Here is a 72,089-nt window from a genome sequence, read left to right as displayed (position 1 = left end):
CTACAGAACACTCTTTAACCTTTACAGGGCGGTTTCCCTCAGCATATTCCTCCACCTCTCCCATCGTTGGGGCCACCTTAGCAGGGTCTCTGAGTGTCCTTGAATGAACGATCAAAACCCCACCTCGACTCCTCTTTGCCATTGACGTCAGCTATTGTATTATGACACCTGGCCTATTTTTCCTGAGTGAGACATCTACATACCTCTGTCTATCTATTAATTGGACCGGGACCTGCACCCTTGTATACTCCAGTCCAAACATTTTAATAGCCCCCAGTGATCAGTTCAGTTCAGTCACACAGTCATGTCTGACTCTTTATGACCCCATGAACTGCAGCTTGCCTATTCCTCTCATCCACAAGCGAATAAAACGAGCCATTCATTCCATTCCCCTCTTAGTAGGACAAGAAATAGCAGCTGAAATTGGAACAGGAACCACCAGCTTAACCACTTTCATCCAAAACTATCAGACACTATCTAAAGAAAGACCTATCAGACAGCCTCCATGAAATAGCTCAAGGCCTAATAACTACACAAAATCAACTTGATTCCTTGGTGGCCGTAGTATTACAAAATAGAAGGGGATTAGATCTACTCACTGCAGAGAAGGGAGGTCTGTGCCTTTTTCTAGACGAATCCTGCTGTTTCTATGCCAACCAGTTCGATATTGTCCAAGGAGCTGCAAATAACCTTACAGATCAAGCCTCACGAATCTGCCAGAGATTAAGAAACTCCTGGTAGTCATGGTTAACTGATTGGACCTGGATGCCTTAGGTTTTACCCCTTCTTGGACCATTCATTTTTATCATCTTCCTACTCACCTTTGGGCCTTGTTTGTTTAATCTTTTCCAGGGATTCCTCCAAGACCGAATCCAAGCCATTTCCCGAAACCAAGTCAAGAATACTTTTGCTTGAGACCCTGACGGCTAGAATAGAAAATCAACGCTACAGGCCTTAGACTTCCTCCCAGACCACAAACCCCTGACCCTCATTTATCAGCACAAAGAAGCCCTGAACATTAACCTCTTTCTCTTTTTGTATATATTTCTTAGGGTCTGGAATGAAGGAGAGTTACATGGCTCAAAATAGCCTGGAGTTAAAACTCCCCTCCAGGTTCTCCCCACCATTCTATGCAAAACAAAGAACTCTCTCACCTGAAAAAAAAAAAAAGGACATTAAGGTTGATTACGCCCAGCTCCCAGCTGGTCCAGCCTCTGACAAATCTCCAGAATTCTTTGCCCCAGCCGTTTAAGAGATAGTCCCTGGTACTGCAAGGAGATCCAACCAGTCCATTCTAAAGAAGATCAATCCTGGGTGTTCATTGGAAGGACTGATGCTAAAGCTGAAACTGCAATACTTTGGCCACCTCATGTGACGAGTTGACTCACTGGAAAAGACTCTGATGCTGGGAAAGGTTGGGGACGGGAGGAGAAGGGGACGACGGAGAATGAGATGGCTGGATGGCATCACCAACTCTGTGGACATGAGTTTGAGTGAACTCCGGGAGTTGGTGATGGACAGGGAGGCCTGGCGTGCTGTGATTCATGGGGTCGCGGAGAGTCAGACACGACTGAGCAACTGAACTGAACTCCAAAAAGCCTTGCAGAAAAACAGGCCCCCTTAAGACAGTAGTTTTCCACATGCATGCCTATATATACTTATTCTTTTCTTGGGTTAGTGCAGCAGCTCACTAATCTGACTGCTGCCCTTTCTCACCTCATTAAAGATGATCTGTTCCTGTAAAGTGCCGGTCTCATTCTTTTTCTGAACCTCGCCTTCTCTAACTCCCTTACCCTACACCCACCTTCCCACCAAGGGAGAGTTCCTGGGCCACTGCATCACGTAAGTTAGACTTTTCCAACTCCTCAAAATCACCTTAGGTAGACCTTCTTAGGCCCCCACCATCAATTATAGCAAACTTTGCTTGAACTACACTCACCTAAAATACAGTCCCCAAGAGTCCCAGAATCACCTAAGCAATTGTTTCTGGCTCTCATAATTACCTAAGGGCGAGACTTCTGGACCCCCATAACCACTCATGGTAGGAGTTCCTCATCCCCCACAATCACATAAGCTAGTACCTTTGCTCCTGCAATCACCAAAATTTCCTGAGACCAAAAGCAACGAAGACAAAGGTTCCTGGCATCCCCAAATCACCTGAAATAAAGATTTCTGGTCCCTCATGATCACCTTAAGTAGATTTTCCTGGGCCCAAATCAACAAAGGTAACTATCTAGTCCCAACAATCACTAAGGTGACATTCCAGGCAGTTTACCTAAGCCAGAGTCTCCTGGGCCTCCCACAACCACCTAAGCTAGAATTTCTAGGGTCCCACAATCACCTAAGCTAGGGTTTCTCAAACCCCCCACAATAGAATTGCTGGCCCCCTATAATCACCTAACACAGGGTATCACGAGCCTGCAAGAATTACATAAGCTAGAGTTTTGGGCCTCCTAAATCACCTAACAAGATTTCCTGGGGCACCAAAGTCACTGCTATATTTTCATGGCCCCTACAGTGAACAAAGGTAGGATGTCCTATTCCTATAATCACCTAAGCACGAGCATTCTGGACCCGCAATAACCGAAGATAGTTTACTGGGTGTCTCCAGTCTCCTAAGGCTGAGTTTTTAAGACCGCACATCACCTAAGGCAGGGTTTTCTAGACATAAAATCACCTAAGGTAGAGATCTATGGTCCACCACAATCACATAGTATAGAATTTGGGGCCAAGGTCACCTCCTATAGGGTTTCCTGGGTAGAATTTCTTGTAACTCCACCCAAATCGATCAAGGTTTAGAGTTCCTTTGCCTCCAAAATCTTATAAGACAGTTGCCTTTGTCCCCAAAATCACTAATAATATTATTTTCTGGCCCCTATAATGAACTAAGCTATAGTTTCCTGAACCCTCAAATTCCCTAAGTTAGAGTTTCTTGGGTTCCATAAATTACCTAAGATTCCCGAGTCCAAAATCACCTTACGTAATGTTACCAGGGTCATCAATTTCATCTAAGGTAGAATTTCCAGGGCCCGCAGTTGCTAACGGAGAAGGCACTGGCAAGCCACTCCAGTACTCTTGCCTAGAAAATCCAATGGATGGTTGAGCCTGGTAGGCTGCAGTCCGTGGGGTCGCTAAGAGTCGGACACTACTAAGCGACTTCACTTTCACACATTGGAGAAGGAAATGGCAACCCACTCCAGTGTTCTTGCCTGGAGAATCCCAGGGACGGGGGAGCCTGGTGGGCTTCCGTCTATGGGGTCACACAGAGTCGGACACGACTGAAGTGACTTAGCAGTGGCAGTTGCTAAGGTTTAGTACCTTCTCCCCCACAAGAAACTAAGGTTGATTCCTGGGTACCCACAGTCTCCTGTTTTCTGGTTACACAATCACCCAAGATAGAGTTTCCTAGAATTAAATGACCTAAGGTAGATTTTCCTGGCCTCCATAATAACATAATTACAGCTGCAGTTTCCTGTCCCCCTACAATTGTCGAAGGTACAAATTCCTGGGCTCCAGGTATCACCAGGCCTCCCGCAATCCCCTTCAATAGACTTTCCTGGCCTCCCAAAATACTCTAAGGAAGGTGTCCTGAGTATCAAAATCACCTAAGGTAAGGTCATGTGTGCTCAGTTGTGTCCAACTCTTTGTGACCCTATGCACTATAGCCTCCCAGGCTCCTCTGACCATGGAATTCTCCAGACAAGGATACTCGAGAAGGTTGCCATTTCCTACTCCAGGCATCTTCATGATCCAGGGATCCAACCCTCATCTCTTGTGTCTCCTGCAATGGCAGGTGGTTTCTTTACCACTGCACCACCTGGGAAGCCCCAAGGTAGAGATCACAGACCCCAAATCACCTAAGGCCCACAGTCACTTGCAATTGAGTTTCATGAACCCCCACAATTACCCTCTCTCTACAACTTCCTGGGCCTCAACAATCACCTAGTGTAGAGGCCATAACCCACCACATTCATCTAGGTAAAGTGTGGGCCACAATCACCTACTTTAGGGTTACCTGGGCCCCTGCAATAACCTAAGGCACAATTTTCCTGGACCCCTACAATCAGTAAAATAGAATGATTGGCCCCCACAAAGTAATAAGTAGATTTTCCTAGGCACCCACAGTCATTTAAGGTACAGTCCCCTAAAGCAGAGGTCCCCAACCTCCGGGCCATGGACTGGTACCTCCTGTCAGATCAGTGGCAGCATTAGATCAGAAATAAAATGCACTGGGCTTCCCTGGTGACCCAGTGGTAAAAGAAGCTGACTGCCAACGCAGAAGACACAGGTTTTATCCCTGATCCGGGAAGATCCCACATGCCATGGAGCCAACCAAGCCCACGCACCACAACTATTGAGCCGGTGCTCCAGTGCCTAGGAGCCAAAGCTACTGAGCCCACATGCTCTAGAGCCTTTCCTCCACAACAAGAGAAGCGACTGCAATGAGAATGCCACACACTGCAACTAGAGAAAAACCCATGCAGCAACAAACACCCGGCACACCCAAAAATAAATAAATTTAAAAAAAATCAATTTAATGAAAAAGAAAGAAAGTGGACAATAAGTGTAATGCATTTGAATCATCCTAAAACTAACCCCTGAGCCCTAGTCCACGGAAAAATTGTATTCCATGAAATCAGTCCCTGGTGTCAAATTGGGGACCACTGCCCTAGAGCCCCACAATCACCTACAGTTGAGATTCCTGGGCCCCCACAATCACATATGACTGATTTCTCCAGGCACCCACAATCACCTAAAGCACAAGTAGCTAAGACAGAGTTTTCTGGGACCATAATCACCTAAAATAGAGTTTCCTGGGCCCTCCCAGCACCTATCTAGAGTTACCTGAGATTACCAGGCCCCTACAATCACCTAAATGAGGGATACCTGGGCCCACATAACCTATGCTGAGAGTTGTCATGCCCCTACGACCACCTAAGGTAGAGTTTCTTGGGTCCACACTATCACTATCACCTAAAGTAAGTTTCTACCAGGGAACAGGGCTCAGAATTGGACAGAGCCAGCACATCAGTTAATCTAGATTAGAAACTCTCAACTCCAAGTATATAGAGAATCATCGGGGGGATCTTGACACCACTTCCCAGGGACCCTCCTACCTCCCCTGAAAATTCTGATATAGCTGGTCTACACACCAAATTCAGCATTCCCAAGTGATTCTAATCAGTAGGAAGAATTAGATGAGATTTAGACCCTCATCAGTTACCATTAACCCCCAACTCCAAGAGAACTCCAACTGCACAGCAGAAGCAACAACATGGCAGAAAGAAAATTTCCAAGGGAGCAGAAGCAAAGAAAAAACTAGAATACAACATCAGTGCCTCAGATTTGGAACCCTTTTAAAAATCTTCCTGGGATAAAGTTCTTGGAAATGAGAAGCATTACTGAGATAAATTTGCTGGGCCTTCCACTAATTTTTGCAATTTTTACATAAAATTCACCATTTTAACCATTGTAAATTGTACAATTCAGTGTATTTACAATGTTATGCAACCACTGTCATTATCTAATTCCAGACATTTCCAGCTCCTATAAAGGAAAGCCCACATCCATTAGGCAAGTCACTCCCAATTCTCCCTCCCCCAGCCCCTCACCACCAGTAATGTACTTTCCATCTCTAGCTTTGCCTATTCTGGCTGGTCATTTTCATATAAATGGACAAGTGGCCTTTAGAGTCTGACTTCTTGCATTCAGAATTATATTTTCAAGGTTTATCCACATTCTAGCATATGTCAGTATTTCATTCCTATTTATGGCTGAGTAATCCTTCATTGTATGGCTGTATCACACACTTTGTTTATCCATTCATCTGTTGATGGACATCTGGGTTGTTTGCTGTTCTTGGGTATTATGAATAATGCTGCTATGAACATTCTTTTGCAAGGTATTTGTGTGGACATATATTTTCAAGGTACATTCCTTGGCCTCCAATTACTGGGTCATGAGGTAGTTTTAGGTTTAACATTCTGGGGAAACACCAATCTGTTTCCCAGAGCAATTGTTCTATTTAACATTCCCATCAGCAGCACAGGAGAGTTTCAGCTTTTTCAACTTTCCAACCTCAGGGTTTCAAAGGGGGAAAGGAAAGAGCTGCCAGGGCACAACCTGAGGAAAATACATCCTGTGCCTTTAAAATGCAGAGAGGACCCATGACTTGTGCCCCCTACCCCTTCACATTTCCAGTGCCACATGGCCACCCATCCTGATGTGCCAGCCCCACAACTGACCGACAGACAGGGCACCTCTCCTAGACAAGGTAGGAGATCAGCCACTGACTCCTCTGCCCCGCACAAAGTCAAAGGTGCTTCCCCCACAACACTTCGCCACTTTTGCCCCGTGGCCTCCATCCTGCTTTGTCTGCCCCTCAACTGCCATTACAAGTTCTGCTCAAGAAGATAATGAAGTGTGTCATTTTACATTTCTTAGCCAAACCTCTTCTAATATTGTTTAAAATTCAAAGGAATTGAAAATGCAGGTGAACACAATAAAAACCCTGAGACAAGGCACAGCTGTGCCCCTTTGTTAGGCACACTCTTGGGGATAGGGTTATGACGTACTGGCTGCTGCTGCTAAGTCACTTCAGTTGTGTTCGACTCTGTGTGACCTCATAGATGGCAGCCCACCAGGCTCCGCCGTCCCTGGGATTCTCCAGGCAAGAATACTGGAGTGGGTTGCCATTTCCTTCTCCAGTGCATCAAAGTGAAAACTGAAAGTGAAGTCGCTCAGTCGTGTCCGACTCCTCGCGACCCCATGGACTGCAGCCTACCAGGCTCCTCCGTCCATGGGATTTTCCAGGCAAGAGTACTGGAGTGGGGTGCCATTGATGACTTACTGGCTACAGCTCTCCAATTCTGGTCACCAGTTTAATGAGTGGCCCTGAATTTGAACACACGGATCCAGACAGCGTCTACCTCTGCAAGGCTCGTGCATTTTCTGAGATCTTATGGAGACCCAGTTCACGTACTGCTGAAGCCTGGCTTGGAGAATTTTAAGCATTACTTTCCTAGCCTGTGAGATGAGTGCAACTGTTCTGTAGTTTGAATATTCTTTAGCATTGTATTTCTTTGGGATTGGAATGAAAACTGACCTTTTCCAGTCCTGTGGCCACAGATGAGTTTTCCAAATTTGCTGGCATATTGAGTGCAGCACTTTCACAGCATCATCTTTTCAGTTCGGTTCAGTCACTCAGTCATGTCCAACTCTTTGCGATCCCATGGACTGCAGCACGCCAGGCCTCCCTATCCATCACCAACTCCCGGAGTTTACTCAAACTCATGTCCATTGAGTCAGTGATGCCATCCAACCATCTCATTCTCTGTCATCCCCTTTTCCTCCTGCCTTCAATCTTTCCTAGCTCAGGGTCTTTTCCAATGAGTCAGTTCTTCACATCAGGTGGCCAAAGTATTGGAGTTTCAGCTTCAGCATCAGTCCTTCCAGTGAATATTCAGGACTGATTTCCTTTAGGATGGACTGGTTGGATCTCCTTGCAGTCCAAGGGACTCTCAAGAGCCTTCTCCAACACCACAGTTCAAAAGCATCAATTCTTCAGTGCTCAGCTTTCTTTATAGTCCAACTCTCACATCCATACATGACCACGGGAAAAACCATATCTTTGACTAGACGGACCTTTGTTAGCAAAGTAATGTCTCTGCTTTTTAATATGCTGTCTAGGTTGATCATAGGTTTTCTTCCAAGGAGCAAATATCTTTTAGTTTCATGGCTGAAGTCACCATCTGAAGTGATTCTGGAGCCCCCAAAAATAAAGTCAGCCACTGTTTCCATTGTTTCCCCATGTATTTGACATGAAGTAATGGGACAGATGCCCTGATTTTAGTTTTCTGAATGTTGAGCTTTAAGCCAACTTTTTCACTCCCCTCTTTCACTTTCATCAAGAGGCTCTTTAGTTCTTCTTCACTTTCTGCCATAAGGGTTGTATCATCTGCATATCTGAGGTTATTGATATTTCTTCCGGCAAACTTGTTTCCAGTTTGTGCTTCATCCAGCTCAACATTTCTCATGATGTGCTAGGCATATAAGTTAAATAAGCAGGGTGACAACATACAGCCTTGACGTACTCCTTTCCCTATTTGGAACCAGCCTGTTGTTCCATGTCCAGTTCTAACTGTTGTTTCCTGACCTGATTTCTCAAGAGGCAGGTCAGGTTGTCTGGTATTCCCATCATCTTTTAGAATTTGAAATAGCTCAACTGGAGTTCCATCACCTCCACTACCTTTGTTCATTGTGATGCTTCCTAAGGCCCACTTGACTTCGCATTCCCGGATGTCTGGCTCTAGGTGAGTGGTCATACCATCATGGTTATCTGGGTCATGAAGATCTTTTTTGTATAGTTCTTCTGTGTATTCTTCCCACCTCTTCTTAATATCTTCTGCTTCTGTTAGGTCCATACCATTTCTGTCCTTTATTGTGCCCATCTTTGCATGAAATGTTCCCTTGGTGTCTCTAATTTTCCTGAAGAGATCTCTAGTCTTTCCCATTCTGTTGTTTTCCTCTATTTCTTTGCTTTGATCACTTAGAAAGGCTTTCTTATCTCTCCTTGCTATTCTTTGGAACTCTGCATTCAAATGGGTATATCTTTCCTTTTATCCTTTGCCTTTCACTTCTCTTCTTTTCTCAACTATTTGTAAGGCCTCCTCAGACAACCATTTTGCCTTAACCTCGGATATGCAGATGACACCTTTGGATATGCAGATGACACCTTCAGATATGCAGATGATACCACCCTTATCGCAGAAAGTGAAGAAGAACTAAAGAGCCTCTTGATGAAAGTGAAAAAGTTGGCTTAAAACTCAACATTCAGAAAACTAAGATCATAGCATCTGGTCCTATCACTTCATGGCAAATAGATGGGGAAACAGTGGGTGACTTTATTTTTTTGGGCTCCAAAATCACTGCAGATGGTGACTGCAGCCATGAAATTAAAAGATGTTTGCTCCTTGGAAGAAAAGCTATGACCAACCTAGACAGCATATTAAAAAGCAGAGACATTACTTTGCCAACAAAGGTACATCTAGTTGTCAGGTGAGTGTATTCTCGGTTCTGTCTCATCTCAACAAAAAGCTGAAGTGATGGACACTAGAGCCCTCAGCATATCATAGCTCTCAGACAGACCGTGTTATAGCTCTCAGGTCTTGAACACACAGTGTTATAGCTCTTAGACAGATCAGTGTTACAGCTCCAAGTTACAGCTCAATTTTATTTAGAAAATAGCAGGAAAATACATCCTCGAGGCATGAGGGCATGCCAACCCTAAGACACAAAGAGAAGACAGGAACCCCTGCCCTTTGGCTCCTCTTTTTATATGTTTTTTTTTTTTTCTTCCCCTCTGGGCCTGCCCTATGTAAATTGGGCTAGCCAGGAGTGCTGTTTGTTCTACCTGAGGTCCTAACTCTGGTCCTTGGACTTTCCTTTGTTCTATTTTCGCATGCTTTTCACTTCCTTGTCTTTTAGCATTGCCATTCTGGACTCCTGTTTCCTATTCTAACTACTTAACATAGTCAAGGCTATGGTTTCTCCAGTAGTCATGTATGGATGTGAGAGTTGCACTATAAGAAAGCTGAGCACTGAAGAATTGATGCTTTTGAATTGTGGTGTTGGAGAAGGCTATTGAGAGTCCCTTGGACTCCAAGGACATCCAACCAGTCCATCCTAAAGGAAATCAGTCCTGAACATTCATTGGAAGGACTGATGCTGAAGCTGAAGCTCCAATACTTTGGCCACCTGATGCAAAGAAATGACTCATTTGAAAAGACCCTGATGCTGGGAAAGATTGAAGCCAGGAGGAAAAGGGGATGACAGAGAATGAGATGGTTGGATGGCATCACTGACTCAGTGGACATGAGTTTGAGTAAACTCCGGGAGTTGGTGATGGACAGGGAAGTCTGGCGTGCTGCAGTCCATGGGGTCGCAAAGAGTCAGATACGGCTGAGCGACTGAACTGAACGGAGACCCGAGGCTCCGCAAAGCCGCAGCTGAGAGCGCACCTCTTCACATAAGTGCTTTGCCCGTGACCTAGGTGTGCTCCTCTTCCTAGCTGGTTGCCTGTGGACCTCAGCACTGGAGTGACGCCTGGTGCTTCCCACTACCCACTGAGACAGCCAAAAATGTCAGGCCAGAGGTGTGTGCTAACACTGAAGCACTGCAGGCCCTCCCTAGCGCCTGTGTTTTTCCCAGGAAGAGGATGATGGGCCGAAAGATGAGCTGGGATGGGAGGGTTGAATGAAAGTGGAAAGAGAAACCATGAACGGGGGTGTCACTTGGTACCAACATCACCTCTACCTTCTGCCGCCTTGCAGCAGCCCTCCTGGCTTCTTCTCTGGAGTCCCTTTTGCCCGGATATTTAACCTAGCCCTATCCCAAACTTGAGCCTTCCACTTTGAATTTTGACTTTTTTTGTAATTACCTTGGCTCAGTGGTGAAGAACCCACCTGCAATGCAGGAGATGTGGGCTCAATCCCTGGGTCGGGAAGATCCCCTGAAGGAGGAAATGGCAACCCACTCCAGTATTCTTGCCTGGGAAATCCCATGGACAGAGGAGCCTGGTGGGCTAAAGTCTATGAGGTCACAAAAGAATCAGATACGACTTAGCGGCTAAACAACAACAAAACTCTAACACTTCAGTGATGCTTATATGCACAAAGCACTTAGAACACTTCTATTATAGGATCTTCCTGGCAATCCAATGGTTAAGACTCTGGGCTTCCACTGCAGGGGCTGGAGTTCCATCCCTGGTCAGGGACCTAAGATCCCACATGCCAAGGGGCAAAGAAAAAAAAAAAAAACCCATTGCTGTTGTAACTGCATTTCTGATCCCAGAGCCAGCCTCAGAGAGATTTAGCAAAGCCTAGAGACAAGGGCAGAGATGGGGGACAGGTCATGTTTCAGAGAGTGGGACACCCCATTTTTCTTACAAGCCAGTTCCGCCCTAGACCTCAGGTAAAGGGACCCCATAACTGCCGAAATTATATCCTAAGAGGTAAGACACAATGAGCCCATTGCTCTTGACTTGAATTATAATGATAGTGACTTTTGATTTCCTGATAGAGTCCTGGATTTCCTGGCACAGTCTTGCCTCCAAGTGTTTTCTGCATTCAATTTATGATAAATACCAAGTGGGGAAGACATTTTTGCTCATCTAATGCTTATCCGTAAAACATATTTTTAAAAATAAGATGAAGACCTAATGAACCATCTTGCCTCAAGGCTAATAAAAGACCGTCTGGTAGCCCAAAGGGAGGTACAGGATCATAAAGAGATCACCGGTTTGCACGTATCAGTTTGCAAAATGTAAGCATTTTGAGAGCTTGATTTTAAGTGTTTCTGTTTTCAGAGGTCACTGGCTACCTTGTGCTCTAATCACCTGATGAAGAGGAAACCTCTGAGCATCTTACTTTCGGGAGCTGAAAATGCAAAAAGAAAGGATAAAGTTAAGAAATCTGTGATCTGAACCCTGCACCCTTACCCTTATCCTGTGTTGAAACCATGGAGGCCACTGCTCTCCTGATGTTAGGATTGTAGTGACACTGCCTAGACTTCTCCATACAGCCTAGATACCCTGGTCCAAAGCTGCCTCCATGCTGGGTTTGCATGTCAGCCTTCACTTATATCTTCACATCACCTAGTCTTCTGGGAACGGGGTCAAACTCTTCATTATTTTCTGTGTCACTATTTAAGTATCCTATGAGCTTTATTTAAAGGAATTAGGGTAGGACTTCCATGGTGGTACAGTGGATAAGAATCTGCCTGCCAATGCAGCAGACATGGATTTGATCCCTGATCCAGGAAGATTCCACACGCTGTGGAGTAACTGAACCCAAGAGCTAAAACTAATGAGCCCACGAACTGCAGCTATGAAAGCCCATGCACCCTAAAGCGTGTGCTCCATAACAAGAGAAGCCACCGTGATGAGAAGCCAGCAAACCCCAACGAAGAGGAGCCCTGGTGCGTTACTACTAGAGAAAGCCCTTGCACAGAAACAAAGGCCCAGTGCAAACAAAAACAAAATAAATGAATAAATAGTTTTTAAAAATAAAATAAAGGGAAGCAGGTAAATTTTAAAATATGTTCCTCAGTTTGTTGTTAGACCTGTGGGTCTCAGTCTTGATATACATCATAATCACCTCAAGTACTTTTAAAACTATGGATGCCTTTGCCAGCTCTGAAATCTCAATTTGATTGACTTGTGTGGGGCACAGCTTGAACAGGTCCTAGAAGATTCCCCAGGGGATTCTACCATGCAAACAGAGTTGCACAGCCAAAGTTGAGAACCACCTCATTAAATGATTACCTGATAGTTAACCTTTCATGATAATATAATTCCTCTTGAGCCCAATCAAGCTAATTGATACAGTAAAGATTTCAGTTAAATCTCGAGATACTTAAAGATTTCCACTTATATCAGTGTCAGATTTCTTGTTTTCTTTTTTACTTTTTTTGAAGTAATATGTAGTCATAAATTAAAGAGTCTAATAGTTCAGTAAGATCTGTTGGAAAAACAACAGTTCTTAGATTCCTTCCTGCCATTTCCCAGCCCCAGAGACAACTCCTTTTAACTCTTTTAACTGATTCTTCTGGCATTTGTCTCTATATTTTTAAACAGAATTCTTGAATTATTATTCCTTGATTTTCAGTGTGGGATGTTATCTATTGTCTTCACATCATGATAGTGAAGATTTATCTTTTTTATCCCCTCAACTCCTACGACACAGATTTCTGTCCCTCTACTCCCACCCAATATATTTATATCATGATTTTGCTTAAATAAATATTAATTAAATAAATATTACATTATCATGATTTTGTATACCATTCAGAGCTGAGCAATGTAACAAACTATGATAACTTCTCCTTTCATGTACATTTCTCTTATTTCCTTGAGTTAATATCTGCCTTAATTTTCACTTGATTAGGTTTTTTAAGTGAATATTTTTATTTTTAATTAATTTTTTTTTTTTTGCTGTACCTGGAGGCTTGTGGGATCTTAAAACTCCAACCAGGGATTGCACCTGAGGCCTCAGCAGTGAGAGTTTGGAGTCCTAACCACAGGATTAGTTCCCCACTGGATTAGTTTTTTTTATTAGTTTTCTATGAAATTTTCAGTTATCCATCCTTAAATTCTCCAACAGTTGTTTAAATCTCTTCTCAAGACATTTCTGAAATTCTAAGATCCCACGAGCCTTTGGGTGCAGGAAAAAAATAATTAAAAAGAAAAACATTCACTTAAAAACCTAATCAAGTGAAAATTAAGGCAGGTATTAACTCAAGGAAGTTAGTTAATATCAGGTATTTCATAAATTTCATCTTCCTGAAGAAATGTCTCTCAGAGCTTTCCGACCTGCTCAAATCTGTGCTGGGTGCCATCTGTACCTGGTACACAATTATTATCCTGCAACATCCATTCAGGATCATCATCCTGGGATTGCCTTAGCTTTTATTGCCTGTCAGATCTCCTGTTTCTTTTTTCTAAAACTTTACATATTTATTTTTATTTCTGGCTGTGTCAGATCTTTGTTGCAGCACGTGGGCTTCTCTCTGGTTGTGCCACATAGGGTCCAGAGTTTGAGGACTCAGTAGTTCAAACGTGCTGGGCTTAGTTGCCCCCGGCATGAGGGATTTTAGTTCCCCTACCAGGGATTGAACCCACCTCCCCTGCATTGGAAGGCAGATTCTTAACCACTAAACCACAAAGGCAGCCCCAGATCTCCTGTTTCAGTACCCCAGTCTTTTCTCTTTCTTGGTTTACTCCATCATTTTGCTGAAATACATCCTCCACTAGCTTCTTGAAAAAGAGTATGTGGGAGGTAAAAAAAAAAACTGAAGCCCTTGTGTGTCTGAAAATGTCTTAGTTCCACCTTCACAGCTGATTAATACTTTGAGTATCAAATTCTAGATTGTAAATCATTTTCCTTCAGAATTTTAGATCCATTTCATTTTCTTCTAGCTCACAGTGTTAAAAGCAATATTCCATGTTTTTTTAGCTTGCAGTGTTGATTCCTGATCCTTTCTTGGTGGCTCATTTTTTTCTCTCCAGAAGCCTTTAGCATCTTCTCTATGATCCTAGAGTTCTGAAATTTCACAGTGATATATTGGTATATTTTCATCCATTGTTCTGGGTACTTAGGTGAGCCCTTTCAACCTGAAAACTTGTGTCCTTCAGTTGTGGAAGTTGTTTCCCAGCTGCCTTTGAAGCTAGAAGTGTCCATGTGACATGGTCTGGCCAATGAGGTATTAGCAAAAGTCTGTCAGGAGGTTCTGGGAAATCTTTTGCTTCCCTAATATTGAGACATAGACAGTGCCAGTATGGCCTCTTCTTCTTTCTCCTTCCCTTGAATATGGATTCATATGGATAAAAATGGAGCTGTAACAGTTATCTTGAACCCATGAGAGATAGGCAAAATAATTACAGATGTCATCCCTGATAAATTTTACCACTGATTCAGTATCAGAAGCTGAGTGTCTCCTGAATTTTTCACATGAGAAAAATGAATCTCTATTTAAAAAAAAAACAAAACTCTGTAGGTTGGTTTTTCTGTTACTTGCAGCCAATTATTCCTGATAGATTCCTGCTGACTGTAGATGCTTGATAAACATTTATTTGGCTGAATGCTATAGAGAGGATGAAAGATTTGAGCTCATAGATGACTTACATGAAACTGTGTCTTCTCTAAGGGAGAAAACTGAGAAAGAAAAGTGCCCAGGTTGGGATGACCCTGGCAATCCAGACTCTGCACTTCCAATGCAGGGGACACAGGTTTGATCCCTGATTGGGGAACTAAGATTCCACATGCTGTTTAGCATGGCCATAAATAAATATATATATTTTTTAATGTATCCAGGTCTTTCTTGGTGTCTTCAAAAAAACCTCTGCATAAAAGAGGAACTTGATCAAAGTACCCAAAGATACCAAAGGTGCTTGGGGGAAGTGAGAACAGATCAGTGTCATGACTATGAGAGAGCCTTTAAAACCCCACTGCACACACTTCACAAGCTTAGAGAATTATAGTATTTGGAGAGTAAGGGGTGGAATTTCTTAAATTAGCAAGAGGGGAAAAAGACCTAAAAGGTTTGGCAGGGGAATGCTTGGTTTTATCAAAAATACTGGCATATCCATTGATGCTTCTTACCTATAATATATATTGAATCCAAATAATAATTACACTGTAATCTGTGTTCCTGGGCTTCCTAGTGGCACTAGTGGTAAAGAACTTACCTGCCAATGCAGGAGACATAAGAGACACAGTCTCAATCCCTGGGTCAGGAAGATCCACTGCAGGAGGAAATGACAACCCCACTCCAGTATTCTTGCCTAGAGAATCCCATGGACAGAGGAGCCTGGCAGGCTATAGACTGTAGGGTCGCAAAGAGTCAGACGTGACTGAAATGACTTAGCACAGCACACAATCTGTTTTCACAAGGTAGACCATTCCAGAATCAGAGTTTTAACAAGGAGCAAAATAATGGCTTAAGAAATAAAGCTTGTTTCATCCTAAAAACCAGACACTGAAACTTTCTAGAAACAAATGCATTTCAGCATGATTGTAACCGTATGTTTCCACCACACCAAAAAATCAAGCAGCTAAAGCAAGAGTGAATTTTGTTTAAAAGACATGTATTAAGCACCAATTGCACATCCAGAAAAGGCTCAATTTGGCTATGAAACTGACTTCCTGCTAAAAAGTCAGGCAAGGTCAGATAAAGGGGACTTAGCATCATGGTCGACCACAGGATCTGGTATACCTTTGGGAACAGGAGTTGCCCCCACAGCTAGACACCAGGGTAGCTATTCAAGGGGAGAAGCCTATTTCTCAGAAATCAGTTTTCAGGAAAGAGAAGTTGGGTTTTCTGCGGTTTGACAGCTCTGACCAGTCTTTACTGCAGCTATTTATATTTTTAAAGCTGCTTTCCAGTAACTGTGAGCAGCCCTCGAGCTGGCAACTGTCCTAGGAGGCTGGTGACCAGGGCCTGCTCCATGAGGCGGTAGGGGGAGGGGAGAAGGGGAAGGGATGTGAGGACTGAATAAAACAAGGGGCCCAGAAATAGCAAGTGGCATTGCAGTGAGGCGAGGGGAGGGCACCTGGCGGGCTAAGGGCAGCAGGTGACCTCGTGCTGACTGAGCCACTGGGCAAGCTGGCACCTAGGCTGCCTGAGGTGGGCACTCGGATACAGGTCTACTCTCTGCTGGTCTCCCAACATGACCATCTTCATGGTCACTGAAGCGATGAGGAGAGGCTTTTGCACAGTAATTCTTAGTAATCCTGGCTCTTCTCTTTATTGGAGGTTTCAGAGGGTCCCCTGGCCACCGGTGAGGTGGAGGGATGCAGGCCCTGGCTGTGCCCAGGCAGGAAGGTCACACTCCCCTCTAGGCTCGTGGGGAAGGCTTGGGTCTTCTAGGGTCCCAAGGTGCTTGGTTTGCCTCTTTTCTGCTCCCAGAGGGGAGAATAAATGAGCACAGGGGTACATGCGTACCAAATTGCCAGTGTGATTCGTTCAACTTCTTTTGAAGAGACCTGAAATTCTCTCTCAAACTTAGCTCTTTACCTGTTGAAGCTAGTTTTTTGTTTGTTTTATGGTGGTGCCATGGAGCTTGTGGGATCCTAGTTCCCTGCTGCTGCTGTTGCTGCTAAGTCACTTCAGTCGTGTCCGACTCTGTGTGACTCCATAGACGGAAGCCCACCAGGTTCCCCTGTCCCCGGGATTCTCCAGGCAAGAACACTGGAGTGGATTGCCATTTCCTTCTCCAAAGTGTGAAAGTGGAAAGTGAAAAGTGAAAGTGAAGTCGCTCAGTTGTATCCAACCCTTAGCGACCCCACGGACCCCTGACCAGGGATCAAACCTGAGTCCTCAGTAGCAAAAGCTGAGAGTCTTAACCACTGCACCACCAGGGAATTCCCTGAATCTAGATTTTTTAATTATTTATTCAATTGTGTGTGTGTGCATGTATGCTCGGTTATGTCCAACTCTTTGCAACCCCATGGACTGCAGCCCTGTCAGGCTCCTCTGTTTGTGGAATTTCCCAGGCAAGAATACTGGAGTGGATTTCCATTTCCTCCTCGAGGTGATCTTCCCGACCCAGGGATCCAACCTGTATCTCCTGAATCTACTTAATTGGCAGGTGGATTCTTTACCACTGAGCTACCTGGGAAGCCCTTATTCAACTTTAGGAACAATTAAATCTCTGCAATTTTTCTTTACAACTTGGTCCTTTTTATGTGGCTCAGACAGCTTTTTTTTTTTATTATTTTTAAACTTCTATTATGGACAATTTCAAAAATACAAATTTAGACAAAACAACATAGTGAATCCTCACATTCTACAAATCTAGCTTAAACTGTGATCAACTCACAACCAATTTTTTCATCTTTTGTACCCTTCCTTACAACCTATCACTTCAAAAAGCAAATCCCAACCACTCCAGGCAAGCTTTTGAGTTCTTTTACCTGCACATAGTGATCCTCAAGTGGTCCTGCTTTCTGGTATAACAAGATGTTCCAGGTTCATCCTGTACTTTTGCTGTTCCAATGGAATTAGCCATTTCCTTAAATAAGAAACAGTATTTTGAGAACACAGTCTGGGTTCTCAGGGTGCTGTTGCATCGGCTGATCACCGTTTCTAGGATACAGTGCCTAGTTGGGCATTCTTTTCAGGCTCTAGTAAACATTTGGACTCACATCACTACAATAGGCCACACTTGGCATTGACTTCACTTAGAATAAGGATACAGGACAGGAAACAGCCCACCAACAGGGGAGTGGCAGGCCTTTGTCTAGGTACCCCCATTCCCTACCCCTTGGAGGAGGTCATCAAAAGGTCGTGACTGCCGGTTGACCCATGAGCTGGACCCAGGCAGTCAGAGGTTCCTCATCCACTACCCACTCTTTGGAATGCATGTTCTGCCCTGTGTTCCCACAGTGGGAGTTGTTCCAAGGATGAAGCCTTGAGTAAGGTATTGTTGAAATCATCTGGACAGTATACATGACTGAACCCAGTTAAGGCATTCAACCCTCTGTATCCACAGGTTCCACATCCTTGAATTCAACCAACTTCAGATGGAAAAAAGCAGAAAAAAATTCCAACGGCTTCTGAAAAGCAAAAGTTGAATTTACCAGTGGATCAGTTAACCACATGGCATTTACATTGTATTTACAACTACTTACATAGCATTTAAGGACTTCCTTGGTAGTTCAGACGGTAAAGCGTCTGTCTACAGTGCAGGAGACCTGGGTTCAATCCCTGAGTTGGGAAGATCCCCTGGAGAAGGAAATGGCAATCCACTCCAATACTATTGCCTGGAAAACCCCATGGACAGAAGAGCCTGGTAGGCTATAGTCCATGGAGTCACAAAGAGTTGGACACACTGAACAACTTCACTTTCACGTTGTATTAGGTATTGTGTGTAATCTAAAGATGATATAAAGCATAGGGAAAATATGCATATACATTATATGCAAATACTATGTCCTTTTATGTAGGGGGCTTGAGCATCCATGGATTTTAGTATCCATGGGGGTCCTGAAACCAATCCCCTGAGGATACCAAGAGAGGATGGCTGTTTGAACTTTTCATTAAGCTTCTGGCAGGCAGGTCCTGGAGGGTGCCAGAAATCCATTCATCTTTCTGCATCCTAGGACAAGCCTTGTATGTAAATTGCTTTGTTTGTTAAAGCCTGCCACCTACCAACCTTGAGTGGTCTACCTCTTTCTTCAGCCTCTCCTCCTTGCCCTCCCTGTACACAAGCCAGTTTGCAAACTGACACCACCTCCCCCCATAAATTACCAGATATAGTAGAGGATGCTTAGTTACACTTGAATTTCAGATAAACAATGAATATAATCCTCATATGCCAATTAGAAACTAATACTCTAATATTAGCGATATTTTTATGGGACTAGCTTGCTTCCCTGTTCCCTCAAGGAATATGTCCAATTCCAAGAGTCATACTTCTCAGGAAACTTCAAAGCCACAGCTTTCCACCGTGTCTTTCTAATTCATTCACTGTCCTCACTGTCCAGGTAGGTCATTTTTACCATAAACAATGTTGCCTAGTAACGTAGCTGACATTCTACCTTCGTCAGATTTTCAGAAGAAGAGAACTATAAAATGTAAATTTCACAGAGAATGAGAAATGATTTTTTTTCAGACCTACGCAAATAGAGGCCTTTTTAGCAGTCAGAGCTAGATCAAAGTAGAAATAGATGATAAAGGAAAAACTCAATTTTCCACCTGAGCCAGGAAAACCCCAGTGTTTCCCTACTGTGAGTTCTTTACTACTCACACAAAACACTTCACTTCTGACACTCCTGATCCCCAAATGTCTGGAGGTTTTTCCCTACACCAAGCAGAAACAAAGGAGAGGCAGTCAAGAAACAGCAGTGTAGTGTGGGGCAGGGTTCTCCTTCCTTCTCAGAGAATATACCTAACAAAACACAGTTGAGTTCTTCTGTGAGACCTAAAGCTCCACCCAGCCTGAGGATGTTAACTTCAAGCTGAGCACGAGATTCCTGGAACACCACCCTTTTACCTCACCACCAACTAATCAGGAGAAAGTCTGCAGACAGTGGAAGACAACAAAGACTCTGACCCCCACCCCCCAAGGTGTTTCTCCCTTCAAAAACTGTCATGGCCCCAGCAGAATCTTCAGAGCTGGTTTTTGGACATGAGTTCACCTTCTCCCCAAGTCGCCAACCTCCTGAATAAAACAACTTTTGTTTTCTAATCAACACTCACTCTTGTGTATTGGCTTTTGAGTGGCAAACAGCTGAACCTAAGTTTAGTTACAGTACACTTTTTTCTTTACTATTAATACATATGCTTATAACTTTTAGTAATGGAAAATGGAAGACATACAGTATCGAGTCATCTGTCCACAGGAGTTATTTAGTACCTACTACATGGGTGGCACTGCTCTAGGCATTTGGGATACATTATTGAACAAAACTGACAAGGTCCTGCCTTCTGGGAGCTTACATTGAGTGGATGAGGGAGACACACAACAACCAATTAGCATAAGAAATAAGAAAATTGCTTAATAAGTAAGAGATGATAAGTGTTAAGAAAACAAAAGTAGAGTAGGATGGGGAGCTGGAATGCTGAGGGGTGGGGCAAGGGTTGGCTGCAGGGCTAAACAGGGGCACAAAGGCTCGAAGACAAAGGGCTTAGGCCACAGACTACCAAGAGAAGAACACCTATATACAAACGTGCATCTATGACCTCACCTGTTAAATGTATACTTTAACATCTATATTACATATATATCCATGTGGTTTCTTTACATAGCTTGTAAAAAAAGTACTACAAATTATCTACAGTGGCTATCTGTGGAAGAATGTGGTGATTTTTTAATTTAATTTTTCTTATAGTTTACTGTATTTGTTATGTTTTATAACATCAGATAGGCCTAGTTTATTATCAGGACTAAAACAATATACATGTTTAAAAAGCGGAGCTATTTTACCTTTCAACCCCAGGAAAGGTGTTCTTAAAGGGGCAAGGAGGTGTGGTTTGATGGCAGTGAAGGGTCTGGCCTTTCTGAGGAGACCGTATTCTTCCTCAAGGGGGAGATTTACCTTTAAATAAGGAGGCAGCTGAGTCATGAGTCAGGAGTTGGATTTCAAGGGAGCCATGTGTAAACGGTAAATTTTTCAAAATTCCACCTCCACACCTAAAGAACCACGCTCAGAGTGTCTTGAATGCTTCTGACACTCTAACACCTGCCTCCCTGATCAGTAATAATACAAAAGTCCATTTCTGGAAATAAAAGCAAAAAATAAATGAGACCTAATTAAAGTTATAAGATTTTGCACAAGGAAGGAAACTATGAGCAAGGTGAAAAGGCAGCCTTCAGAATGGGAGAAAATAATAGCAAATGAAACAACTGACAAAGAATTAATTTCCAAAATATACAAGCAGCTCATGCAGCTCAATACCAGAAAAATGAACGACCCAATCAAAAAGTGGGCCAAAGAACTAAACAGACATTTCTCCAAAGAAGACATACAGTTGGCTAATAAAGACACGAAAAGATGCTCAACATCACTCATTATTAGAGAAATGAAAATCAAAATCACAAATGAAGTATCATTTCATGCCACTCAGAATGGCCGCCATCAAAAAGTCTACAAACAATAAATGCTGGAAAGGATGTGGAGAAAATGGAACCTTCTTACATTGTTGGTGGAAATGCAAACTAGTACAGCCACTATGGAGAACAGTGAGGAGATTCCTTAAAACACTAGAAATAGAACTGCCATATGACCCAGCAATGCCACTCCTGGGCATACACACCGAGGAAACCAGAATTGAAAGAGACACATGTACCCCAATGTTCACTGAAGCACTGTTTACAATAGCTAGGACATAGAAGCAACCTAGATGTCCATTGGCAGACGAATGGATAAGGAAGTTGTGGTACATAAACACAATGGAATATTACTCAGCTATAAAAATAAAAGAACGCATTTGAGTCAGTTCTAATGAGGTGGATGAAACTGAAGCCTATTACTCAGAGTGAAGTAAGTCAGAAAAAGAAACACCAATACAGTATATTAACGCATATACATGGAATTTAGAAAGACAGTAATGACGACCCTATACATGCAAGACAGCAAAAGACCCTATATATGCAAGACAGCAAAAGAGACACAGATGTAAAGAACAGACTTTTGGACTATGTGGGAGAAGATGAGGGTGGGATGATTTGAGAGAATAATATTGAAACATGTGTTTTATCGTATGTAAAATAGATGGCCAGTGCAAGTTCAATGAATGAAGCAGGGCACTCAAAGTTGCTGCTCTGAGACAACCCAGCGGGAAGGGGAGAAGAGGGAGGAGGGGGGTGGATGCAGGATGAGGGGAAACATGTGCACCCGTGGCTGATTCATGTCGATGTATGGCAAAAACCACCACAGTATTGTAAAGTAATTATCCTCCAATTAAAATAAATAAGCTAATGTTTTTTAAGTCCATTTTCCTTGAAATCAATTAGCAAGTACAGTTTAGCAAGGCTTGGATTCAGCAAATACAAGAAGGAAGAGCATGCTCCTCGACCTTAGGGAGTTAACAACTCAACCAGAGATCACCCTTCCACTGAGAAAGGAGGAAGAGACCTGTGGGGCAAGGGAAGATTTGGCAGAGATTCATCAATGCAGAAGCAAATGTGAATCAGCAGGATGTTATCAGATGCTTGAAAGATGGGTACGTAGAGGAGGGAAGGGCTCCAGCGGAGGAGGGCAGGTGGAGAAGCAGAAAGAGGCAGAGGCCAGCAAGTCCATACTGGAGGCACAGGCAGTGCTGTGAAAAGCCTGTGACCTGAACTGATACTGGGGATTTTGCAACCTAATGACCCCGAGGAAGGGGTCACCAGGAATTGCACTCCTGCCCACGGGTCTCTTAGCAAACCTGACCCACATGAAACCAAAGAGCAAAGAAACACCTGTGGTTCATGATGCTGATGCAGCCATCCCATTGCTGCCAACCAACTTGACTCTCAAGTGTTTACTTACTTGGTCAGAGGGAAGTTGGGAGCAATCCCACTTTCATCAGCAAGACTTGTTTCCCTGCATGCTCGGAAGCATGGTGGGGCAGGTCCTGGCCAGGGGATGAGAGAAATGAAGAGGGATTAGACATGCTCCTGGGGGAAAATGTATCTTTCTCATCCCAATACATGATGTGCTGAGAAAAGAGAAGACCAGCTACCCCAACTTGGGGGTCCGGGAAGGCTTCCTGGAGGAGACAGTACTTGAATTGGTTGGGAAGAGAATGTGGGAGTCTGAGAGGAGGAGAGGGTTCCAGGCAGAGGGTGCAGCACAGAAGAGGGAATGGGGCATCTCTTCATGCAGTAACCTCAGCCTGGCTGGAGCTTGACATTGAGTGCATGGACAAGGTAAGGGGCGATGCTGGAGTGGAGGCCACTTTCCCTGGAAGGAGACGGGAAGTTTTGAGGGTTTTAAACAATGGAGTTAGCTGATGATTGATACAGAAGTTTGCTAAAGTCACCAATGACCCTTGTGTTGCCGAATCCATTTCGTACTTTTCAGTCTGAGTCTAACGTGAATTCTCATGGTAGCGTTTGGTCCCACTGCCCTCTCCCTCCATCCTAGAGCACTCTAATGTCTTGACTTCTCAGTCACCACATTCTCCTGGTTTTCTGTCCACCTCCATGGTCACTCTTCTCAGCTTCTACTTCTCTCACTGGGCTCTGAATGTTGGTATTTGATAGGGTGTGTCTTGGCACCTTCTCACCATTCACTCTTGCTCTCAACCACCTCATTTATTTCCATGGCTTCACATGGATCTATTGTACATAATAGAATCAGGGGAGAGGAGAGGACTCAGAATCAAGTCAAATCAAGCATAGGATCCTGTCTCTGGGATGTCATGGCTGAGTCATCAACAATTGTGGGATGAGTCGGGGTGGAGAGGGTCAGAATGAGTAGTTCAGGGATTAGTAGAGGCATGTAATGAGGTAGGGGGGCGGGGAAGAGGAGAGCTGCAGATTAGTATAGTTAGTGTCCTGGATCAGAAAGAAAGCAGAGAACAGAACTCACTGTTCCCAAGCATGGAGGGAGTGGGGGACACTGACACAACATTAAAAGACCAAGTCCAAGGTCACAGAAAAATGTGATTGCAGAGAGGTTCAGGAAAGACGTGTAGGCCCATCTGACTCCAAAGTTCAGGAAATCACCCAAGGCAGGGATCCAGACCACAAGAGCAAGGCCAGCAGACTGGTGGCCCTGGCCTGGCTTGAACTTCTGCTGTGGTGTGGGCAGGCAGGCAGGCATCCAATGATGTGCTCCCAGATGAGGACAAAGGCTTGGGAGTGTTGGTGGACTCTGTGTGCAGTCCAGACCACACTGACACATTCATGATGAGACAGGAAAATCATGAGCCATTCCTGGTCCCTTATGGCTTCCAACCGTACATGCCCCAGGACAAAGAATTTAGCCATGATAAAGCAAATTCCTTTTGTGCTTCTTCATTAGGAGTAAGGCTGCAAACAAGATCCAAACATGGTCTAAAGAAATTTTGTGGCATTTACAATCAGCAGGAAAAGGCAGATTATTCAGTAAATGATGTTAGAACAATTGACTATCTATTTAGAAAAAATTAAGTTAGAGTCTTACCTTAAAAACAAGAACAAAAATAAATCTAATAATTAGTAATTAATTTTAAAACTTCCCAGAAAGAAAAGCCTAGGTTCCAATGACTTCATTGATGAATTCTACCAAACATTCAAAGAAGAACTAATACTAATCTTTCACAAAATCTCCCCCCAAATAGAAGAAAGAATATTTTCTAATTCATTCTTTGAAAAGACAACCCCCTGAATGGGAGAAAATATTTGCAAATCATATATCAGATGAAGGATTTGTACATAGAATACATAAAGAACTCTCACAACTCAGTAATAAAAAGACAATCCAATTTAAAAATGGGCAAAGATCCAGGTAGATATTTCTCCAGTGAAGATATACAGATTCCCAATAAACACATGAAAATATCTCAGCATCATTAGTCATTAGGGGAATGGAAATCAAAATCACAATAAACAGACATAGAACAAACTTATGGCTATCAAGAGGAGAAGAGGGAGTGGGATGGATTGGGAGGTCACAATTGGAATATACGCACTTCGTTGTTGTTTGGTAGCTAAATCATGTCCAACTCTTGAGACCCCATGGACTGAAGCCCACCAGGCTCCTCTGTCCGTGGGATTTCCCAGGCAAGAATACTGGAGTGGGTTGCCACCAGTCCAACCCAGGGATTGAACCCATGTCTCCTGCACTGACAGGCAGATTCTTTACCCCTGCACCACACGGGATCTGCAGTACATTTTCATGTCTAAGTGAGAAGCTGAGAATAACCAGCCTTCCACACTGAGGCAGCAGGCTGAAAGTAAGCCCTGGAGGATCTTTGAAATGTTCAGTGTAAGGAGAATTTTGACCCAACATTTCTACTTCTAGAATTGATTCCTCAGAACTGTTTTCAAAGGCACCCAAAGAATGTTTATTACAGCTATGTCTGTAGTAGTAAACAATTAATGTCCATTCATAGGAAACTAGCTACAAAGGATGAATCCTCACCATTAGACATTAAATGGCCATTAAAAAAAAAAAAACTCAATTACTGATGACATAGAAAGATACTTGAAATGCATTGTTAGAGAAGAAAAATAAGTTATAGAACAGTATGTCTAATGTGATCCCAATTTTGAAAAAATAATGGTATAGATTTTTGCATATGCATAGAAAAATTTCTGGATAAGCGCACAATGAACTATAACAGCAATTATCTGTGAGGACTGGATATTTGGAAGAGAGAGAGTATGGTGGGAGAGAAGGAAATTTTTTTTGTATACCTTTGAATCACTTTTATACTTTGATAAATATGGAAAAATAAACCAATTACCTTAGGAGAAAACCAGCAAGGAAGCAGAGAAGGTGAGAGGAAAGGTACAATATAGGAGTAGTAATTAACATTGATTTTTACCTAGGTGATGGAGTTTTGGAGAATTTTTCCCATTTGCCTATCTGCATTTTCTAATTTTTCAATGAGTTTTTATTAGTTGTTGAAAAAATAGTTCGAAATAAAACAACGTCCTAATGCCTTTCTGTTCACCAGTTAAACAGGTAAGGAAAGACTGGGTGACATGGCTACAAAAGGAGATAGTGTCCAAACAATGAAGCCATTTAGAAGAGAATGTTAAGAGAAATGGTGCTGGAAACGCATATAGAAATGAAATCCTGGTGCTTCCCTGGTGGTCCAGTAGTTAAGATTCCACGCTCACAATGCAAGGGGCATGGGTTCGATCCCTGGTGGGGAAACTAAGATCCCACAAGCCACCTGGTACAGTACAGAAACAAAAAGAATGAAATCCTAAGTCACATACTTAGTCATCATGAAAATGTCTCTCTGAGGCATCAGAACTTCAAAATTTTAACGTATTTTTGGTGCAACATGGACTTGAACCTTGAAAGTTCTATTATACTAATTGATCATTACGGATTACAGTACTCAAATGACATATGTGAATCCAGATGGTAAATAAGGTAACATTTTAATTTGTTAGAAGTCTTAGAACTCCTTTTGTCTTTTCTCCCATAGGTAAGTAAATAATCAAGTCAGGTAGGTTCCCTATCTTAAAGCAAGATGGACAAGGAAGTTTATTCCAACAATACGACATTTTTGAAAACCAATCATGTTTTAAACTTTAAAAGTATATTTGCATATGTGTGAATATGGTGTGTATATCTATCTATCTGTCTATATATACTATAAGTATCCTATGTTAGGATACATGTGATTGTCAGGCATGTATGGTGGGGCTTTCTGAGAGGGAGTAGACAACTGGGGAGAAACAAGCAAAGAGAATAAAATGAACTAAAAATGTATGAAATTACCTTTATGTATTTGTGTTAAATAAAAAATAGATTCAACAAATATTTGAGGATTGACTATATGCAGGCCCTTTTCTAGGTGTTGAGATAGGTACATCAGTGAACAACTCTGACAAAGATCTCTTCCCTCAAGAAGCTTACATTCCAGAAGATAATAAACTTTGGACATAACAGGTTAGTAAATCATAACCTACATAACTGTGGTGCTATGTAAGGAAATAAGACAAAATATTCAATGAATGAGTAGAAAACCTACACTTCTCCTGTGTCTTTGCCCTAATACTGCTACCATACTCACAACATTCCGACTCTACATGTTGGGGGTGTTTTCCAATTCTGCAGTTGGGTCTGCAATTGGGAGACCAGCTGGGTCTCCCACAAATTAACTCAATTCTGACACTGTCTTTCAGGAAATAGCATCAGATCCCACATGTTAAGGGGATCTGAGGCCGCCCCCACTTCAGATGCCAATCACAAGCAGTCAGTCTCAGGTTACCTGCAACTTTTAACTTGGCTACAAATTGGGGGTTCCCACAGCCTCTTCCCCTTTGGATTTGATTATTTGCTGGAACGGCTCATAGAACTCAGGAAAACGTCTTCTTATGCTTAAAAGTTTATTGCTGTGTAATAAAGGATGTGATGAAGGATGCAGATGAACAGTCAAATGAAGAGATACAGAAGGTGAAACCTGGGAGGATCCTGAGCACAAGAGTTTCTTCCCCATGTAGTTGGGTGAATCACCTTCCCAGTATACAAAGTTTCCATCAACCTGGAAACTCTGAATTTCATACTTTTAGGATTTTTATGAAGGCTTCACCACATTAATAGGATTGGTCATAAACTCCATTTCCAGCCCCTCTTCCATCTCTGGAGAATGGAGAGAGGGGCTGAAAACATCAAGCTTCTAATCATAGTTGGTCTTTCTGGTCACCAGTCCCCATCTAGGAGCCCACCAGGGGTCACTTCTTTGGAACAAGACACTGCTAACACCTGGGAAATTCCAAGGGATTTAGGAATTCTGTGTCAGAACTGAAGTCAAAGACCAAATGTTAGAACATAAGATGCTTCTAGTGGTCTTATCACTTAAGAAATTACAAGGATTTTAAAAACTCTGTGTCAGGAACCAGGGGCAAGAACCAATATATTTCTACTATCTCACAATGAATAAATATAATTTTTAAGAATTATAATTAATGGCAATTAAGTGATAGATGCATACAAATTAAAAGAATATATACACATATTTTAAAATTAAAAATAAAAAATTGTTTTATCAGAAATTTGTTATTTAATACCATCAACAGAGAAATATACTGGTGTGACACTTTCAGTTCAGTTCAATCACTCAGTTGTGTCTGGCTCTTTGTGACCCCATGAACCACTGCATGCCAGGCCTCACTGTCCATCACCAACTCCTGGAGTTTACACAAACTCATGTCCATTGAGTCAGTGATACCATCCAACCATCTCATCCTCTGTCGTCCCCTTCTCCTCCAGCCCTCAATCTTTCCCAGCATCAGGGTCTTTTCAAATGAGTCACTTAGCAGACATTAAAGGAAATTTTTATTCTAATTAAAAAACCTGAAAAAGCACCTAAGAATTAGGTGGCCTGAATTCTAGTCCTGATTCCACCACTGCCCAAACCTGGGGTAGTTACTTATTTCTCTATCTGTATCCTTAAACTTGCAGATGGGGATAATACTATATGGTCTGCTTGACTTCATAGGGTTATTGTGAAACTCACATAAAATATATAAGTACGCTCTAAACATCATCAAACAGGGACTCCCCTGGTGGTCCAGTGGTTAAAAATCTGCCTTCCAATGTGGGGGATGCGGGTTCCATCCTTGGTTGGAGAAGTAAGATCCCACATGCCACAGAACAGCTCAGCTGGCTTATTACCAAAACGCCTGCCACCACAATAAAGATCCAGGGCAGACAAAAAAAAAAAAAAAAATCCTCAAACACTATATACAAATCAAAGAATTGTGATTGATGAAGCTATAGATTGTTCTGATAAACCCAACAAGAGACAAGCCAGTGGAATCAATGCCTGGAGGACCCCGTGGGGTCCAGTTGCAAAAGCATTGTCCTTCAAAATGATGGAGGAAAGAGAGTTTATCACCATGTGTCGCAAGCACACTGGGGACAGCCATCTAAAAACAACCCCTCTACCTGCCTTCCACTCTCCATTAAAAGGGCTGACTTCCAGCAGCAGTGTTTGCTCAACACAACCCAGCCACTGGTAATAGTTAAACACAGGTGGGCCAATATGATTTTTTTTCCCAGAGAAGCTTTGACTTAGGAGAGGGAAACAGAGAGATGGACAGCCAGACAGAAGCATTCTGTACATCCGGAAGTTACACTTGAAGTTGAGCTGTGAGCAGCCATCTTTGGGCCAAGAAGCCTGGTTGGTCTAGAAAGAATGAGGCAGAGTTGAGAAACAGACCTCTTTGTGCTGCTGGTGCCCTCCAGCCTGGTTCTGGTTCTTCTTGAGACCCCGTTCTTGGGCTCCATGAGTCCCCTGTTGAATCCCGATAAATTTTCAAAGGTTAGCATGGTTTCTGTTGCCAAAGTTCTTGAACTAAACGTACATTCTAGGCCTGGCTCATTTGGCAGGGTTATGATTAACAGGAATAGCACAGAGGCAGTTAAAAAATAAACCACCTTGTCCTGGCTTAACTGGGTCATGAACAAATTATTGTGCAACCCTGACAGGTATAGTCATTCCAAGAAAGAGAACAGGAAAATAGACAAGCAGCTGAGTCAGGAGCAAAGACTATCATTAACCTAAACTGCACCCACTTTTGGAAATGCAATTCAGGAAAATGAACCTGCTGGACCAGATGACATTTTTTTTGAGAATTTCTAACTGCTCTTGAGACTGCAACTTAGAGCTTCTTAGTTATGGAGAGTCACACCTAAGGAACCCCAAAGTTACTCCTTCCCCACTGCAAATCATAGAAAGGCTGGAGAAACATGAACACTGTAATTTAACCTCAAAACTATTTAGCAAATAGAAATGTCAATAGAACCTCACTAGCCCCGAGCCCCATCAATCCAAAAGGAAATTTGGAAAACAGCAGTTATCATTCATTTCCTTCATGCTTTCATTCAACAAATATTGAGTGCCTGCTATGTGCCAAGTACTGCGTTAGGGGTTGGGGATACAGCTGTGAAAAAAACTGATGAGGTCCTTGTCTCAAGGAACGTATGGTCTAAGTGGAGGGAGACAGACAATATAAAATGGGGGATATAACATGTTCTTGTATGTGCTGGAAAAAATCAAGCCACGCAGGCGTACAGGAGTAATATATGTGTTACCGCACATGCACTGGTCAGGGACAGCCTCTGTGATAAGTTGATGTTTGAACAGAGACTTCTAAGAAGGGAGGGAGAAAGGGATGCCACGCTCTGGGTTGAGCTTTCTAGGCCAAGGGAAGAGCTAGTACACAGCCCACGGTGGGAGCCAGTGGGAGCCGAGGTGGCTGTTCATCCCTCTCTTTCCCTCTCTGTCAAAATGTCTCATGAACTTGGCAAGGAGTCGTGGATGGGTGCCTTGTAGGCCTCAGTCAAAACCTTCACATTTATTCTGAGGAGGGCAGTCATTGAGATTTCGAGTAATTGGAGGAGAGACATGATCTGATTTATGATTTAAAAGGATCATTCTGGCTGCTGTACAGAGAATAAACTGTAGGGGATCCAGGAAGACCAGAAAGGAGACTGTGGCCATAGTCCGGCAGACAGATGGTGGGTTGGATCGTGTAGCAGCGATGGAGATGGTGAGAAGTGGCCAGATTCCAGATATTGCCATAGACTCACTGAGGGATTGGCTGTGGCTTTTCAGAGGAAGGAACACCAAATGACTCCTAGGCTTCTGACTTTCAAATGAAGACACTTGTTCTCCAGGGAGACAAAAAGCAACGCAGACTATTTACAGCAAACACAGAAAGTGGACAGGAACTCCTTAGTCTTTATAGATCTGAGAGCTGCCTGTGCTGAAGTAGTTCAGGCCAGGGTTTGGGCTGAGGAAGGATCAAAACCTGGAGGCAGGAGTTGGGCAGAGCTGATGAGCACTATGCCTAGAACAAAATGCCATCTGTATGTCAAGGCCAGAATTTATGATACTTAGATAACGGGATGCGATACTGAAAGCAAAGTCAAGGTCAGAGTTTCTGTCCAATTTGGAAGGGAAAGGCAACAATTGAAATGGGACAAGAGCAAGGATAGTGTATGATATATGACACATTCTGCTAGAAAGGTTTGAGTACATTTCATTTAATCCTTACAAAACCCTAGGTGTCGTTAGCCTTATCTTACGGATGAGGAAAAGCAAGAGGATGAATAACCCACACATGGCTGGTAGGCAGTAGAACCCAGTATTAAGCTTGGTTTGGATCTGACTCTGAAGCTTGTGTGCTCAAAGACTGCGCAATACTGCAAGTTTCAGTGTCTCAGTAGGCAGCTGAAGTCATCTCAAGTTATGTGGGTGTGGGAGTGGTAAGCTCAAGTGGAAGCAGAATCCAAGTACACAGACAAATTTGGATCCAAGTTTGTGGTTTAAGCTGGACGTGAAGAAACAGGCTTGGGCTGGAGTTTGAATCAGGAGCCCAGGATCTGGCAAAGCACCAGTCATCCTACTGCAGCAGCACCGAGCTATAAGCAAGGAATTGTACATACAACGGTTGTACCACAAGGTAAGTATCCTGTTTAGCTAGACTTGTGACACCATCACTGTGCTATATCAAGACAGCAAGCGTTAGCATACAAATCCAATGGAATTTGTTAGATCTCTGCATTGGAACTGAGATAGTGTTCCAACATGGGTAATCAAACATCCATCTTTTCCGTAAGATACTTATTACACACTAAGCCTTGGAAGAGCCTGCAAAGATCCTTCTCTTCACCTGGTTTATTTAAGGAGCATGCCCCAGGCTCTATGAAGAGAGCTTGGTGAGTTCACAATGCTTTTTCAAAGGTAAACAACTTTGAACTTTGAATACGTTTGTTTCTGGCAAGGTTGCACTGAACACAAAGCTTCATTCTTATTCTGCCTCAAAGGCACATTAATGCACTCAGTCCAGTGCAGCTATTACAGAAATAAGACTAGACGGAATACATACTGGTAAAGGTTAAACATCATGGCCATTATAGTGGGTTAGAATTCAAAAGGTGTCCCGTTCAGAGTTGCCCCAGGTAGGCGGTTATTATGAGGCTCAAGTAATGTGCATCACCTAAATTAACAAGGACCTTAGGTCCAAAGAGATAAGTGCCACCCAATGAGAAGATGAGTTTGGTGAAAGTGGATCCAAAATTTGGATCTCCCAATTTGTCCTTTATCCTCTCAAGCCAGATTTCAACCTATTAAATAGTAAGAAACCCTAATATTAAGAGACAAACTACAATTATTAATATTTATTAATAGTAGATACATGATAAACCCATTTAGGGTAGAGTCTTTAAACAGAAACTGAGGATTAGGAGGTGAGCAATTCAAAGAACAAAACCAGCCCACTAAATGTGCTACAGAAAACAGTACTTCTAAATAATTTTGAAAGGAATAATACTATGCAGAACCTAGTAAAATACATTATTTTAACCTAGAAGTAAAGGTGATACCATATTGGATTTTATTTTAAAAGTTTGGTTTACTCCCTAGATGCAGGCCCAAGTATAAATTTATAAAATTGACTTACCTGTTCCCAAGCTGCAGTAACTGCAGTAAGAAATAAGAAACAAGACTATCTCACCATCTTTGAAGCAACTGCACAAAAATACCTAAGGTGTAGTCATAACTTTGTCATGAAGTTGTTCGGAATTAGAAATTTTGATTCCTACAACTCCAATACTTTGACCACCTGATGTGATGAACTGACTCATTTGAAAAGACCTGATGTTGAGAAAGATTGAGGGCGGGAGAAGGGGATGACAGAGGATGAGATGGTTGGATGGCGTCACCGACGCAATGGACATGAGTTTGGGTGAACTCCAGGAGTTGGTGATGGACAGGGAGACCTAGCATGCTGCAGTTCATGGGGTTGCAAAGAGTCAGACACGACTGAGAGACTGAAATGAACTGAACTGAACTGTACTTCAAGTAAACCGAGCCTGGTAGGGTTAACTGGGTAGAAGAGTTGGTTTCTTCTTCAGAAGGATGTGGATGAACAGAAACTTTCATACACTTGGAGTGTAAATCAATAGGCTTATTTTTGGACAGCAATGTAGCATCTCACAGACTTGAAGATATGCTTTCTCTGTGATCTAGCAATTATACTATGTATTACCCAAAAGACACTCTTATATGTGTTTACAAGAATTCTCACTGCAAATGTGTTTCTAGCAGCAAAATTTTAAAAACAAATGTTATTTCAAAAATGGATACACTGCAAAACAGCAATTAAAATGGAATTAGGCCTACATACATCAACATAAACTTCAGACATGTTGAATGAAAAACCTAAGTTGAAAAAATTTGCCATGATTTTAATATGCAACATTACATACTTACAAAATTAGTAAAAGTATAAAACTGCATGAGAATGACAAACCAGATTCAGAAAAGAGTCTACCTCTGAGGAGAGAGGCAGGGAAATGAGATGTGGGAAGGCTGAGGATTCAATTTTATCTGTAGGTGTTTATCTGACACAAACTGACATTAGACAAACTAATAAAGTGGTATGTTTTTTTAAAAATTCTACACTTTTTCTACATGCTTGAAATCTTATTTAAACAACCAAAGAAGTGTGGGAGGGAAGGTGTTGCTATTTCCAAATTAAACCTAATATCTAAGAATCAGAAGTAGCTCTAAAAATCGTGATGCCAAGCCATTAGTTCAGAGATGTGACTCATCTCATGACACAGATCATCCCAAAGTCTAAAAGCTGCACCACAGCTGGGACATTCCTCTAAGTCATAACCAGTCATTTAAAAATTATTTTTGGACATAGACAAGATGGCAGAATAGAAACCCCTAGACCTCACTACCTCAGAGAAAAACTGACATTAACATATGGTCCAAAAAGCCTTCATAAGAACTCCAGATACCAGTTAAGAAGTCACAGAATCCCCCTGACAATCTCAAAGTCTAGAACAAATACATTGAAATGAATAATCTGAAAGCAGTTTTATTTCAACCATGTCAGCCCCCTCCTCAAGCCAGCATAGCTCCTGCTTGGGAGGGAAAGCCCACCCTGTAGCTTTGGGAGGGAAATGGAAGACTAGAACAATCCCCCACTGTTCTAGGTTTTAGGGGTCTGCCCAGGAGACTTCAGTTTGGCCTGACTCAAAGCACCATTCTTGAATGCCTGAGGGCCAATGAGAACAAAAGAGAGCTCAGAGAATTGTTGCAGTATCAGACAACCTCGGACAGACACTAGACAAAGCAAGAGCCTATAACTCCTTGGAAAAGAAACCTGGTTGGGGTATGAAGAGTTGGGGGCGGCGGGGGGAGTTTACACATACAAGTACAGAGATTACACAACTCTATAAAAGGTTTGAGAATCTCTAGCTGGGAAGTTCAATGCAGTTCAGTTCAGTCGCTCAGTCGTGTCCAACTCTTTGCGACCCCATGAACCGCAGCAGGCCAGGCCTTCCTGTCCATCACCAACTCCTGGAGTTTACCCAAACTCACGTCCATTGAGTCAGTGATGCCATCTAACCATCTCATCCTCTGTCGTCCCCTTCTCCTCCTGCCTTCAATCTTTCCCAACATCAGGGTCTTTTCAAATGAGTCAGCTCTTCGCATCAGGTGGCCAAAATATTGGAGCTGGCAAGACTGGTGAAGATATTTCCCAGGACAAGCCAGTCTGTAAAGCAGGCAAAGGTACCTGTTTTTTCAAATGCAAAAATCAGAACAAAAAAAATAACAAGACACATGAAGAAACAGGGAAACAAGGCCCAAAGAAACAAAGTGAATCTCCATGAACTGACCAAAAAGAAATGAAGATCTATGGATCACCTGACAAATAACTCTATGATACAATGATGGACACATGTCATTATACAGTTGTCCAAATCCACAGTATGTACAATAGTAAGAGTTAACCCTAATTAAGGTGAACTATGGACTTGGGCTGATTCTGATGTGTCAGTGTTATGTTCATCAATTATAACAAATGTACCATTCTGGTGGGGGATGGTGATAATGGGGAAGATTATACATATATGGAGACAATAGATATATCAGAAATCTTTGTACCTTCTGCATACTTTTGCTGAGAATCTGAAATTTCCCTAAAAATGAAGTCCATTAAAAAAAAAAAAGGCTTCAAATCAACAATCTAACTTTACACTTCAAGGAACAAGGGAAAAAAACAAAAAAAGAACTAAACCCAGTTATCAGAAGGAAGAAAATAAAAACTGTAATAGAAATAAATGGAAATATAGAAAAAATAAACAAATTTAATAAATGCTTAGCCAGAATAAGAGTCAACATAAATCAGAAATGAAAGAGAAATTAAAAAGGGATCATATGAGACTATAATGAACAACTGTATGCCAACAAGTTGGATAACCTAGAAGAAATGGACACAATTCTAGAAATATGCAACCTACAAGAGTGAACTGTGAAGAAGTGGAGATTAAATCAATCATTGAAAGCCTCCCAACAAAGAAAGCCCAGGACCAGATAGCTTCAACAGAGAAGTCTATCTAACATTTAAAGAATTAATACCAATCCTTTTGAAACTCTTCCAAAAAACTTAAGAGGGAATACTTCCAAACTCATTCTATGAGGCCAGCATTATCCTGATAGCAAAATCAGACAAACATATAAGAAAATAAAACTACAGACCAATATGCCTGATGAATACTGATACAATAATCCTCAAAAAAAAAAAAAAAAACAAGCCAACTAAATCCAGTAGCATCTTAAAAGAATTATATACTATGGACAGGTGCAATTCCTGGAATATAAGACTGGTTCAACATATGAAAAAAATCAATGTAATATAGCACAGCATCAGGATAAATGTCAAAACCCACATGATTAATCTCAAGAGAAAAAGCATTTTACAAAATTCAGTATCTTCTCATGATTAAAAACAAAACTCAACAAAATAAGAACAGAAGGAAATTACTTCAACATAGCAAAGGCTACATATGAAAATCCACAAGTAACATCATATCCAAATGTGAAAAACTGAAAGCTTCTCCTCTAAGACCTTAACTTTTTAAGGGAATTTGAGTATATAAATTCACAACAGTGATAGTCACTGAAATCACTGAATTCATTAAAAATATATGTATCTTTAAAACCTTTGTGAATCCACATGAAATCAATAAATAGGTCAGTGGGAAGGCAGAAGTCCAGATATTAAGAGAATGTACAAAACAAGAATGGAAGACAAACAGGAAAAGTGATGTTAAAGAAAGACTGGTCATATTTGGATAGGTAAAATGGGTATGTTCTTAAGCAAAGGAAAGATGATGCAGAACAAATACATTTAATACAATTAAAATACAAACACATCCTCCAACTGCACAAAGCTTCCACACACATCTTACATAATAGCTTTGAAATCTAGAAAGCCTTACCATTTTAATATGTGAGGTTAAGTCAACAAGAGATTTCTGTGTGAAGACAAAAAGAGTCTTTTTCTTCAAAGTCTTTTAGCCTAACATAGTTTCAACTGTAGCCACAATTCAAAGATGCTGAAAAGTGGAACTAGAGAAGATTCTGCTAGTGATTTTCATTCTAACGAGGTAATCACTTTCGTTACCTAAAGAGTGAAAGTCACTCAGTCGTATCCAACTCTTTGCGACCCCATGGATTATATATTCCATGGCATTTTCTAGGCCAGAATACTGGAGTGGGTAGCCTATCCCTTCTCCAGCGGATCTTCCCAACCCAGGAATCAAACCAGGGTCTCCTGCACTGCAGGCAGATTCTTTACTGGTAGCTGAGCTACCAGGGAAGCCAAAGAGTTAAACAGGAGCCATATTTGCTGGCCATGTTTTATTTGTCCTTTTTCTTCAAACAGGATAACCAAAGATACAGACAGTATTCAATAAAGTAAAATAGATGAGACAAATTCTAAGAGACTGCGATGCCACATGCTACATTTAACCTAATTTTATTCATGCTTGCTTTGGGATGGGGAATAGATCGTTCAGTAAAAACATACAGTAAAAACAAAATATGTCTTATCATGTACAACTTTTAAACTACAATAATGATGTACCTTAATTACTTCCATGCACACAAGTCTAACATTACAGTTTTTTAAAAAATAAACACAATTAAGACTTCTAGGAGCATTTTATAATAAAGTAATTCCTAATTTTTCTTTGTAGATAGATCAAGCACCTCCAAAATACAAATTCCTATACACAGTGAGCGCTTTACTTAAAATGAATACTTAAGTAAATTAAGTACGTGGACAGCCTTAGGATAAGCTGACATTATATATTCAGCTAAGTAGGCAACAAACCATAGTGCCAAATGGAAAAAAGTGTATTTGCAAATAAATTTCAAAAACTAACTTTTTATAATTAAATACAGAAAATATACTGATTTGCTAAAATAAATAAGATGTGATGTAACACTTCACTATAAAGAATGCATACCAGAACATTTATAAACAGTGAGTGAATCTCATTAGGAAGAGTTTACTACAATAAACGCTGGCTAAATATAAGTGCATATTGTGAAGCACTATGGGTGGTATATGTTTTGCCACATACTCTTGTTACCTTGAGGTAGATAACACATGTGTACCAAATTCGGCATTCATTTTCAGTTGCTGCTGGTATCATGTGTTTTTAAGAAATGTGTACAGTATGAAAAACTTGAAAATACTCATGAATGAAAAATGTTTTAGGAAAAAAATAGATATTTTCATGCAATTATGTACAGTCTCACTGTGTAAATTTCAAGGCAAGATTTTTGTTTCCTGTAAAACAGATCATTGTTCTATAAGAGAATGTTTTTTACTTGTCTTAGTGCATTTCTTTTGTCTCCTCCTGCATTGCATTATTTTGCTCTATTCTTTATTTTTGTGTGCAAACGACATGCCAGTTAAAATGAAAACCATCTCACATGTAGAAAAAAAGTCTGGATTTTAAAAACCAAGAAATAAATCCTTTCTAAATGACACCATCTGATTCAAGTAAAAAAAAAAAAAAAAAAGACTTAAACACTAGTAATAAAAAAGACAAAACACATTTCATGAAGAATACAAAGAGAAATGTCTGCTGAGTGTTTTAGTTCAGATGTTTCAGAATGCTGCTGTATGTCTTATGAGGAATCTGAGGGGAAGATTTCATAGCAGAAGGTGTTAATGTGGCCTGTATTGACTTAAGTGGTGACCCAACTGGACTGTGAAACTGTGGGATGCCTATGGATTCAAGCTGCTTGTTGAAGAGGAACTCCCCACTGCTGTTCAGAAATCCTTCCTCATTTCCTCTCTCCCCAAGCTTCCCATCCTCTACCGGCTCAGTTTCTAGCATTTCAGTATCTTCTTTCCTGCTAAAAAACTTGTCCAGGTAACTGGTATAAGTGTTTTCCTTTTCAATTTGCTCATCCTTCCTTACCTCACAACAAAATTGATTTATGAGAAAACAGTCCTCCCCACCACCCACAAACTGGCTATCCCAAGAAGATTGGTACAAGGCTTCTAATTGAGCCAAATTTGCCATTCCTTTTTCCTGTTTTTCTCGGCTTACTGACTTTGATATCAAACTTTTCAATTCTAGCTGGGACACTGAGCTATTCAGGTCATTTAATTTGTCAACAACATCAGCAGCCTCGTGGTGTGAACTAAGCTGAACAGTTCCTGCAATGAAGGAGTCAAAGTCAAAGCCCTGCTTCTTTTCCCTTTCTTTTTCAGCCAACTGCTGTGATGCTTCCTCTAAAGCTATCTGGGCTTTAACCAATCCATTCCTTTCACATTTTGACTTGCCCTTCTTATCAGACTTTTCTTTGCTTTGTTCTTTCCAATTAGAAAGGTCTATAATAAGCTTGGGTTCATAATAATGATTAACTTCACTCTCTCTCCAAACTAAGTTATCTAAATATGATGATGACCTCGTTTTGTAGTTACAAGTATGGCTACACTCCAGATCACAGTATTTGTTTTCATGATGATCTGGGTACTGCCAACAAGGCTCAGTAGAATAACTGGTGTCAAAAGCAGGATCCTCCAAATACTTTTCACGGTCTCCATCCAAATATTTTCGAGGATCAACTTGTACTTCTTCTTCATCAGTGACATCAGACAGAGCTCTTGGGTCTAGCTGAACTTCCTCAATATCAAAGTTGTTATGTATAGGCCAATCATGCTCTGAAAATTGACAATCATGGTACCTGAAAAAAATTAATACATTAGCGTTATTCCAGGTATATGATTTCACTTTCAAATTTACTGCATGCCTTGTGGGTCAAAGCACTGTGCTTGCTAGGTCTATGAGGGGAATAATAAAGAGTATTAAGTCATATAAGAATTTATAATCTTTATGGATAGGTAAGCCCGGTTACTATATAAAGCGATATGATGCAATGGAGCATATAATTATAATTATATAAACTGCACATAAACATCTAAGTGGCTGGCTGGTCTACAGTTCAATTTCAATTTCACAATTTCTACAAACATAATTTCACACACAGGGGAAAAAAAACCTTTATGGCCACAAAATGTAGATCTCTAATTTCAATCAGGTGCCATACAGATTTTCACTCTAAGGTAATAAAGCAGACTAGAAGAAGGCTTGCTGGAACTCATCACCATGAGCAGAACAAAACAAGTCTCCATGTAAATGTGTTACTGAATGTGGTATCCTTTTACTGACACATTACAGCAAGGTGACCACACCTCAACCAAGTAGAGGCAGACTAAGACACAAGTGAAAACAGTGGCGGTTGAAGAGGAGAGAACAGAAAAGAAATTAGATGACTTAACCAATAAGTGTATGGTAGAAAATGAAGAGATTGGAAGACATCTGGGTATGTGAGAAAACAACTATATACAGATAGTAGAAATGTTCATGTAAATGGTTGGCAGATATATTTGATCATAAATACTTCAACATTTTAGGAGTTAAAAAATACAGCAAGTAAACAAACTAATTTCAACATTAACTACTTCCTGTTCCAAAGTAGCATTTAACTTTTCCCATTATATATACACTAAGCAATAACTATTAAATACTGGAATTACATAAAGGCTATTCAAAGACAGCAATAAGTTTAGCAGAAATCCAAAAAGACCATTTCTAAATTTTTAAGATTTTTACATTGTCTGATCATATACAATTTAAAATAAAACTCACTAAATTATGCTTTATTGAAAACAAAAGCTTTTCCTAATTTAGGATCAGTTTTACCTTTCCCAGTTATAAATGTGACTATGAGTTTCATCCATAAGCAAAATATCATCAACTTCATCTTCAATATGAAAAGGATGACTTGAGATTGGCTCATCCATTGGAAAAGAATAAATGCTCATGTAAGGATGGGAAAGCGCTTCTTCTGCTGTCAACCGATCCATGGGGCTGAATGTCAAAATTTGTTCCAGGAAATCCAGTGCTACAAGAGGAAGAAAAAAATCTTAACTGTACTGGAGGTCCACCAACCCATAAAGAAAAAAAGGGATTACACAATTAAAAGGTAAGTTAATTTAACTTCTGTCAGAGAAACAAAACAACTTACCTGATTCACTGATTAAAAAGACATGTGGCCAAGAAACAAAGTAGTATTTGAAATATATCCCAATCTCATATTATGGCCAATTATAAAGGAAAAGGAATATATGAAGTTGAACCATATGAAATTCTCATTTTTGTCAGTCAAAAACAGTCAAATAACAGCAATTTCATATGGCATAACCTGATACATAGATCCTAATTTCATCTCTGCAACTCACCAGGTTAGCTGGATTACTAGCTATGTAGAACTGGAGAGGTTAAACTTGCTGAACTTCCATTTCTTCATGTGTAGGATGGATACAGAGGTAGTTATAAGGTATAAAAATGAAATGTATAGTGTTTAGTGCTCAATATAAAGCCTTTGCTCCCCTAACCTCATTGACCAGCTGTTGCAATGATTTGTTGACTTCTGTTTCACACCAATCATACTACTGCAGATCACACAATGCATTTGATCACTTTAGGGCTAAAGCATAGCTACCACAAACCCAGTTCTTTTCACTAACTCACACTGCACCACTCTGTCACCAGCCCTCCACCATCACCACACACTTGAATGCCTTATAAGTGACACCATCTTCAATTCTGAATCATTCCCACCTTCCACTTTTTCTGTTCCCTAGTTATACAGTACTGATAAAAGCTGGATGCAAAATCACATATGTGTGTGTATATATATATACACATATAAGCTCTCTACAGATTCACACATACCGTGGAATTTCAACTGGCCTTTGAAATGGCTCAGCAATGTTCCTCACCATTGCTTTACGCTCTCAATCTTCTCATTATTCTTAGCAGATAAACCTTCTTCACATTTATCTCAATCCCTACTTCTTCACCCTGGTCTGTCACACATCTACTGATCCTTGCCTTCTATCTCAACGGAAAAGCTAGTTAGCACTTCTCTAAAACTAAGCTGCACTCTAGAAAGGAACTTATTCTCAACTCCCAATCTTTCATTAATATTAAAAGTAGCTGACATTTATACAGCCATTTATATTCTCACAAAGTGCTTCACTACATTATCTCATTCAATCCTCAGATCAGTCCAATGAAGTAATAAAGAGAAGAAAGGAAAGGCTCCTTGTTATTCATACCCTTCAGTGGCCCTGGGCTGAGGTTCCTGCCTGTGCTCCATCTTTTCCCCACCCACCTCTATTATATTACCTTAACCTAGGAAGTGATTTCATGATACATCAAGCTGTTCTTGGTTCTTCTGCAAGTCAGTGCCCCATGTGTCTCAAGGCAAAAGACAATCTAAGGCACAATTACGGATGGCTGACTCAGCATAACTGCCATTCTCAGAGTGAAACATATCTAACTACATGAGAGGAATATATTCTAGAATCCCTAAAACTGATAGCAGGGAGAAAAGGCAGGGCTAACAAACTAGTCAGGCTAACTAAATGTATGCAAATAAAAAACATTTCCATCATTGTGAAACTTCTATTGATAGCCCTGCTCTAGAGGAAATCAGTCTATTTACTACAACGGTATGCTAAGATAAAGAAATAAGTGGTAAACTATAGAGAAAGAGAGGATAAAAGTAACCATGAAGGAAATTTAAAAGATTGGGTATCCATTTAAAGACACTAACCAGTATAGGGTTCCAGCCATCTTAATGTGTCAATTCACACGTACTTAATCTTGTTTGTTTTTTCTCTCTGAAGATCATGAATAGAATGTGAGAAAGGAACATATACTACTCTAACAGTTCCCCATTGTTCAGAAGGTACTCTGCCCCAAAACAAAATTCCAGTGTTAATGAAGAAGAAACTTGCAGAGCACATCTATGTAACAAGTCTTTAGCTTCAGGAACTTTAAACACTCTGCATTGCATTTGTATGTGAGTACAGGTGGCACGAGTGGTAAAGAATCTGCCTGTCAGTGCACAAGACGCAAGAGACGTAGGTTTGATCCCTGGGTCGGGAAGATCCGCTGGAGTAGAAAATGGCAACCCACTGCAGTACTCTTGCCTGAAAAATCCCATGGACAGAGGAGCCTGATGGGCTACAGTCCATGGGGTAGCAAAGAGTTGGACATGACTGAGTACGTGCATGCACCCACACACACACACACACAGAGTTCTATCACTTATAAAAATCGAGAATCTTTGTCCAATGGTTACTTTAATGAATCTATTATCAAAAGACATTCGTTCAACACATTATGAATAAATCCCAGGCACCAGCTAAATATTCAGGTTGGTTCACAGCTGACTAATAAGGGTAAGGGAAAAGAAGATTCAAATTTAATTAGGTTACAAATGCCTCAACAGCAACATTCTATATTACTAGCTTGCCTCTTTTGATAAGACTCAGCAATGGCAACAATGACTCCAAGCCCCTGAGCACTCACACTCAACTTGGCTGAGCAGGGTCGTACCTGCAGAGAAGACACATGTCCTGCTTGCCTCTCCACCTCTGGATTCTGATTTAACATTCTGCACCTTTTAAAGAATTCCAACGGACAACTCTGAGGCATAGTCAAGTGCTACGTGACTGCTGTCCAGTTATGAACAAGAATGCCATCATGACAGTAGCAACAAGATCAGAAGTCAGAAAGTCAGCAACATATCACTGACTGTGAAGATACTCTAAAAGATGGGTTAAAAATGTAGCTTTCCTGAAAAGGAAGCTTATGAAACCTGTTGAAATTAAATACAGTTGCTTCCTTTTCATTCAGGCACTTACTAATGAGTTCCAAACATAGCTGAGGAGGAAAAAGACAATGTCATCGGTTTTGACATCCAGTAACTATTTCTCAAAACATTTGCTAAGTTAAAGCACTTTGATACACATTAACCTTAACTACATAATGATCAGAGTGGGTGATATGAACAATAAATGTATAATTAAGAGAAAGTTTTAGATGTTTAGGAAACTATCTCCCTAACTTTATAATTCAGAAAAGAACTTTCACAATTCTGGCATGGATACAGCTAAATACAGTACAATAATCCTTAAAGGTATGATACAATCAACTTTTAAGGAAGATATTTTTCATTTCTATTGCTCTTCTTTTAAAAAATATTATCTTATTACAGATAACTATTACAGCATTTAGACTTTTGTACCTTATTTGTATCAACAAACCCTAAAGATACATCTCTCCGTTCTGATGTATGAAATTAATTGCTTTACTGGTCAATGAAGTTTTGATTCTCTCCATGTTCCTACTACTTTCAAGTCTGCACAAACTGTCACATTTAGCACCCAGTATTTTTTTGGGCTCCAAAATCACTGCAGATGCTGACTGCAGCCATGAAATTAAAAGACGCTTACTCCTTGGAAGGAAAGTTATGACGAACCTTGATAGTATATTAAAAAGCAGAGACATTACTTGGCCAACAAAGGTCCGTCTAGTCAAGGCTATGGTTTTTCCCGTGGTCGTGTATGGATGTGAGAGTTGGACTGTGAAGAAAGCTGATCGCCGAGGAATTGATGCTTTTGAACTGTGGTGCTGGAGAAGACTCTTGAGAGTCCCTTGTACTGCAATGAGATCCAACCAGTCCATTCTAAAGGAGATCAATCCTGGGTGTTCATTGGAAGGACTGATGCTAAAGCTCAAACTGCAATACTTTGGCCACCTCATGCGACGAGTTGACTCACTGGAAAAGACTCTGACGCTGGGAAAGGTTGGGGGCGGGAGGAGAAGGGGACGACGGAGAATGAGATGGCTGGATGGCATCACCGACTCTGTGGACATGAGTTTGAGTGAACTCCGGGAGTTGGTGATGGACAGGGAGGCCTGGCGTGCTGTGATTCATGGGGTCGCGGAGAGTCGGACACGACTGAGCGACTGAACTAAACTGAACTGATTACTAACACCGATCTGCAAACTTTTAGTAACAAGTTTGCTCATATGTAGTTTTGATCTTTCCTCCATCTCTTCCTTGCTCTAAAACCCTTGCTTTCCTTCAACTCAATTCCCTCTTTCATATCTAAATCACACTCATATTTGTACCCATACTTACTTATCATATAACCCTCAGAGAATCCCCTTCCAGCTCAGTGAGAGTCAGTGATAAACATGTTCACCTAGCAGAGACGATCAGAAGTAAAAGTTGGAAAAGCACATGGAGTCAGAACCAGGAAAGAGGGATACAATGGAATCTGGAAAATTATTCAGAGCAAAGAAAAGATTCCCAGCCTAAGTGCCTGGCTATAAAAAGGAAAGCAAGAGCTGAAGTTTTAGGTGTACCTTGAGTGTCTAAAGACTATTTGGGAGAATGCCACATCTATAATGATAAAAAGCTAAAGCTTCTCTACACACATCCTGCTCACACATAAACACACCATTACATGATGGTTACTCTTCAGTTACAGTACCTTCTCGACTAATTCCTGGAAGCAGCTGAGTTAAAGGTTTGTGTGGCTCAGTCATGTCATTTCTAATGTAAACTGGAATTACGCTGAGAAGCTCCTGACGATCTTCCTCATGGACAACAGGAATAGATTCTAAAATCAGCTGCATCTGTTCAAGTTCATGTGCACCTAGATGAGATTAAAAAATACCAAATATAACATTAATAAACACATTTCTCAATGTTTAACATATTGGCAATAAACATTCTAAAGCTACAGAAAACTAACAGAACTGTAATGACCATCGAAGGGGAAAATGGTTTTAACTGCATCATTAACCAGCAGATTTCACTGCTTTGAATATCATCATCAATCTGCTCAAAAAGCTTATCTTTTTCAAATTCTGCTCATTGACATGTTCAGTTTTAGCTGCTTTGTTTCCATAAGAAAATGACTTGAAGTCTGGCCTCATATTAAGGTATCACAAAGTAGTGAAAAAAGCAATAAACTGAGATTTAAAAGATGAGATTCCAGTCTCAACCATACATACTAATTAACTCACTATAACTCTGAGAATACTTAACACGGTGATGACTTAACTTCACTATCAATAAAATAAAGCCTTAGACTAGATCTGTGAAACAGAAAGTTTTATAGTTATGGAGTAGGCTCAGTTAACATTTCAGAACCACTATTAAAGAAATAAAAGGGGAAACTTCAGGCTAAATGGGCAGCTAATATTTAAAAAACAAAACAGTCATTTGTTTTTCCACTTATTTCTAGAAACTCCTTCAACAATCAAAATTTTTCTTGAGTGACTACCATGAGCAAGGCACTTTAGAATATACCTGTGAAACAAAACTGACCAAATTCCTGCCTTTATAGAGCTCACAGTATAATGGAGGAAGACGGATAACAACTTCTGTAAACATTTACATCAAACAGTGACAAAAGAAAATTAGAGTAAGCTAAGGGGGACAGAGAGCACTGTTAGGAGTAGGGTTAATTTATATTAACAACCCCTTGGTTGTTATGACCTTATCATCCTTATGACCAAGGAAGACTTCACTGAGAAGCTGACAAGGAAGTTAGGTAATACACCATACATTCATAAAGAGGAAGGGAGTTCCAGGAAGATGAGAAAGGGCCCAAAGGCCTAGAGGAGACAGTGGGCTTGGTGTGTCCAAGAAACAACAATTAGGCAAGTGTAGCTGAAGTACAGTGACTCAGGAAAGTGACAGGAGCTGAGCCCAGTGGTACCAGAACACTGAGAGTTTACGTCATTCTGAATTTGATAAGAAACCATTACAGAGATTTGAACAGAGAAATGACATGAGCTATGTTTTCAGAGAACTACTATGTGGCTATGTGGTAACTAGACCACAGACAAGAAAAGTTAAAGCAGGAAAGCCAGTTAGGAGATCATGTATTAAGACCAGGAAAGGCAAAATGGTTTACTGGACTGGGAGGATGAGAGTAGTGAAAGAGATACTAGCAGTAAGAGTCAAGATATACTTTAAAGAAACAGTCCATAAGTCCATAAGAGAAAAGTGAAAGACGATGCCAAGATTTTGGCCTGAGCAACTAAGAAATGGGTCTGGTTTACTAAGATGAGGAAGACAGCAGAAAGAGGAAGTATGAGGGAGAGATATCAGGAGGTTAGTTTTGGATAGGTTAAATTTGAGATGCCATTAAACATCTAAGTGGAGATACTGAGTAAGACCAAAAAATAAGGCTAAGGCACTTACTATAGGTTAAAAATACACAGATTTCCAATGAATGCTTAGGCCTTGCCTTTTATTGCTATTAATATGAGGTCTATCCTAACCAACAGAGTTCCCTCATGCTGATTTTACTGAATGGTTCACAAACCTACTGAAAACGTTTTTAGAAGGGAACTACAACTGAGTCTTTCAAATAATTTCATAAACAATTCTGTTTAATTAAATGTTTAAAGTGTACAAAGGTTTAAGATAAAAAATTATTTAGAGGTTTTTGTTTTAATCCACCTTAACTCAAACTTTCTCATGCACTTTTTTTAGATTCCCGCATAGCACCAAACTCATTATAAAATTGGTTGTTTCTGAAATATCACATCAGTCAGGCCAATAGGATACGGCAGTTCAAGCAACAGGGTTGATAGGAGACAAAGAAAGAATTACTGAATTTACAACAATAGCTAAAAAAATTTCACCAGGAAGTGACAAACACTGACAGAATCAGGTAACACAGGGATCATTTAACAAAAACAACTGACAAATATCGATCTATAAAATAGGAAATTATGTTTAAGAAATAAACATATATACAACAGAAACACTAGAATTCAGACTAACTTTACTGAACAATCCAGTAAATATATAAGTGTTCTCAATCTTTAAAATACCATTTTATCTTTTCATTTTAATAGACTAAATTGGTTTAAATCTTACATAAATTTTGATTCATAGAAATATATGAAATTATTTCTCCTTGGGATAATTTTCCCATTTATTTAAAAATTTCTAACCTGCAAAGAGGGTTTTACCAGTCAGCATTTCAGCAAAGATGCAGCCTGCAGCCCACATGTCAATGGCTTTAGTATAATTATTAGGAGAAAGTAAAAGACGTGGAGATCTGTACCATTTAGTAACCAATCCTTCAGAAAGATGACCCTGAAAAAGAAACAAAAATATACTTTTTACTTTAGCTGAATAATAGTATGTAAAACATGATTCATTAAAATGCCCTTAATTTAAAAACAAACTATAATTGTAAAATCCTTAAACAGTACTGTTGATTTCTATGCCTATTTTCAAGGCTCTTGCACTTCTGAGGCTGTATGGAGATTAAACTCCCCCTGTAACATACCATCTATAACATGACATTCTCATGAAGTATTCTAACCAAAAAATACTGTAAGAATTTAGTGTTAACTTTAGGGCACATATTCACAACATGCTTGAGAAGAGAAGCTATTTATCATTTCAAGTCAACAATGAAGCAGGTATACTTTAAATCAATGAGAGAAAGTCAGGGAAAGAGTACCAAAGGTGAGCTATTTATAAAGCAATGCCAATCTCCTTACTGACAACCCAGGGGACCTGGCTATACTGCACATGCCATTCCTAATCAATTTCACTGCTTTATATTTATGAAGTATTTGACAAAAACAGTTAAACATATGTTGCCTTGTTTCATTCTAAAAATAATGCTGAGAAAATATGAAGGTAGATATTAACACTCAGGTTAAGGAGTCTGCTTAAGGTCATATAGTTTAGCTGGATGTAGAAATGGAAGTCAATTTTAGATAGTGTAACTCCTAGTTCAGTGTTCTATCCACAATATTTCACTGTTATCCATAAAGATGTGGTCATCCATTTCGTTTTGGTACTCAATTTCGATGCTGACGTTTTTTTTAAAGTTAAGTTATACTCAATGTGAGATAATACCTGCCAATGCCAAGATGTGTCTTAGATGTGTGCTATGGGAAGCCAAGCAAGCAGGCTTCCCAGGGATGGTTTATACCAAAACAGCTCCATTTTTACATTTTAAACATCAGAGTCCCATGTATGATTTCATTTGAAAACTAAAAAACTAAATCTAAAGAGTTCAGCTCAAAAAATATCATTAGTTTCCCGCACAAAAGCAAATTTTAAGGCAAAGTTACTATGAATTCTTCTGCCTATTCTTATAGCCTACTTTGTTTGTGCAAATTTAGATTTCAAACTAAGTTTGCTAAACAAGGCATAACAGAAGAGTATATCCAAACAAACAAAAATGTAAAAGTTGAATAAGCAACCTTCTGCCCTAAACACATGATATATCCTACTTTTAAGTGAGAGAATTTCAGTTATTACAAATAACCAGAATTTGTATTTAACTAGGATCCCGTTCCACCTTCATTTCAAACACAGGGAGATTGTGAATGGAAAAAAGGTGTATGTAAAGTTTAATACAATTAACTACAAATTCTGCCACAACACACAAAGGAAATACAAGCACCTGTTTCTGATAATGTGCATCAATTCAGAGGTCTGCCTCGGCTGACCTTCCACATACCTTATGGGAATAATGGGGATCCATGATCCGTGCAAGACCAAAGTCACCTATCTTCAGCACCAAGTCTTCAGTATTAATGAAAAGATTAGCTGGTTTGAGATCTCTGTGCAGTACGTTTGCTGAGTGAATGTATTTGAGTCCACGTAGCAGCTGATACATGAAAAGCCTGGCATGCTCTTCCAGTAAAGGGCCCTGCTCCAGCACATTAGCCAAGTCTGTCTCCATGTACTCCTGAACAATGTAAACACTGTTCAGTTCGGTAAGAGAGCCCACATCATCCGTTAACTGGCTTCCACTAGGACCAAGAATTTCAAACACCTTCACAATATTATCGTGGTCAAGTCTTCTAATAATTTTGATTTCACGTAGAGCATGTTTGACACTCTGGGGATCAGTAAGGACAATTTTCTTGATGGCTACTCTTTTATCACAGTCATTGTCTACAGCAGAAAAAACCAAGCCATTGCCTCCACAACCCAATGGTTTTAAGTCCATATACCTAGAGCCCAGATCAAAACCATGAATGTTCATGAGACTTTCAAATTTCTCTGCCATTTTGAAACCCTTACTATTGGCTTTTCCTTTCAAATTGTTGAACGTGTGTGAACAAGGAAGAAAACTGGCATCAAAAGGAAAGATCTTTTAAAAAGGGAGAAAAAAATAATTCTGCGTCCACAGCAAGATGGTTTCTTGATGCTCATTGCATATGCCAACCAGGCCTGTTGAGTTCCCCTTAGATTTAAAGCTCAAAAAGCTCTACTCATACTGAGAATTAAAAAGATTGCAGTACTCATAGTTCAAGAAAGGGACAGCAACTCTGCAGACATTTAAAGAAAACACTCAAGAAACTCAAACGGAATGAAATGACATACTATGCACTCAGATTTACTGTGCTGAAGGATTTAACATTTAACAAAAATGTGAATAAATATGCACACAACAGGCTTCTATGAACATTCTCCTCACAGTGCAGATACATTCAGTGTTGGACTGGTCCTGAGCAGCATCATTCTAAGGTGCTGGTAAGCGCTATTTCCGTTTTGCTTCTTTTCTTCCTCTGTTGCTGTGTATTTCAACAGGAAGCCCTGGCAGCTGTTGGTTAACAGAAGATGTCTTTTGTTAGTGATCAGGTGGCTCCAGCTCACCACAATCACAATCAAAGCTACCGTCCATCTTACTCTGATACAACCTGGAGGATAAGAAAAAAGAAGGAAAAGAGTCACCACTGCAGGAAATGCTCTTTAATCAACTTTATAAAATGACACAAACTGGGCATTTAGCTATAAGCTACCACTGGTGGTGTATTCAACTTACATACATCACTAAATGGGAAAGATTGCTGCTGCTGCTGCTAAGTTGCTTCAGTCGTGTCCCACTCTGTGCGACCCCATAGATGGCAGTCCACCAGGCTCCCCCATCCCTGGAATTCTCCAGGCAAGAACACTGGAGTGGGTTGCCGTTTCCTTCTCCAATGCATGAAAGTGACAAGTGAAAGTGAAGCTACTTAGTCATGTCCGACTTTTAGCAATCCCATGGACTGTAGCCCACCTGGCTCCTCCATCCATGGGATTTTCCAGGCAAGAGTACTGCAGTGGGGTGCCACTGCCTTCTCCGAATGGAAAGATTAAATAGCTACCTATGTTGTAAGCAATTCACACGTGTTGACTCAGACTCCAGATCTCACTATACTAGATTATTTGAATTATCTAGGTCATTAGGTTGTATAATTTCTTAAATGCCAATGAGCAAAGGAAAAGCTCATAATATTTTTACAGAATTCTTTAGAATTTTTCAGTAAAGCATTTGCAACATTTTTCTAAAAATACATATATAATAAGTTAAAGTGTTAGTTCATTACAGGGCATGTTTATTAACTCTGCCTGACAGAGTTAATGCCTGACAATACCTAATGAACAAAAGTGTAGCAGTACAAATAAGAAATTTTCCAAACATGCTCTTAAACTTACAAAGTGAATTTCATAAGTTCACTTTAAGGGGTTCACCCCTTTAAGGGGTGAACTTAAACAGTGAATAAACCTATGAATAAAGCCTATGAAATGTTTAACTTCACTGATGATCAAAAATATCAAATTACTTCATGAAGATGATATTTCAGATAGGAAAAATAGTTTGAATGAAGTGTCTCAACTGCAAATATCAAGTCTGGAGAGGAATGTGGAAAAACAGTAACTTCCCTACAAAAATGGTGAGAGTTTACAAGGGACAGTTAGGGAGTTTAGGATTGACATGATACAGAATCTTGTAATCAAAATGGATAACCAATAAGGACCTACTGTACAGCACAGAGAACTCTGCTCAACATTATGTGGCAGCCAGGATAGGAGGGGAGAGTTTAGGGGAGAATGGATACATGTACATGTATGGCAGATTCCTTTTGCTGTCCACCTTAAACTATCACATCATTATTAATCAGCTATACTCCAATTCAAAATAAAAAGTTAAAAAATTAAAACAAAATAAAGTTATGATAAAATATTGGGAAAGAGTAAGAACATCAAAAAACAATTTGGCATAAGTAAATAAATAAATATCATACCTATGACTTGGCAATTTTTCTTCAAGGAAAATTCCCTAGAGAAGTGCTTGCAAATGGATATACAGATGTTCATTTTTTTTTGGAATAGCAAAATAACAAAAACAGCCTAAACGTTCAACAATAAGAATAAATGAGTTATAGTCATACAGTGAACTACTATGTAATAGTAAAAATGAAGATGGCAGAAATAATCAAATACACACTAAATTTAAAAAGCAAACTGCATAAAGAAATGTGCATGCTGCAACGAGTTATAGCAGGTGGATAAACATGCAAAATAAATCTATCTTAAGGTACATTCAGATGTAGCAAAAGTATAAAAACTTAAGATTGATAAATAACAAATTAAAGATAATAATCACCTCAGGAATGAAGGAATGAACAAGAATGGGGCGGGGGGATTACACAGCATGCTTCAACCAATCTTTAATGTGTTATTTTTTAAAAAACAGCTGAAGTATGACAAATTATTAGAATGTTATAGAGTTAGGTAGTATGTAAATGAAGAGTTCATATTATAGGGGGAAACGCAGGCATACAAAAAAGCAAAACACATATTAGATAGCAATAAGTGGTATGAAAAAATAAAATAGAAAGACAAAAAGGGTAGTGAGGAAATGCCTCTCTGATAAGGTATTACTGGAGCAAAACTCTAAGGGAGAAAGTAAGGAGGTGGGTGGGCCTTAAGGATGCTATGTGGAAGTAATTGTTATAGACAGAGGGGGCTCCAATATAAAATAAAAAGTTTTAAAAAATCAAAATAAATATCATAAAATATTGGAAAAAAGTAAAAACATCAAAAAGCTATTAGGCATAAATAAATACACTAAGATGAGAATTTGTTTCATGTTCCAGAAGCAACTAGGAGACCAATGTAGTAGCTCATTTAAACGTGTTAATACATGCCTATAAGTATGTAATACAGCCTAAACCCTTAAACAGAAAGGCTTCCTGATGCTGACTTTTGACCTTAAAGCTAGTATAGGTGCATATACAATGCTATTTTCTCAAAGAGTCTGAAAGGACTGGAAGCAGGACAGCTGCAATAATCCTTGGTTCAAAGAGTTAATTATTTAAAGGCAGGAGAAACTTTATCAGTGAATGAAATAAAGCTGTCCATTCTGAACCTGAAGACAGGACAACTTCCAATCACCTTCAGGTGTGGCTTAAGAACTGCTAGGACCAAACATATCAACTATTTCACAGTGGTGAAGCTCCTATACAACAGAGGAATCTACCTCATTTCCCTATCTGCTTCATTCATATTTCTACACACTTCACATGTGGAAATATATGATCCTAAAAAATAAAATACAGCATATGCTTCAATCTGAGCAAATCTTCAATTTTGAGAGGTCCATAAATACCAAAAATAACTGTGTGAAAGACAAACTGCTAATACGAATAACTCAGAAACTAAGTAGATAAATGATCCCTCTTGCCCTAATGTAGATAATTCCTTAAAGCTCAGTCAAGTTTTAAGTTTTTGATAAATGTACATTTTTATGTCTGTTTAACAGATTTGACATAATACTAAAACCTCTAAGCACTCTCATAAGCTTCTAGTTCACTAACACAGCAGAAACAATGCTTCGCTAAAACACCACTCTCATCCATGAGAAAAGTACCACAGTAGAAACTCCATTCAAAGGATGAGTTGAAGACTTAAGACCTCCATCCACATTGGCCCCCTTTCAATCTCAGTGAGATCAAGAAGCATTACAGACCAGAAACAAATGTAAGGATGAGAATGTCCTTTCAGAAATCTCAAAGACTCTGGTCATCGTCTACAGGGGTAAAGAGTGGGTAAAAATTCATTTCAGGGAAGGTAAAAGCTTGTGCCTTGGAGAAGGCAATGGCAAGCCACTCCAGTACTCTTGCCTACAAAATCCCATGGATGGAGGAGCCTGGTAGGCTGCAGTCCGTGGGATTGCTAAGGGTCGGACACGACTGAGCGACTTCACTGTCACTTTTCACTTTCACACATTGGAGAAGTAAATGGCAGCCTGCTCCGGTGTTCTTGCCTGGAGAATCCCAGGGATGGGGGAGCCTGGTGGGCTTCCGTATATGGGGTCACACAGAGTTGGACACGACTGAAGTGACTTAGCAGCAGCAGCAAGAGCTTGTGCCTAGGCTGAGAGCTGCAGAGTTCTCATTTGACTCAGATGATGCCTATACTGAGAGCCTTGCGCAAACTTTACAGAAATATGAGACCACAATCTAAAGAAAGAATGTAATATTTATCAACTAAACTGTAATTCCACTAGTGAGGACTGTACCAATAAAAAAACTGGGATGGGGGAGTGGCGGAGGAAGGGTTGGGGAGGCTATCCCATTATTTACAATAGTGCTTGCCTGTGTAGTTGCCTCACTGCTCTTTGAGTAGTATTCTTCAAAGTCCTTCAATATCTGTTAGACCAAAAGCTTTTTTAGCACCTTTTCATCCAGGAGCTTGAAAAGTAAGCCTACCTTAATCAGTAAGTTGGAGGTAATGTCATACCTCTGTATGATAAAGTGGATCTAGTAAATGCTTCCAATTCAGTCCCCTCCATTCAGCAAGTATTTGCTAATTATGTTATGTACTTGTCAGCATACTAAGCACTGCAGATAAAATAAGTAAAAGTAGGCTTGACCCACGCCCTCATGGAGTTTATAGTATAGCTGGAAACAATAACAATAATAGGAAAAAAGGGAATGCAGAAGGGAAAAAGCAGTACAGGATGCTGTGAGAGCCTAGACGATCTGACCTAATCAGAGCAGTCAGGATATGTGCCTCTGGAAGCCATAAAAAGCCAAAGGCCTCCCATGCTCCTCCTTAGTGACCATGAAAACAGCTTCTTCCTATCACTATGACCCTCACAGCAGTTACATTTCAAATCCTGATCTTGTCCAATCACCTCCATCTTTCACATCCACCAGGCAGTCACTGGGCATGCAACTGCAACTAAACTGGATCAGCAATTACTGGTCACTGCATCCTCCATCCACATCAATGACCTCTAGAAATGTCTCATTTATACCATTTTCTCCACCAAATATCATGTTTAACTTCATAAAAGCAAAGTTCAAGGCTCAGACTCAAGATCTGCAGTTCTCCTTCCTTTTGCACTTTCTACACACTTCAAGGGAGGAAAGGGAAAACCAAGACAGGACAGTAACTGTAAAATGACCCTTCCCACCACCTTTTTAATTCTATGTCTCCAAAGGTTTCCCATTCCTACTAACCTGAGTGCTGATACTGTGTTGCTTGGAGAGAGATCATTGGTTAAGTTTTAATTAGCTAAGTTGATGTTGCTTTGTTTTGACCAATTTGGTAAATTAAAAAGAAGTGCGGAGAACGATTTATAAGAATGAAGTTGGCTCTTTGGTCTTCTTTTAGTGATTCACCATAACATCGAAGTAAAAGCTCTCTGTGTTGCCAGGCTGAGTACCAGCTTCCAACACTTACAAGATAGTTCCCTGAAACTACATTAGCTACAAATGTTGCCTCTAGCTTTTTCTTCCCTAATTTGCCTCCTGCTTTCTGTCACTTAGTTCACTCCATCACCAAGAGAAATGCAGGTACTCTGAGCCAGGCCTAAGTGTATGAAGTCATAAAATACAAGAGAAAGAAATAAAAGACAGTAGAATTACTTCACTCTGTCTCATTTCCACGTTCTACAGAAATTCGATTTTCTTTCCTTTCTTATCCAGGAACAACTTGGTCAGTGTCAGCAAGTACAAAGTCTGAGGTGAGGGCCTTAAATATAAAGGTTACTTGCCTGATATTCTCTTCCATCTTCTATTCTGCTGCTTCTCAGGTTAAATGCTGACTTGGGTCATCTGGCCTGATCACACTCACTCACTCACTCACTTACCCCCACCCCTCACCAGCTCTTGCCTATTTAGCTCTTCTCCAGGGTCAACTGAGTAATCTGAGTTAACTGGCATTCAGCCAGCCTCACATCTCAGCCAAAGCTCAATTACTTTTGGAGAGAAGGGAAAGGTTGAGCTCTACTTACATTCACCTAGGACTGTTTCCTAACCCTGGCACAGAGAGGTGTTGTTACAGCAAATTCACTCTTCCCAAAGATCATGTTCTCAAGCTCTCATCAAAGCTACTAAGCTTCTAGGGCAGAGAAGGCCAAAGACTACAGCTTAACTGCTTGCTCATACGCATTCCTGACAAAGCTCTTACTCCTAATGCAGGGTAGCCCTCAGTTATCAGGGACCCCTCTCAGGATGTGGGCCTCAAGGAGGTCCGAAGTGTAAACCAGTGTCACTGAATCATCTCAGGAACTCGGTGTGGGAGGGAGGACCTTAACACTTAGGCATCAAAGCCTAAGGGGCTTTTGCCTGCTATCAGTAACTACCATTAGCTTCAGAGACAAACTTTCAAAGATGGATGCTTACATAGCTTCTAACAAAGTAAGCAGTTTTTTAAAAACTTCTCTTCTAGTCCTAGCTTCTGTTCTTAAATTGTCTGAACCTTTGCATAAATGCATTTTAACATTAGGGACTTCAACGATTTAAAAGGCCATTGTAAGAAAAACGTCATGTGTTTATTTTGATGCTCATATCTAGTTGCTATTTACTCTAGGTACTCACATTGGAATATCAGAACTTTACAGACCAGATAAACTAGTCAAACAATCTCTAAGTTCAGTTCAGTTCAGTCGCTCAGTCGTGTCCAACTCTTTGCGACCCCATGAATCACAGCACGCCAGGCTTCCCTGTCCATCACCAACTCCCACAGTTCACTCAAACTCATGTCCATCGAGTCAGTGATGCCATCCAGCTATCTCATTCTCTCTCGTCCCCGTCTCCTCCCACCCCCAATTCTTCCTAGCATCAGACTCTTTTCCAGTGAGTCAACTCGATGCATGTGGCCAAAGTATTGGAGTTTTAGCTTTAGCATCAGTCCTTCCAATGAACACCCAGGATTGATCTCCTTTAGAATGGACTGGTTGGATCTCCTTGCAGTCCAAGGGACTCTCAAGAGTCTTCTCCAACACCACAGTTCAAAAGTATCAATTCTTCGGCGATCAGCTTTCTTCAGAGTCTAACTCTCACATCCATACATGACCACAGGAAAAACCATAGCCTTGACTAGACGGACCTTGGTTGGCAAAGTAATGTCTCTGCTTTTTAATATGCTATCTAGGTTGGTCATAACTTTCCTTCCAAGGAGTAAGCGTCTTTTAATTTCATGGCTGCAATCAGCATCTGCAGTGATTTTGGAGCCCAAAAAATAAAGTCTGACACTGTTTCCACTATTTCCCCATCTATTTCGCATGAAGTGATGGGACCAGATGCCATGATCTTTGTTTTCTGAATGTTGAGCTTCAAGCCAAACTTTTCACTCTCTTTCACTTTCATCAAGAGGCCTTTGAGTTCCTCTTCACTTTCTGCCATAAGGGTGGTGTCATCTGCATATCTGAGGTTATTGATATTTCTCCCAGCAATCTTGATTCCAGCTTGTGCTTCTTCCAGCCCAGCGTTCCTCATGATGTACTCTGCATATAAGTTAAATAAGCAGGGTGACAGTATACAACCCTGACGTACTCCTTTTCCTATTTGGAACCAGTCTGTTGTTCCATGTCCAGTTCTAACTGTTGCTTCCTGACCTGCATACAGGTTTCTCAAGAGGCAGGTCAGGTGGTCTGGTATTCCCATCTCTTTCAGAATGTTCCAGTTTATTGTGATCCACACAGTCAAAGGCTTTGGCATAGTCAATGAAACAGAAATAGGTTTTTCTGGAACTCTCTGGCTTTCTCCATCATCCAGCGGATGATGGCAATTTGATCTCTGGTGCCTCTGCCTTTTCTAAAACCTGCTTGAACATCTGGAAGTTCACGGTTCACATATTGCTGAAGCCTGGCTTGAAGAATTTTGAGCATGACTTTACTAGCGTGTGAGATGAGTGCAATTGTGCGGTAGTTTGAGCATTCTTTGGCATACCCTTTCTTTGGGATTGGAATGAAGACTGACCTTTTCCAGTCCTGTGGCCACTGCTGAGTTTTCCAAATTTGCTGGCATATTGAGTGCAGCACTTTCACAGCATCATTTTTAGGATTTGAAATAGCTCAATTGGAATTCCATCACCTCCACTAGCTTTGTTTGTAGTGATGCTCTCTAAGGCCCACTTGACTTCACATTCCAAGATGTCTGGCTCCAGGTGAGTGATCACGCCATCGTGATTATCTTCGTCGTGAAGCTCTTTTTTGTACAGGTCTTCTGTGTATTCTTGCCACCTCTTCTTAATATCTTCTGCTTCTGTTAGGTCCATACCATTTCTGTCCTTTATCAAGCCCATCTTTGCATGAAATGTTCCCTTGATATCTCTAATTTTCTTGAAAAGACCCTTCCAATTCTAAAAGTCTATGACCTATGAAAGCACAGTACAAGTTTTCTAACTTGACTAAGTTTTTGCTCTCACTTAATACAGTAGGACGCCCAGAATGGTGGAACTGTGATTGAAATTGCTATAAAACTAAGATTGCTGCTGCTGCTGCTGCTAAGTCACTTCAGTCGTGTCCGACTCTGTGCGACCCCATAGACGGCAGCCCACCAGGCTCCCCCGTCCCTGGGATTCTCCAGGCAAGAACACTGGAGTGGGTTGCCATTTCCTTCTCCATGTGTGAAAGTGAAAAGTGAAAGTGAAGTCGCAACAAACACAATCCCATCTACAAATTTACGGCTGGAAAATTTAAAATAATTATAGTAACCCTTCAACCCCTTCCTATTTTCCTCCTGCCAGAACCATCATTTCTAAGACTCTTCTCCTAACCAATGACAAGGAAACACTGGGGCAAATAAATATAAGAAAAAGACACTTGGGCAGCCTTCTAGAACCTTTGGAAATCTGAGGATACCAACCAAACAAAAATGAATACAAATTTCTATAGTAGTCAAGAGACAGGTTATACAGGTTATAGTAACAAATAACCCCCAAACCTCAGTGAGTAAAAAGACTTATTTTAAGTTTGGCTCATGCAACAAGTGCAATATAGCTGTTATCCAAACCCCTGAAGGAGCTATACCGCCTCTATCACAGCCACTCAATGTGCCAGAGGGAAAGAAATGAAAATATCTCACTGATAGGTAACATCATGCGTGCCTAGTCACGTCCAACTGTTCACAACTCCATGGACTATAGCCCGCCAGGCTCTTCTGTCTTAAGGATTATCCTGGCAAGAATACTGGAGTGGGTTGCCGTATCCTCCAGAGGATCTTCCTGACCTAGGGATGGAACCTGCATCTCCTGCGCTGGGAGGCAGGATCTTTACCACGGATCCACCTGGGCAGCCCCACTGATTCGTAAACCTTCACCCAAAAAATCATACACTTCACTTCTACTCATATTTTACTGACCAAAGCAGGTCACATGGTGGCACCAACTTCAATGCAGTAGGTAAATGCAATTCCCAAATGGCCCAGAAGCAGAGAGAACCTAGTTTTTAAGAGCTTTCACTGCTTGTTTCAATTCTTCCATCCATCCACTACATTTTACTCAACAAAACCTTGAGTGCTTATCAAATGCCAGGCACTGTCTTAGGCATTAAGGTACAGAAGGGATCAAAATAGTTTTTAAAAAAGCCTCAAGGAGCATGTACTCCTAGAGCACTGTATTCTAGTGCAGTAGATTCCACTGTAGCAGACTTCTCTCTGTCCCACTCGGCTTGCTTTCATAGCATTTTCCTTCCTTTGTCTTTCACCATCCATCCCCAATCTCATTTAATCTACCCTCTAATCTTCATTTTCTAGGGCACCACTCCCATCTTGCTGCAGTTCTATTTTTAAAGGTTTGGGACTAAGTACCTTTACTGACATTTTCTGAGCATAGTTCCTGATGGTAGGCACCTTAAACACTATTGAATGAATTAATGTAAATAACATATTCTACTTGGTAGTAGAAAGCTTTGAAGAACACAAGCTCTACCCTCAATTTTTTCAGAATCTGATCACATTCTGATCTACCATGTGGGAACATCAGTGATGACTCTAGATATGGTACTTTCCTTTCCAGGCATTAGCCCAGGAGCCTCACCCTATGGTGAACATATAGGTCTGTCAACACACGAAGAAAGCAATTGATTTCAACCCAGTTGGACTGAAGAAACAGAAAAACGTTAGCTCTGTTATAGCTCCTAGTTTGTTCTGCTGAGGTCGTGGAGAGGGATTGCACCACTGAAGCAGTGCCCTATATAACCAGATGAGCAGGACTCTGTAAAAAGTCCTGCTAGCCTAGAAGGTAGGTATTGTGAAGATATGGAAGATCATGCCAGTACTCTCTGACTGTACTGTTCTTTATCCCATGTTAGGAGAATCTAAAAGCACCACAGCTTTCCAGACTGGCATCAAATACAACAGCTGTCATTTCTGAGCTAACCCTGGTGAGGGTCTGAAGAAGGTCCCATTGTGCAAGGCCACATAAAACATGTCTGGACCCCCATCAAATAGAGACAACCACATGCTTACTTAAGAGTGTGCCCAATTTTTTAAAAAAATGATTCAGAATGGCATATAGCTTTTCTGGAATATCTTTTCTCCTCTGTTTCTCATTTTCTCCAAACCTAAACAAGAAAGCTTGTACGATAGAAAATAGTGTAAGTAGGGACTTCCCTGATAGTCAAGTGGTTAAGAATCCACCTTTCAATGCAGGGGGTGCAGGTTTAAACCCGGTTCCAGAAGATTCCACATGCTATGGAGCAATGAAGCCCAAGCATCATAACTATTGAGGCCTGAGTTCTAGAGCCTGTGAGCCGCAACGATGACCCTATGTGATGCAACTAATACCTGATGGAGCCAAATTTAAAAAAAAAATAGCGTTAAGTCTCTTATCAGAGTCATATGACAGTTTGATACTGTTGAAAACTTCTCATCTGATGTCACCAATGCCATATTAAAAACAAAGAAACATGAACTAAAGTGATCTGAAGTTTAGTCCAGGATCTGTGGCTAAACTAGCTTTGTAATCAAAGCCTCTCATATCACTATATCTCAGTTCCTCATCAGGAAAATGATGCAGCTAAAATACATGATTTCTACAGTCTCTTCCAGCTCCAAAATATTTTAAGTTTAGTGAAAGACTCAGGATTTCCACTTCTGATTAAAATGCAGAAAGTTGTAAGACACCATTACTCTCTCCCAATAAACCATGATAAACTGAATAAGCTACAGTACTGTAATTAAGAAATATATCAGAAAGCTAAGGATGCAAAGAACTCAAAACTCTAGAAAATGTCAAGCCCTTCCTAACACAAGAGACCATGGCTATTCTCATTTCTCATACAGTTGCAAGAGAACAAGATATCTTCCACTAACAGGACGAAGACGAAACCAGTCAAATTTATAAACAATGATATTTGCCGCATGCAGATTCAGGTACGGAGAAGGCAATGGCAAGCCACTCCAGTACTATTGCCTAGAAAATCCCATGGATGGAGGAGCCTGGTAGGCTGCAGTCCGTGGGGTCGCTAAGGGTCGGACACGACTGAGCGACTTCACTTTCACTTTTCACTTTCCACTTCCACACATTGGAGAAGGAAATGGCAACCCACTCCAGTGTTCTTGCCTGGAGAATCCCAGGGACGGGGGAGCCTGGTGGGCTTCCGTCTATGGGGTCGCACAGAGTCGGACACGACTGAAGTGACTTAGCAGCAGTAGCAGATTCAGGTAACATTAGAAACCAGAGGAAGCCCAATTATAAGCCCTACCTGCCAATCCTTCCCCATGGGTCTTCACTAAGAGTACAAGTCTGAAGCCAAGTCAGGAAAGCTGAGAGAAAACCTCATGAAGCATATGGGCATCCATTTTGTCCAAGACAGATGCCCTATCAAGGTGGAGGTCAAGACAGGAAGTATGAGATAAATCCCTCAAAGGCACTTTTGAGTATAAGGCAAATATTCCTAAGAAAATGGGCAAAAACCTGATGTAAAGAAAACCTGAGGTAGTACTGGAAATCAAAGAAAATGTCCAAGCAATCCAAAGAGTCAGCAGCAAGGATGAAAAGCAGTTCAGAAAGCTGACATGATTTACAAAGCTGACAGGGCAGAAGTATATGATGAGACAATGGGCAAACACTTCCCCAAACTGATAAAGACATCAACTCACAGACCTGGAAGGTCAATGAACTGCAAGCAGGATAAATACAAAGAAACTCATATCTAGGCACATGATAAACTGTTGAAAGTGAGAGAGTGGGAAGGTAAAGAGCAACTCTTAAAAGCAACTATGAAAGAGAAAAAAGTATATACTAGGGAAAAACAATAGGAACAAAGGCTGACAAACACAAAAGCTAAAGACAACGGAACATCATCTCGCAAGTGTCAAAAACTACCAGCCCAGAAGTCTACATCGAGGGAAACACACTTCAAAAAGGACAAAACAAAAACATTTTCAAAGAGAAAAAAGTGAAAAGAATTTGTCTCCAACAGATTCCCATTACAAGAAATGCTAAAAGAAGTTTATTATCATGAAGGTGAACCAAATGGAAGATCTGCAGAAAGCATAAATAATTGGAAAAAACAAAAAGCCTTAAAAAAAAAATCCACATGTTTAAATGTCTTTAAGAGACCGGAGAAGACTCTTGAGAGTCCCTTGTACTGCAAGGAGATCCAACCAGTCCATTCTAAAGAAGATCAATCCTGGGTGTTCATTGGAAGGACTGATGCTAAAGCTGAAACTGCAATACTTTGGCTACCTCATGGGACGAGTTGACTCACTGGAAAAGACTCTGACGCTGGGAGGGATTGAGGGCGGGAGGAGAAGGGGACGACAGAGAATGAGATGGCTGGATGGCATCACCGACTCTGTGGACATGAGTTTGAGTGAACTCCGGGAGTTGGTGATGGACAGGGAGGCCTGGCGTGCTGTGATTCATGGGGTCGCGGAGAGTCGGACACGACTGAGCAACTGAACTGAACTGAAGAGACTGTTTAAAGCAAAAATAATAATGTATTGGGGTTACAGCATATGTAGAAGTAAAACATAAGAGCACAGTGTGTTACAAGAGGGTAACCTGAATCATGCAGTCTTAAAGTTGGCAGTGTTAATGAAGTAGTTTATATTATTCAAAATAGACTGTGAAAATAAACTGTGAAAAATAGACTGAAAAAAACAAAAAGGCTCAGGGGTCATCCTTAAACATCTTCTCGCTTTTTGGTCATTTGTCACTGCTGTATGTGTTGTTTTAGTCGAGTTGTGTTTGACTCCTTTGCGACCCCATGGACTGTAGCCTGCCAGGCTCCTCTGTCCATGGAATTTTCCAGGCAAGAATACTGGACTGGGTTGCCACCTCCTGCAGGGGACCTTCCTGACCTAGGGATTGAATCCACATCTTGTGCATCTCCTGCATTGGCAGGTGTATTCTTTACCACTTAGCTACCTGGGAAGTTCCTTTTTGGTCATTATGTTTACTTAATAACATCCCATCAAAGGGAGTGAAGGGAAAGAAAAAGAGAGAAAACTAAATAAATCACCAATTATAAGTAATGATTCATTTTGCTAGGCAGTTTTTGTGTATTTTTACATCAGTAATAATACAAACTAATACATTAGCATTTAAATACCACAGATTTACTGACACTTTCAAAGAAGATAAAAATTTACCATGTTATTCAAGACAAAGACACATATTTTATTATTTTTTCCCACATATTTTAATTGAAATAATTTTGAGAGGCTCTACTTTATAATTTAAAAGTATACAGTTTTTAAGAATTTAAAAACTACATTATGGAATACGGTTCAAAAAGTTCTAACTTGAGGATATAAATTAACATTATCTGGTACATATTTATCTTACATTATCAGCTTTTATAAAAGCAATTAATGAAAAAAATTGTATTAAAAGGAATTCACAGCACTGAACATGAGAATAGATTTTTTAAAATATAGAATAACAGCAAGCATAAGAATGTATTATGTGTGAGGCATACTACTCTTATACTAATTCCTCCTAACAACACTGCAAAATGGGTCCTGAGATTTTTAGAGAATTTAAATAGTGCATTAAAAATCACACACACTAAGAGCCAGAAATTGAACCTCAGGTTTCAGTCCAAAGCCCATGATCTTCTTTCTAACAGTAATGTAATTTATTGACAAGTACACTACACCTTCCGTCCAACCCTACTATGTTTCTTACAGACAGGACATTCTTCCACATAACCAGAATACAATCATCAAAATCAGAAAATTGACACTGGCATAGTATTACCATCTAATACTCAGATCCCATTTAAGTTTTTGCAACTGTACCAATAATGTACAGAGAGCTAAAAAACTCAGTTCAGAATCATGTTACAATGACTACAATGCAATCTTTAACATACTTTTTCCCTTCAGAAATTTAAGGGAGCAAAACATTTTATAGGTGCACAAAAATTTACTGAGCACTTGGCATGTGTCAAGCACTGTTCTATGGCACCGTGGAGAATAAGACAATTAAGGTTTTTCTGCTTCCAAACAGTTTACACTCTAATGAGGAAAGACTAAAAAGTTAGTATAACTTCAGGTTTGGCCAAGTGCTCTGATAGAATGGCTTGGAAATGCCATCTAAGATGCTGAAACCCGAATAGTAAGATGGAAGCAGCACTACTAAGAGATGGAAAAAGAGAATCCCAAACAGAAGGGAAAGCAAATACAATCTAGATCAGGACGTAACTTGGAATTTTGGAGGAAAAGAAAAGAAGCCAGTGTACTGACTGCGTCCTTAGTAAAGGGAGCAGGGGCTGATGTGAACAAGAGGCACGATTCTGAGTTTTATAACTAAGAAGGCTATTGAGAACTTTAAGCAGACAACTGGCATGGTTGCATTTCCATGTTTCAAAGATAATTCCAGCTACTGGGAGGAGAATGCACTGAAGAAGATGGTCAAGTGAAAGCAGAGACCAGTTAAACGCTATTTTAGAGGCCACATGAAATAATGGCGACTGAGACCAGGCTGGTAGAAAAGAGGACGAAAGAGGACAACCCAAATATTTTGGAGACCAAGAAAGTGTGGTGATGGATTAGATATGGTGGATAAAGGGAAACCTAAGTTTTAAGCATAACTCCTAGGTGCCAATTACTGAGATGGGGGAGACTGGGATTGGGATAACACTGTAAGAGAAGGAGTTCTATTTTGGACACATTAAGTCTATTCAGGTGAGATATTTAAACCAGAAACATATGTTTGATAATTATTCACATGTAGATAGTATTTTAAAAACTAAATTGAATGAGACCATCTATGGAAAGAACTAAGAAGGGGAAGAAAGTCCAGGACCAACCTCTGTGTGCTTAGTCACTCAGTCGTGTCCAGCTCTTTGTGACCCCATAGACTGTAGCCCACCAGGCTCCTCTGTCCATGGGATTCTCCAGACAAGAATACTGGAGTGGTTTGCCATGCCCTCCTCCAGGGGATCTTTCCAACCCAGGTTTCGAACCTGGATTTCCTACATTGCAGGTGGATTCTTTACCAGCTGAGCTACCAGGGAAGCCTGGACCAACCTCTGGAAATGCCAATATTTAGAGGCAGGAGAGAAGAGAGAAGCCTGTAAAAAAGTATGACAAGGTGTGAGGTAGGAGGAAAACAAAAATATGTGTCCCATAAACTAAGAGAAGCAGGTGAATAGGCAGGAAACTGTTAACAATACTGAATGCTGTTATAAGATCCTTTAAGATGGATTTGGTAAATGGTATCGCTGGTAACCTTGACTAGAGTACTTTCAGTGGTGAGATGGTGACAGAAGTCTGGAGTTGAAGAACAAAGCAAAGTGGAACGAGAACACAAAGGCAGTTCTTGAAAATATGCTTGAAAGTGGACTAGAGAAATGAGGCTTAGCTAGAAAAGAAAAATGTGGAATCAGGAGAGGGTTTGTAAGAGATTTCTACTCTATATCAACACTGTCCAATACAGAAGCCAATACTTACACATGGATACCAAGCAAGTAAATTAATCAGCATGACTAAGGAACTGGTAATTTTTGTTTAAATAGCCAAATGTGGCTAGTGGCTACTGTACAGTATAGCTCTATAGCACATTTGTATATCAATAAAGATACCGGGTTTGATCCCTAGGTCAAGAAGATCCCCTGGAGAAAGGAATGGTTACCCACTGCAGTATTCTTGCCTAGATAATTCCAAGAACAGAGGAGCCTGGAGAGCTACAGCCCATGGAGTTGCAAAGAGTTGGATTAGTACTTTTCACTTTTTCAAAGACAGTCCAACAGAAGGGGCAAAATTCATGAGGCAGGTAAGAGACGAGTCCTTAAGAAGTTAAGAGAATGGGACTCCCCTGGTGGTCCAGTGGTTAAGACTTCACTTTGTAATGCAGGGGGTAATGCTTCGATCCCTGGTCAGGGAGCTATGATCCCACATACCTCTCGGCCAGAAAAACAAAACGAGAAACAGAAGCAATATTGTAACAAGTTCAATAAAGACTTCTAAAATGGTTCACATCAAAAAATCTTAAAAAAAAAAAAAAGATCAAGAGAAGGAATTCAGAGCACAGGTGGAGGAATGTACTAGGGATATACATGAATGAAGCAAGGCAAGAAGTCATGTAATTGGTGGGAACCAACAAGATTTAAAATCAGAATCTTAAACATAAAACTAAATACAGGCTGTAAGAAGCTGAGAACAAGGGAAAGGGAAGGAAATTCAAATTTACTGAGTGTCCATTAAGTGCCAGGCATTTTCTAAGTGGGGATTCCTTGGTGGCTCAGCAGTAAAGAATCAACTACAATGCAAGAAAGTGGGAGATGTGGGTTTGATCCCTAGGTCAGGAAGCTCCCCTGGAGAAGGAAATGGCAACTCATTCCAGTATTCTTGACCGGAAAATTCCATGGACAGAGGAGAACGGAGGGCTACCAGTCTAAGGGTTCACAAAGAATCGGACATGACTGAGTACACACACACATTTTCTAAGTAAAAAACTATTTCTATTACTCAGAACCACCACCTTTTAAGTCTCATTTTACAAACAAGAGCACTTTGCTCCAGGAGATAAAGCAAGTTCACCGAAATCATGCATATAGTCAGTGTCAAGATTTGGACACAGGTCACTCTGACTTACTCTAGGGTTAGAATCTTCCCACTGCATAAGGTGGAAGGTTAAGAACCACTCAATGTTTCTACACGTGGAAATAACACAACAAAAGGCAGATCAATCTGGCAGCTATCGACAAATGCCAAAAAACCAGGAGATACTACGCCAGAGGCAAAAACTGTCCCCTCAATGCTATCCATAAGATAATTAAGGAACATTTACTTAACAGGTTATTTATTTTAAATACTTACTTGGCCAAACCAGGTCTTAGTTACAGCTTTTGGGATTTTCAGCTGTGGCATGCATACTCTTAGTTGGGGCATGTGGGATCTTGTCCCCTGACTAGGGATTGAACCCAGGCCCCTGCATTGGGAGTGTGGAGTCTCAGCCACTGGACCACCAGGGAAGTGCCTAACAAGTTATTTTTAATATATTTTTAAAATTTATTTATTTTAATTGGAGGTTAACTACATTATTGTATTGGTTTTGTCATACATTGACATGAATCTGCCCCGGGTGTACATATTTTTAATATTTTTAAATCCAAGTGATTGAGACAAATGGGGAAATAGATATTCTTGCAGCTTAGATAATCTACACTATTGAACACAGGAGTATATCAGAAAATTGGTATTGCTTTATAATAACTACTAAACTAATACCTAGGTATTTTAGGGATGTAGGTAGTTAGAAACCTACCATCACTCCAATTTGTAAATTAAGAGGAAATTATTAAATTAAGCCTAAGTGAAGTGAAGTTGCTCAGTCCTGTCGGACTTTGTTGCAAACTCATGAACTGCAGCCTGCAAGGCTCCTCCTTCCATGGGATTTTCCAGGCAAGAATACTGGAGTGGGTTGCCATTTCCTTCTCCAAGGGATCTTCCCAACCCAGGGATTGAACCCAGGTCTCCCACACTGCAGGCAGACTCTTGACCGTCTGAGCCATCAGGGAATCCCAAATTAAGCCTAATCAGTTATTAAATTACAGCTTAAATAATTTTAAACTCAATGTGGGCAAAGGTCATCTAAATATGTCCTGTCCAATACGATAGCCACTAACTTCATGCAGCGAAGAATAAATTAATTAGAAATACATATAATTAAAAATTCAGTTCCTTGGGTATACTAGCCACCTGTCAAATGCTCAACTGTCATGTGGCTAGTGATTATCTGGACAACACAGAGTAAAATTCTAATACTTCCATCATCACAGAAAGTTCTACTGGACAGTGATTAGATTCTCAATCTTCCTTTTGATGTTTTTTAGGAGAGTCAATGGAAAGAGCAACTCAGAAGACCTGAGTTTTCCAAATCAGTCACTAACCAGTGGAGCAACTTATGTATGCATCACTTAGCAGTGTTTCCAGAAAAGAACATGCGTTTGAATCACTTGGGAATCTAGTTAAACTGTAGCTTCTAAATAAGTCTTGAGATGGGGTCAGGATTCTGCATTTAATTCCCAAATGATGCTAATACTAGTGGTCCAAAAATCACCCTGTACCAAGATTTTAGATCACTCTGGGCCTCAGTTTCTTGAGCAGTCAAATGATGTACCTGGGGAAAGATAAAATGTCCATGACCCCTCCGTAAAAACTAACATTTTATAGTTTTATGGTTGTACAGAATTAAATGCACATAGATTTCTCACATTCTAAAGAGGCAGTCTCTTTCCTGAACAATTTTTTTTTTCCCTATGAAAAAGACATCAAATTTAAAGGAAAATCAATGGGAAAATGTCATTTGCTACAATCTCTGTATACCTTTTCAGAAATGGATTTAAAAGGTGGACATATTATGTAAGATAAACCTTTTAAAAAAGTATCAAAGGGGATACACTACTCTTTCTAAATATGCAGTTCAGAAGGAAAAAAAACTGGTGGACTCTACCCATGCCACTATTACTTTAAAGGCATCAGTTTCATATGAAAAACAACTCCCAAGGGAAAAAAAACAACAGTAACTATAATAACATTTTTGTTTTTGTAAAGTCTCAATCAGGACTGAGCAATAAAACCAACCAAAATCTCCATATCTCCAGCAGGCTACAGAGTAATGTTAACAGCCCACAAAACAGGCTGAAGGAGCTGACAGTGGGAAGCCAACAATGCTACAATTTACTATTGAGGCATCTGCTATTTTAACAGGGGCCCTAAAGTAACACAGAATTCAAGTGGGCAATGCAAACACAGAACTGGATAGCAACAGGGAGGCTCATCATCATTTCATAAGTCAAAACCTCATAGAAGGGAAAGAGACCAACACAACCAGTTTGTTTATAAATTCTGAATTAAGCATGACAGGTAATTACCTACATTCTTAAAACACAAACACACACTGGAAATACATTTTCAACCTCTAAAAGGCTTTTGAAAGTCTTTAATACTTTCATACTTGTATTTTTATATTTCTTTTAGTAGGAAGTATATTTTAAAGTTTGAATTAAACATCACTAAAGTTCCCCTACATAAATCATGCAATGTTCTTCCAAAATCTCTCCAAAGATCTAATTCACATTAATACACTTAACTGTCCACAAAACCATTCAAATAAATCACTGAGAAGATAAATAGTATATACAAAGAAAAATATGAGAGTGGCGAGTTTTTTTCTCACTTTTAAAACACAATGTTATTCTCAATCCCCTTTTTTCTCAATCTTATTTTAGGCCAACCTGCTAAACAATGGCTTTCTACAATCAGTCAAAATATTTTATTACCAAATTTCAATGTAAATCCTAAATTTGAAACTGTACAATCAGCTTATCTAAGGACTGATGAAAAAATAGTGCCTATAACAATACCTATTTTAACTTTTAAATTATTAAATTATAGTCTATTAAATTAATACAGATTCAAAAAAAGGAGAAAGCACTATATACAATTCCACCAGAGTTAAATGCTCATGTTCAGAGCTGTATATGATTAAACACTGCTGTACTTTTACAACACAAACTTAATTTCTAGATAGTACAAAGTTAACTTTTACATTACCAATGAAAACAAAAAGGTTAATTTCTATCTATACCATAAAAGTACTATCTGTAAAAAATCTATAAGAAATCTCTCTCATCAATAGCCAAGGAACTGCTGTGGCGTTGGCCAAAAAGTTCCCTCCGGTTTTCACCTAACATTTTACAGGAAAACCTAAACGTACTTTTTGGCCAAGCCATAGGATCAAATATTTCATTGCCCCAACTGACTAGCAATTAATTTTACCTTTCTTTTCAACAAATGTTACCAAATTTCACCTGCAGGATATATGATATCCCTTTAAAATGAAATTTCAGAAGCCATTACTTTTTTAGAGAATCTGTGGCTCCTCTGTGTAAGAGAGAATTATAACGTAGACAGGAGCATTTTAGCCTATCATTAAAAAAAAAATACAGTGTATAAAAAAAAAAGGGCCACGTAGCAGTCCGTGGGCAGGATGAGTCATCACCCAACTCAAAACTTGCAGCACTTGGAAGCTTCCTCCTACCCGACCCCATCCCCTTCAGCAATGTACCCTGAGTCAGCAAACCTTACTATTTTCTGTTATGAATTCTCACGATGTTTAAACGAACTTATGCAAAATGCTGCAACACTTTTAGTACTAACATTTGTCATTAGAACATGTACTTTTTCTATCGCAAAATTAACTGATCTTCAATCTTCTCTGGATTCTTTCTTAATCACAGAAAGTAGCAAACTTTTTAATCATGTTTTGCAAATAAGTGAACTACAAAATACGGTCACAGATAAAGGTTTTTATAAATAATCCTCCATTTCCCAGAGCTCTTTTTCTAACAGTAATTCTTAGGTGATTAAAACACGTCCTGCTCAAATCTAGTATATTTCCTAGACGACTGCAATTCTTGAATTTAGGACACCGATAAGCAATTTTACAAGTTTCACAAGGCAATTCTTACTCAGTGATGTAGCACATACATGTGAAAGGACTCTGCTCCTTGGCACATAGCAAGCCCTTCCTAAACATGTCTGATCAACTACCCATTCAAGAAATTTAAAGTCTCTGCCACCGATTAGCAAGCATATCTCAAACATAAATATCTGACATTCTAAGAAGAAACTCTACAGGCAATTTCCTTTCAGGGCCCAGTCCTGTTTGATCCCTTCAATCTTCTAATCAGACTGCTCTTTCCATTTCAGTTCCCCAACGTTCGAGAGAGGTTGCGTCCAATCAGAGCTTTAAAAAATAACAAGGCTAAACGACTCAAACAATCGGAAAAGTACTCTGAAAGTGTTATCGCTCTATTTTGTCCCCTGTTAATTTTTCTTTCCCTTGATAAATCATCTTGTATCTGTAAAAAAAAAGAAAAGAAAAGAAATACTTTGGAGGGCATTTTTAGCGATGAAGGAAAAGAACACGAATTGTGCTGCAAATGCAGTACCTCACGTTAGTGGACCTTTCCCAATGAGCGAGCAAAGGTAGAAATAAAAAGGAGAGGAATCGAAAAGATCCTGCTTCGGAGCGCTCCCACCTAAAACTTGAACCAATCTTCCCAATCAAGGAACAAAAAGCGGCCAAAAAAATCCTTACTTTTCAACGAACCTCACCAAGTCAGAGAAAAATGCACCGAGAAGCGAGGAAGCCCTTTCTCAGTGTACCGACAAAACAAGTTTTCATTTGGGGACTTTCACGGACCACCACCGCTGCGCGTCCCGAACGCAGCTCAGACAAGGCTGTAGCAGAGGGAAGGGGAAGAAATTAGGAATTCCTATTTGGAGGAGTTTTTCCTGTACCTCCTTAGCGGCCGGATTCAACTCGGGCAGAGGACTTCAGGGCTCCGCGCCGAGTCGAGTGAGCGGCGCGCTACGCAATGTGCCGAGTGCACTGGGAGACTTTGCCCGGCCGGAGTCAGCTGAGGCCGAGTCACCCGAGTGGGATGGGGGAGGAGACGCGGGAGCATTTCGAAAGGCGGCGTGCCAGGAAGGCTAGACTCCGCGCCACCTCACGCTGCTGGGGCGGGTCGCCCCTCCCGGCCGCCGCCCCGCGTCAGCCCGCCGCCGGCCGGGCCGGGTTTCGAACCTGCGGAGCCAGACGCAGGCGGCCTGGAGGAAGCCGGCCAGCCGGGCCCGAGGCGGGCGGGCACTGCCGGGCCCGGCACCCCGGTCCGCGAGGGGCGTGCCGGGTGGGAGGGGCGCGCCGGCCGCTCTGCCGGCCCCACGCGGGGACCCCGGCCCGCCGCCGGCGGCCCGCGCGAGGACGCGCCGGCCAGGCCCGAGAGAGCGAGCCGGCGGGCGGGCCGAGGGCGGGCGGGAGACGGAACAAAAGCGCCTTTGTTGAGCGACGGCCGCCGGAGGGTCACACACAATGGAGGAGAGAGCCGGCTCAGCCGCCGGGCCCGCCGCGGCGCCCTCCTGAGCCACCCCGCCGGCGCGCCCCGCAAACGCACACAGATATACCCACCGGACTTCTCCGACTCATCGAGGGAGTGCGGGGCCCACGGACAGCCCCCAGTGTCGGCTCAGGTCTCCGGCTGTGCTGGCGGCAGCGGCGTCTCCGAGGCTCTCGCTTTGCCGCAGTCGCCGCCATGTAACCCCGACCCGCGAGAGAGGGCGAGGGAGAGGGGGCGGAGGCTCCGGAGCCACGCCCCCGTGCGTCACAGGCTCACTCCACGGGTTCCCCCGCCCCCGCCCGGCCCCGCGCGCCAGCACGCGCCGGAATTTCCAGCGCCCGTGACTGGGCTCAGCGCGCCGCGGGGGCGGCGGGAGAGGAGCGCGGGCTTGTCCCCCGCCTCCGGTCGGATGCGCTGGGCTGGGCTAGGGAGCTGGCAAGCAGGTGAACAGACAGGCACAGTTCGCTCTGCTGCTTGCCCCAGCGTTAGAGCACATAGTGGTCAAAGTCTTTGTGAGCGTTTACTGAGTACCTACTACGTGCATGGGACTGGACGACCTAGAGGAACAGGACTGCCCCATCCCCTGGGAATTAGGAAGCTGGACCCGAAGGTGGATGGGCTAGAAGGCAACAGCCAAGGAACAAGGCAAACGCGTTAAAGGTCAAGTGCTAAGGCAGGCTTCTAAATGAGGTTGCCACCGCTGACCTTTCAGCTAAATGAGAAGGAGCCCGTGAAACCAGAGGAGGTGAGGGCGGGG

General features: G+C 40.9%; 2 protein-coding genes across 3 annotated transcripts; one reads left to right on the top strand and one right to left on the bottom strand.

Annotated features, from left to right (window-relative positions):
• Nucleotides 1-36,483: 36,483 nt before the first annotated feature.
• MAPK6 (mitogen-activated protein kinase 6) lies at nucleotides 36,484-71,554 on the bottom strand. Of its 2 annotated transcripts, none has more exons than XM_055435837.2 (6): nucleotides 71,404-71,554; nucleotides 48,422-49,610; nucleotides 46,890-47,034; nucleotides 44,405-44,569; nucleotides 39,750-39,951; nucleotides 36,484-38,730 (listed from the first exon to the last, which is right to left on the bottom strand). In XM_055435837.2, the coding sequence occupies exons 2-6, from the start codon at nucleotides 48,974-48,976 to the stop codon at nucleotides 37,629-37,631; spliced, it is 2,169 nt and encodes a 722-aa protein (XP_055291812.1). In that variant the 5' UTR covers nucleotides 48,977-49,610; nucleotides 71,404-71,554; the 3' UTR covers nucleotides 36,484-37,628. The 2 variants fall into 2 exon arrangements, with proteins under 2 accessions (XP_055291812.1, XP_055291813.1); XM_055435838.2 differs by lacking the exon at nucleotides 71,404-71,554 and adding an exon at nucleotides 70,737-70,957.
• Nucleotides 70,814-71,533, top strand: LOC148776444 (uncharacterized). Its single transcript, XM_088839612.1, has one exon. The coding sequence runs from the start codon at nucleotides 70,814-70,816 to the stop codon at nucleotides 71,531-71,533; it is 720 nt and encodes a 239-aa protein (XP_088695738.1).
• Nucleotides 71,555-72,089: the final 535 nt, after the last annotated feature.

Source organism: Moschus berezovskii, chromosome 9 (genome assembly GCF_049115385.1).
Source record: "Moschus berezovskii isolate FMDL1 chromosome 9, NW_MosBer_1.0, whole genome shotgun sequence".
Lineage (NCBI taxonomy): Eukaryota > Metazoa > Chordata > Mammalia > Artiodactyla > Moschidae > Moschus > Moschus berezovskii.
This window is presented reverse-complemented; position numbering and strand designations above follow the sequence as displayed.

Excerpts from the sequence above, each read along its gene's own strand:
- MAPK6 (XM_055435837.2), bottom strand. The coding sequence starts at position 48,976 with ATGGCAGAGAAATTTGAAAGTCTCATGAACATTCATGGTTTTGATCTG. Across the intron at positions 47,035-48,421 it reads ATCCCCATTATTCCCATAAG|GGTCATCTTTCTGAAGGATT; the intron begins GTATGTGGAAGG and ends TTTCTTTTTCAG. Across the intron at positions 39,952-44,404 it reads TCCAGGAATTAGTCGAGAAG|CACTGGATTTCCTGGAACAA; the intron begins GTACTGTAACTG and ends TTCCTCTTGTAG.
- LOC148776444 (XM_088839612.1), top strand. The coding sequence starts at position 70,814 with ATGTGCCGAGTGCACTGGGAGACTTTGCCCGGCCGGAGTCAGCTGAGG.